Raw genomic sequence first — 66,288 nt, 5'->3', positions numbered from 1 at the left:
ATCAACAGCAACTTGGTCTATACTTCATTAAAGCCATGACCAAGCTATGTAAACTTTGCCCTGATTGAACCTATCATCCCTTTCGAGTGTTTGTGTAGGGATAGGAACCCGACAAAGCAGGTGTTGATGCGGGACACAGGGAACAATGCAAAAGACCACATTCCCATCCTGAGACAAAGGAACCCAAGACCTGTGGCTAGAGAAGAATTCAAGAAAGAAACAGTCATAATGGGGGAGGGGGGTTTACAGGACAATGACATGGCACAAACCTCTAATATAGTACGTGCGCGCGCGCGCGCGCGCATACACACACACACACACACACACACACACACAAATCCTCAACTGAGGATCCTTGCAATGTAGACACCCTGGGAACCCCCCATTCTAGCTGGTAAATTCCTCATCTTTCACCAGCCTGTCCCCACTCACATCGATGAAACAAATGCCCAGCAGCCTGGGAAGTTGGGCTATGTGTCTGGCTTTCTAAATACCTGCTGACAGTAGAGGCTGAAAGAGTGTGCTTTCTGGGTGGCAGGGGCAATGTGCATTTGTGACAAACAGACAAGATGAGGTCAGGGGCAGGGACAGACAGAAGAGGACAAATCAGAATCGAAGGCAGGAAGTAGGATCGGAGATGTGAGGACCTAAGATGGTGGAGCAGAGGGGAGCCATTTCCTAGAACTGTGAGGAGGTCCCAGCCACAAACTTGTCAGAACCACCATGCTGCCAGGTTTTCACTGTGTGGACCCTTAGCCAATTCCCTGTCCTTTTGGAGTTCATTTCCTCATGTGTAATATGGAGCTTCCCACCATACACACTTCCTATAGGGCTATTTAACAGAACTCGTTTCTTGGAGATAGTGAATAAGACAGCAGAACGTAAAGGTACACGAAGGGTAACTCCTAAAGAGTATGCCCATTACCTGTCTCTCAGGAACACAGGCAGTTAAGGTGGACAGATGGAGGAGGCTGAGGCTGGAAACAGAAAAGGCAGAGGTGTGGGATAGGTGAGGGGCTGAGGCAAACACCCTACTCTTGGCCTCATCCCAGTCTTCCAGGGATGAGAAAGTCGGGGAGCAGAGAACCCTGGGGCCAGCGAGCAGCTTAGGGACTGCTCTGAGTCACTCCACTCCATAGTGGTCAAGAACCAGGACAAAAGAGTGAGAAGCCGAGTGCGAGCGTCAGAGCTGCAGGGCGGGCATGCAGGGCGGGCATGCGGTGGGACAGCTCCAGCCCTGGGCTGGGTCACATCCTGGGTAGATGTCCTGGGAACTCTGGCTCAATGGTCTCTGGGGACACTATGAAAACACCTTGAGGACGAGCCCTCCCCAGGAAGTCTGGAGATACCAGAGGCAGATCTGGTCAGCTCTGCCACACAAGGCTGAGGTCATGGGACTTGTGAAGGAAGGCAAGAGGGAAGAGAGAGCGAAGTGGATGGGTGAGGTACTAAGTTGGGCTGGAAGCTGAGTTATGAAAGGCAGGGGCGAAGGACACACAGGAGAAGGAAGGTGTGAGAAGGTACTGAGGCCCTATGGGTGGTGGCTAAAGAGCCCAGCAGCTTCTTAGTTTGGAGCAGAAAGCCTGAGCTTCAGCATTGATTCAAGGTGGGGTGGAGGTGTCTAAGAATGCAGGAGAGAAGGGTGAGGAGTGTAGCCTGGCCTTGTCCAGGCGATGATTTCATAGGCATCCCTCATTTCTTCTTGAGTCAATACTGATGACCCCCTACCCCTATCTCAAGGGTCTAGGCCAAGCAGGCGTTGACAGGGGAGGAGAGAAGGGGCCCTTCTGGGCCCGGCCCCCAAGGTTGGCATGGTGCCTGCTTAGGGAGGAGGGGACTAAAGGCCCGGCCCTTGTCAGCATCCCGGCCGGCCGGCACTTCGGAGGCAATTAGCAGCCCAGCTGAGCTAATCCCCCGCCTGGCAGGGCCAACACAAACAGGCCCAGGCCGGGTGTACACTCGCCTCCCTGTTTGCCGAGGGGCCCGGTGGTCCGCCAAGAACAACATCAGTAACCCGGGGCCTTCTCCAGGTTAAAAGCAGGACCCTGCCTTGCTGAAGAGTTGACAGTGCCCGACAGAGCATGCTCTGGCCAGATGCCCTGGCTGCCCCAGAAAGACAGCCACTGTTCCCAAGCTTTGGGCCAGCAGGGAAGAGGAAGCTGGACACAGGGAGCCATGCATTCTGATGCAGCACACTCCTCCACCCATGCCACCTGTGAAGGAGAAGGCCTGTGCCATCTTGGCCAACTCAACAACTGAGGCCAACAGGAGCTAGACAGTCTGGTCGGCCCAAGGATGCGGGCTCCATGAAGGATTTGGGAGCCGGACACTCTGGTCGGCCCAAGGATGCGGGCTCCATGAAGGATTTGGGAGCCAGACACTCTGGTCGACCCAAGGATGCAGGCTCCATGAAGGATTTGGGAGCCAAAGGCAGGTCAGACCAGGCCCTTGCCTTCATATAGTCGTCACCAGTCTAGTGAAAGAACAGACTGGATCCTGAAGCACAGCCAAAATCTAACCCCATCAGCATCCTCATGACCTGGTGAGGTTACAGGTGGATCCCCAAGACAAAGGGGAGGGCAGTGCCGGTACATGAGAAGAAACAAGAGGAGACCCAAAAACTGGCAAATGGAGGAGACAATGCCAAGGAAGACAGTCATAAGCTGGCCTAGATCAGAGGTGGTGGTGGGGGGGGTAAGGTAGGGGTATTTTGTCAGTTTAGACAGCTCAGCAATCAATGGGACAGACAAGGCCCCTCTTAGATCCCACTTCTTGATTCCATACAGATCTCACCTTCATCAGTCCTACTAAGCCTGGGATATCTCTTCAGAACCAAGCCCCCTACTTTAAGTTTGGTTCCTTACCTACCCAGACCCCCCTCTCCTCATCCACTGAGTCCTCACAGGCCTCCTGCGAGACACAAGGGCTACAAACAAACTGTGGAGGACAAGAGCCTCCTTGGAGCTTCCACCTGGGAAAGTAGCAGCCATGCCTCTGAGTGGGCCAGGTCCCCTCGGGTCACTGAGTGCTCAACACTGCCATCTTCAGGGCCATCATCCACTGGGGATCAGGTCCACATGAAAACCACCTACCCGCATCTGTCACAGACACAAGCTGAACATATAAGGATTTCCTGTCAGACAAGCCAGCTCAGAGGCATGTATGATTTATGTGCATGTTAAAGCTGAGGACTGAGGCCCACAGAAGGGAAGACACTTGCTTAAGGACAGATCTTTGGCTTTCTGGTCAGGTGCCGTGTCAGCAGAGGCCCTGCCCAGTGCTCCCAAGCCTCTCCCAGGGGGCCACAGAACCTGGAGTCCACCCCTCACCTTAACACAGCAGTGTCTATGGCTGTGTGGAACTTAACTGTCTCCACAAGGGAACCTGCAAACAGCTTTCTCCTCAAGGCAGAGTGAGGAAGCTGGGGCAGCCCCCGCCCAGATGGTATGGCAGACTCTAGACCTTGCTCCAAGCCTGCCAGATGGGCTCCCAGGTTCTTGCTGGAATGGTACAGTGGCTGATAACCTACCATCCAAACCTTTTTGAGCTACATGATACCCAGATCCAGAACAGTGGTTCTCAACCTGTGGGGGTCCCAATCCCTCCTACAGGGGTTACCTGAGCCATTGGAAAACACAGATATTTACATTATGATTCCCCCCCCCCCCCAAGACACGGTTTCTCTGTGCAGCCATGGCTATCCTTGGAACTCCCTCTGTAGATCAGGCTGGCCTCGAACTCACAGAGATCCACCTGCCTCTGCCTCCCGAGTGCTGGGATTAAAGGTGTGCTTATGCACCACCACCGCCTGGCTTACATTATGATTCTTAACAGTAGCAAAATTACAGTTATGAAGCAGCAATGAAAATAATTTTATGGTTGAGGGTCACAACATGAGGAACTGTATTAAAGGGTTACGGCATTAGGAAGGTTGAGAACTACTTCCCTAGAACATTCAGCACAGAGCAAGGTATAAGGGATGAGGAGTCCTTTCCCCTAAAGTTCAGGCAAACAAGGAGGTCGCTTCCAAAACAGATCTTTCACTGGGAAACTGTAAAAGCAAGCATATAAGCACACATAAACAAGCAGATCCCTCAACAGGACTGACTTCAACTAGCACCTAACCAGAGTCGTGGAGACATGCTGTCTGTCTCCTGACAGCTCCTCGGCCAGCAGACCGCAGACCCTGAAGCAATTCAGTAACCTCTGGCTCCCTCCTGAAAACAAGGGAAAGCCACAGAGCCAGGGCCAGACTGGGTCTTCTAAAGTTTGTGTCTATTCACCCAGTCTCCACTTTTCTACTATGGAAGACCAAGTCAGGCTACGATGGAGTCTGCATGCAGACTGGGCAGGACCCTCAGGTCCAGATGACAGTCACCAGCCAATAAGTATCCTGACCCTTTCCTTAGGAGTCAGAAGTGTGGTGGGGCAGGAGGGGTAGCACAGGACAGGAGGGCAGGCCAGGGTCCCGCAGGCTCAGCAGGTACTCGGCCCTGCTGGGTCTTCCTTCTCTCTGAATCCCCCTCATCCCTCCTCCTATCTTCCAGCACGTCTTGCAGCACGCACTCCTTCCCCCATCCCTTTCTTGGACAGAGGTAGAGCCGCCTGTGATGCTTCAGGAATGGCTGGTGGTTAGTTATCACAGGGAGGACAGGGCGGGTAGCTACCCTGACCATTGTGGAGCTGCAATGACGTGGGGTGCTCTGAAGTCAGACTGATGGAGAAAGAGGCTGAGAGTAGGGGCAGTTCCAAAATTCAAATCAGAAGGGAAAAGAAGGGGAACCTGACTCACCCTTCAAAAATACAGGCGTGGAGTGCTAAGAGCAGCCTGGGAGTCTCAGCTGCAGAGATCTGGGTCTGCGGCCCTTCGAACCCCACCCTGGCCAGGTGACCTCAGCTGGGTTAGCTCCTGTGAGTCTCAGCCTTCCCATCTGGAGCAGCTGAAGGTTGCTCTGAGAACTGAACTGCAGTGCAAGTCAGAATCCAATAAGTCGTCCTCTTTTGCCCTGGGCCATGCACTGTCCTCTCCACCTCAGGCCAGTGGGCACAGTCAGCGACATTGATGGTGGCACTCCACAAACAGAACCTAATAGTCTCTGAGAATCGGAGGTATACTCAACAGAACACATGACTGCTCGTCCCCAAACTGCTCAGATATCCATTTGAACCACAGCAGGCCCCAGTTTAAGAAGAGCTCCAGCATAAGGAGGGGAATGAGAAGAGACTCCCATCCAATTCCCTCTCAAAAGCCAGAGTCCCATAGAGCTTCCCTGCTGGAGCAAGAGGATCTGGACCCAGGGAGACAAATCAACAGCAGTTTCCAAGTGGACATTTTAAACTCTATGTCCCTTCTGGCCATCAGCTACTCTGTCACTCCCCCTCAGGGCTGTCCAGTGGCAAAGAGCTTTGGAATCGGCAAACCCCAATTCTATGACTCCCTAGCTGTGGACCTGGAAGAGAAACTGGAGGAAGGATGCCCACACTGAAGATAAAAGCACACTAACACATCACCTGGGACACACAGGGACATGACAGTTCATTGCTTATACATCTGTATCTGCACGGTGAACCACGCAATCCTTCAGAGTAGGATATGGTGCCTCAGGTCCATGGAAGGGAGCATTGAATAAAGGTCAGATGAACTGAGGCAGGAAGCTAGGGAAAGGCTACCCAGTTAACTGAAGCAGGACACAGGTACAAGGCAGACTGAGCTGAGAGGGGAAAGCAGGAGAGTGGGCTCCAGTCTGTCACAGCTCTACAATGCAACCACTCAATGCCTGTTACTCTAGACCTTCTCAACCTTCCTAATGCTGCAATCCTTTAATACAGTTCATGTGGTGGTGACCCCAAACCATAAAATTATTTTGTTGCCACTTCATAACTGTAATTTTGCTTGTTATGAATTGTTACATAAAATATTTGATATGCAGGATATCTGATATGTGACCCTAAAAGGGTTACGACCCATAGGCTGAGAACCACTGCCCTAGACTCTCCTCCTCCAGAATAAGTGAATCCACTCATCACTCTCCCTAAAGCCCAGGACCGAGTAATTCCCCCTCCAGGGCCCCAGAAGAGAACCTTGGCCTGGCCGATGACCCCTGGTTCCTGCATAAGGCCTCCTTGGAGGCCAGCCCACATGGCTTTATTATAAATGATGCCCTGAATGGCCATCTGACCCATCTTGTCTCCTGGCCTCCTCATCTCCAAGTCCCTGAAGCCTCAGCCAAAGACAACAGTGTGGGCTTGTTTCTTTGGGGCCCAGAATAGAAAGCTCCCCAGCACCTGGGAGCAGCTGGACACTGGAACTCAAGGACTATAGCTGGTCTCCTCGTCCTGTGCCAAGTGCATCTGTAAACACGCCTTCTCAGTGGCTCCCTGCAGCTGCTCCCCGAGGGGTCAAAAAGGGGGAGAAAAAGGCTAGAGTCAGGGCAGCCTATAGCTTACAAGCAAGAGCTGAGCTGGCAGGGTCTGGCCTTAAAGGGGGCCCGAGGTTCAATGAGGCTTTTCACTGCTGGCCTTGTGCCCATCGCCTCGGATGGGCTCACTAGTGCCCAGGACTGCTGTCTTGTGCCAAGCTGCAGGGACCCCATGAGCCATGGGGCCTGTGTCACTGCTGTAGGTCCCACTGTTTTACAAGTTGGCGAGGAGAATGAGCTTGCTAGGGTGGAGATGCCTGGATGCTGGGCTGTTGTGCGTGATCCCGTTTGCTATAAAACAGCCAGACATTCCTAGGACCTGGAATCACGCCGAGGCCATGAAGCTAGCCTTCCCGGCCATATATCTCCAGGAGGGGGGACAGGCCTGAGACATCTGAGATAATAAAGACATGACTGTCTCAGCCCTGGGGCTTGTCTCCCCTTTGTCCCAGGACTCAGCAGCCAGCAAGTTTAAAGACATCCTCCCCCTTCTCCTGGGAAAGTACAGTTTCATCAGATTCTACAGCCCATGGGGTTAGCTTCCCAAGAGCCAGGCCTGGGCTGGACTCCTGTTCCCAGCTCAGCAGAGCACAAGGTGATCAAGGGCCCAGCCTTCAGCAATGCACAGGAAAGGGTGGCTAACTAGAGTGATCACTCACGCCACAACCATGGCATGACAACCATTCTCTGCACACAGGTCTCTAGCTCTCAACTGCCCTACAACACAGGATCGAACTTTCAGGGATGAAGAACAAAACCTCCAAGAGGTAAACAGGCTTTTCCAAAGTCCTACCTATTGGATGGCAGACACCTGACGCTATTTTGCCAAGTTTTGAAGCTATGGACTCATTCTTGCCATGTTTGTAACTCAGAGAGCCTTCCTCTGAAGCCCGTAACTCCTGAAGTAACTCGGATGCCGTTTCCTCTTCCTGATGCTCCCTCTTCCCTAGCTTCCCATGTCTCAACCTCAGTGGGAAGGGAGGCTCCTCTTTAACATCTGAAGGAGAAAATTCATACAAGGGAGGCAAATCCAGAAGCCAAAGCCACAGCCTGGTCGCCCATGAGTCACTTCCACCTCAATCTGACCAAGTAATGGCAACAGCCTGTCACTAGGGTGAGTGACGACTTTGTGAAGGGAACACGGAGACGTGAGAGGAGCCAAGGATGAACCTGGCACACTGTGAATTGAAAGGTAATGCCTGACCCTCTAACCTCAGGGGCTGGAAAGAGGCATCACATCACACACACATATAAGGAGAGGGAGCGCTAAGCACAAAATCTACAGGCCCAGGTTCAACCTGAAAAATCTTGTAAAGCTCAACTCTAAGCCAGTTTCTCATTTGCAAAATAAACACCTGTTCCATTGGCCATACCAGTCCTTGCAAAGATGAACATGAAAGCAGCCTGCGACAGCTTTATAAACAGATGACATCACGGCCCACATGTGCTTTTTCCTTGCTGTTTTCTTTTGCATTCCTGATGTCCCCCTCTCCCTGCTTTTCTTGTCAAACATCTGAACTCACTATGTTCAATATCACATTAGTTCAACATGCACAAAAACCTGGGAATGATCCTCCTAGTCCAGCCATTTTTAAAAAGTGCCAAGCAGAGGCTCAAACACCTGCTAAGACAACAGACATATCACACAGCATGAGCCCAGAGCCAGCTGGTTCCTGGTGCACTGCAGGAGCAGACCTGCTGAGGCACAAAAAAGGCCAAGATCTGTCTACTTCTGTCAGTCTAAGCTGCCCAGACACTCTCAGTTCACTTGACAGCAGAGCCTCGGCGGTAGAGATTTAGTGTCTCCCTAATCCAACCCTTCTTCATGGGACCACTGCTATCTTGAGGCTGCTTCCAGCTGCAGATCTAGCCACCTAGCCTCATCCCTGCTCTCCTCAACCTCCATCTACAGGACTTTGCAAACTAGGGAGTTTCCACTCTATTCCGTACACAATTGCCCTCCTTGAGAACAGAAGGCCACTAAGAGAAACCAAACTGTAGGAAATCCTGAGTGGCTCAAGAAAATAAGGCTAAGCATCTTCCTTATTTCCCCACTCTGGCTTTGAACCGCAACAGAACACAGAGGCTGTCTGCTCCGAGGGTCTGAATGCATGTTCTCAAGAGTCCTGCTTGCACATTCCAACCAGCCCTGAAATAAACCAATTCCTCCTAAATCCCCACCTACATTTCATTATTCCTAAGTCTGTCTACAACAGAGGCTGTCTCAGACAAAAAGCTCCCCAGGGGCAGTCGACATCAAAAACTCAGCATGACTCAATTAAAAAAAAGATGATCCTGGCTGCAAGTTACCTAAAAGGCAAACTAATTCACAAGAATCACGCAGACTGGGGACTAGGGGATTGGCAAGCAATCTGTTTGAGAACTGGAAACAGGATCCTTGGTTGGGGGGGGGGGATAGTGGGGCTCCTCAGAAGTCAAAGTACGGCTGCAGTGACAAGACTGGGGCTGGAGCTCTTCTCACAGCAGTTTTGGAGTCTGTGCTCTTACTAGCAATGAGAAAAACAAACTAGTAAGCTTCTCGAGACCTGGGCAACAGAGGCCAGCCTTTTCTTATTGCTTCTCTGCCACCTAGTGGATATTCTGCATCATTACAGAGCTACTTCAAGGCCATTCAGACAGGGATACTGAGGATGTCTGACCTTCATTACTTCACAGGCAGATCCCCTTTTTCAGTTAGGGCAGTGGTTCTCAACGGTCCTAATACTGTGACCCTTTAATAGTTCCTCATGTTGTGGTGACCTCCCCCTCGAACCATAACATTATTTCATCGCTACTTCATAACTAATTTTGCTACTGTTATGAATTGTAATATCTGATGTGATCCCCAAGGGGTCTCTACCCATAGGTTGAGAACGGCTGAGTTAGGGAAAGAGAAGTCATCCCAGGGTGCAGAAGACAGCAGAAAACACATGGCCAAAGTCTCCCTCAGGCAACACAATTGCTTCTGAAGAGAAAGGAGGCTCCAAACCCAAAGCAATTTTAGTTCTTCAAGTCCCTACATGTTGCTGCTCCCTCTGGCCAGTTACCAGCCAAGTCAAACAGATGACACCAGCTTCCTCCAGCCCCAAATACACATGTGCACATCGCCCCACTCCATTTCCCCATTTGAAAATTAAAAGTCATACAAAAATGTGTACTTGGGTTCACAACGGATGGAAACGGTGTTACCGACTCATGGATCAATAAGCAAAACATGACAGTCACAGACCAGACGTAAAGAATGAAGCAGGCAGGGCCTAGGGCTTAGTAGCAGAGCATGCCTTGAATTCATGCAGACAGGGGATGAAGTAGTCACACACACACATGCTACAATACACAAGGCCCTTGAAAACACGCTAAGTGAAAGGGCCAAACACAAAATACTATGTAATATATCACCCTGTATACACAAAACCTCCAAACTGAGAAAACTTATGGTAATAGAGACAGCCTGGTGGCTGTTTAAGACTACAAAGAAGGGACAGAGGCTTCGAAAGGAATAGCTGAAGGGCTCTGGAGCTTCTTTATGAGGTACAATGTTCTAGAATGCCTGTAAGAAAATCCAGAGCAGAAATAGGGGCTTCTTGCAGCTGATGCCTTAGACTTAGGATTACATAGGCTGCTGAGTCTCCAAAGGCAATGGGGTGGACTGGGGGATGTTTCTCATGATCCTGACTTTGTATGATTTTAGAATTACTATGAATTTTGAACACTATCAGATTACTGTTTCTTTCCCCCATCTTTCGCTTTCCTGAAGGTGTGTTCTGTCCACTCTAACAGAAGCACCGTGTACTAGTGGGGATAACATTTGAATGTGCTAAGTCAGGCCAGAGCGAGACATTAGGAAGACAGCCTCAGTGCCCAGCACAGTAACAGTCCCAGCTCTTGATTCTCCCCTCACCTCAGTCTTCCAAAGATTTGGGTGGAGTCTAGCTGGCCTGCGTAGTCAGGGGAAATTCCCCAGAGTTCCTGTTTCCTGTGATATGTTTAAGTTCTACTAAGTTCTTAATAGCAAGAACCTCCTTCAGGAGAACCCACAGTCCTGTCCCCTAATCAGGGCTGCATGACCCAGGTTAGTCCTACCCCTAAATGAGCATTATTCAAATTCAAGCTGTCCTTTCAGAAACTGAGGGACTAAAGGTAAGCCTGGGTCTCTTCTAAGTACGTAAAAACTTCTAAGCCAGGCGGTGGCGCACACCTTTAATCTTAACATTTGGGAGGCAGAGCCAGGGGATCTCTGTGAGTTTGAGGCCAGCCTGGTCTATAGAGCAAGACCCAGGACAGGCACCAAAGCTACACAGAGAAACCCTGTCTCAAAAAACATAAATAAATAAACAAACAAACTTCCCTAGCAGCTGTGGTTGTAAATATTCGTGAGTGCATGTGCTTGCCTGGCATGTACCAGGCCCCAGGCTTGGTTCCCAGCACAGCATAAAGCAAGCATGGTAGCATATGCCTGCTTGGGGGTAGAAGTAGCAGTATCAGAAGTTATCTATCCACAGCTAGTAAATATTCTTCGTTCTCTCCTTTAATCCCAGCATTTGGAAGGCAGAGGTAATTGGCCAGCCTTCTCTACATAGTGAGTTCCAGGATAACCCAAGCTATTAAAACAGAGGGTGGGGGTAACTAAGAAGCTAGAGTAAGGCCTACACCAATGGCATTTAAATCTCTCCGTAAAATCCCATGCACAGGGGCACACAGCTCAATTTGCTTGGGGCAGTAGTGCAGAGCAAAAGTGAGGAGCCTCCCTGAGCTGCAGGAGCTGCTCCACGCTAGCTTGTTTCTGTAATGGGTTCTACCACACAAATCAAATACCCCAAACAAAACCTGGGTCTCCAACTCCCAGAGCTTTTTCCAGTGGTATTGTCAGGACAGTGGGAGAAGTGGAAGGGAACATCAAAAACCATGCAGCAGGAAGCATAGCCAGTGCTCGAGGCCCCTGGGGGTCTTGGAAGAAGCCGGCAGTCACGACAGAGTCCTCACAGCAGCAAAAGCAGTGAGTGCGGACTCATCTCAGCTCCCCAGAGGCCAGGCAGGTACTGTCCACTATTCAGGTGGAGGGATGGATCTAACTAACTCCAGTATCCCTATTCCCTTAGCTAATAAAGAAAGGGCTTCCTTTTACAAGTGCGCTTCAGAAAGGAAGCTTCAAATCCCCTTCCATCAGACCAGACCAGGACAGGACAGTCCTCTGATGCTCTACAAAAACCAGACGGCTGGCATCAGGGCTCCAGGGTAAGTCTAAAACTTCAGGCACATTCCTCACACCTCCAAAACTGGTTAGAGATGAGAGGAAGAGATGGGGAGATGAGATGGGGCTCAGGGGAGAGAAAGAACAAACTGAGGATCCCTCATTCACCGAGTAGCCCAAGGGCAGGAGTCGGTCAACAGACCTTTCTGGCCCTGCTTGACAATGACAAGGAAAGTGACAATGCTACCCACTTTCCAGCCTCACAGAAAGCAATTCTCTACCCTCAGCAAAACACAACCACTTCCACTTCGCATGGGAAATGTTTACTGGCCTCATATTCGAGATCAGGGGAGTAGTCGAGCCAAACTCAAGCCCCAAGCCTATGTATCTATCTGCACAGCACTACAATGCCAAGATGTCTAACTTCACTCTCACCAACTAACCCTGCCTCTCTCCTCAGGGATGTGAGAGGATCAAGTAAACCCAAAAATGGCTGAGAGCCTCTGTTGAGAAACATGCAGCTAGAGTCCAACTGTCAACCTAATTTGGGGCTAACAAATGGAGGGAGGCAAGCAGGCTTTAGGGCCGGGTTTCCATTCCCGGCCTCGGGCACTCACCTAAGCCTGGCCTGCTCTCACCCCCCCCCCCTCCCCAGTGCTGAGAATCAGACCAACCCAAAGCCTTGGGTATGCCGGGCAATTGCTTTCCACTCAGCTACACCCTCAGCCCTTTCAAGATCCTCTATTCCAAGGGTTCTCAACCTTCCTAATGCTGTGACCCTTTAAAGCAGTCCCTTGTGTTGTGGTGATGCCCAACCACACAATTATTTTCCCTCCTACTTCATAACTGTAATTTTGCTACTGTTATGAATTTTAAGTACTTTGAAGACAGAAGTTTGTCAAGGGGGTCATGATCCACAGGATGAGAACTACTGCTCTAAGCCAGGCAAAGGAAAGGGTGCCTTACTCTAGCATTGGCTCTACGCATTGGCTGTACGGTTCCTTCTCTAAAATGCTGCTTCCAATTTACCTGACCTGCACAGGAAGCCTTTTCCAGCACTCTGTCGGCCCTGACCACTGTGAGATGCTCAGGCTACAATTTTCAGCTGTGTGATTAGTCTCACATGGGTTTTAATTCCACAGAACACTAGTCAAACCCACATGTTCCAAGTCAGAAAGATCTGTTCTAACTCTGACTGCAGACATGAGGGAATTTCGAATCAGAGTCCTTCTCTAGTCAATGAAGATATCTGCATTATCAACTTCACAGGCTGTTATAAACTTTAGTGTGATGCATACTCTGCACTCAGTCAACACAGCTATTACAGCAAACGCGTGCCGTTTCTCTTATGGTCCTGAATGTTAAGAGCCACTCCCCTCTTTAGTTGCAGGCCCTTGAGAGTCAGCTCTCCCCACTACATGTATCTGTCCTCATGTTGTGGTGGAGCAAGACTCTTGGCTTCCCCTCAACATGCCCAGGCTCTCCCATATTTGTCCAGGCTCCCACCCAGAAATTCTTAGCTATGCACCTTACTCATATACATACACACTCATACATCACATTATTTCTGCATGTCAACTATAAGGACAATTAAATGTCACTGGTGGGAGGAATGGTGCAAGCGACAACTATGTCATCTCCAGACCTGACAGTCATTTTTCCCAGAAGCCCTTCCTGGTTTATCTTACCCCCTTCCATACATCCAACTATGATTTCTCTACAGTGTTCAGTAACTCCCCACTTACTTTCATTCTGAAAGCTTTCATCCCAGTTTCTATCTCAAAGACCTCTCAGCAATTTTTTAAAAGTACATTGTCTCTACATAAAAGGCATTTAGGAGATGTATGGTTTTAAGCATTTTATTCCTTCCAGCAGAATCCTTGTGTTAGCCATCCTGAAGACTGTTCTTACCATTCTGAGACACAGAATACCACACAGCTTGTCTGATCTTCAGACATTGATTATCAAGGGACATCAAAAAGGACAGAAGCCATTTCAGACAGCACGATCTCTGGAGCTCTCGGGAACTAAATACTGTGCACATGAAGTACTTCTATTAAATTAAAGAGCTAGAGAGAAATACCACCTCTCATCAGGCTCTTCCTAAAGAAGTGGAACTTCCTTGCGCTGTTAACATTCTTCCCAAGAAAAAATATGAATCTCAGGCTAGGGGTGTAGCTCAGTTGGTAGACTGCTTGTCTACCATGCACAAGCCCCCATGTCTGACCTCCAGCACTGTATAAACAATGTGGCAGTCCATGCCTAAAATCACAGCATGCAGGTGAGCAAGGTCTTTCTCAGCTATATAAAAAGGTCAAGGTCAGCATGGGCTACAAGAGATCCTGCCTGGAATTCATGAGCTTCTGACTCAAGGAAGAACAAGTGAGTGAGTCTATAGCTAGCTAGAGAAAACACAAAATTTCAGACACACCACAGTGGCACCAGCCAGAACTTCACACACCATGTTCTTCCCCCTGCAATGCAAATCTACACACTGCTAACACTGCACAGCAAAAGCTATGATCTCATTTAGTCCTCACACTCAGGGACAGACTTAACCATTATCTCTCAACAACCTACTGAAGTACCGGGGGCACTCATACACTGTGCCAAGACTGGACAGCACAGTCAAGGCTCTGCACAATTTTCCTACGTTAGAAGTTCCATGGATTTTACATTTTGATTGCCTATGGAATTTCTAGGCTAACTCTTGACATCTTGAACAATTCATTAGTCTTCCCAGTCCAGCAAGTTACTAAAGGCAGCTCTATTACTTTCTGTCACTGATTTAAAAACAAAAACAAAAAAAAAAAAAAAAAAAAAAAAAAAAACACCCGTAAGGAAAAACTGACATCCAAATTATAATTTGGATTCAACCACCAGAGTTTTTAACCTAGATTTACCACTAGATGGCGCTAATCTCAACCATCCAAGCAGCTCTTATCAGAAACTCTTGTCTGGGTTCTGAGCTAAATCTCTCTAGGAATCATTCTAAAGAGTTAGACAGTGTGTTGTTAGCAGAGGCCTTCCCACCTTCCTAAAGCTGCTCCAAAGCTCATGATGAGAACTAGCTCAGTAACACTCTCCAGTTTCTGCCTCCGAGACTGGCCAGATACCTACGTTACAGCTCACAAATTAAGCTAATCCACAAAAGCAGGTACTACCTGTTTAATTCTTTACAGCTAAAAATCAATCCTAGCTGGGGACAGTGGTAGTGTACCCTTTTAATCCCAGCAGGAGGCAGAGGCAGGCAGATCTCTGTGAGTTCAAGGCCAGCCTGGTCTACAGAGTGAGTTCCAAGACAGCCAGAGCAACACAGAGAAACCCTGTCTTGAAAAATCAAAAATCAAAACAAAACAAAAATAGGAAGAACAAAGAAAGTAAAAACTATTAACCCTAAATAATCAGAAAAAAAAATTCAATCCACCTACAATTTCCCACCAACTGATGGAACATGAGCCTGACATTGTGCCGAGATGAGGTGATGAGATGTTCAGCAAAGGAACAAACCATTGCTTCTATGAATTTCCTAGAAGCCCAACTTAGCCTATGAGAACAGCTTTAATTCATAGTCACTTCTAACACTAATTCACACGCCTGGAATTTGCTACTGTGTTCTCTCTGGGAGTGAACTGAAATATTTCTGAGTAGAAAATACACCAACTTCCATGAAAACTCACACAGCACACTGTCAGGTACTAGAAGGTGCTTTTGCTTAAAAGCACTTACTTCACACTTAACTAAGACAGGACAGAAGTCTGCTTGCCTTCAGCTGTTTGGGTTTTTACAGGTCAAAGTGATGCTTAACTCTGCTACAGGCACATTAATCACTGACCTGCCAGGGATACCTGTCTCACTCTCCTTTGAGGCTAAAGACACAAAGGTAAGAGTAACTGAGGCACCTCACTGTCAGCTTTAGTGTCCTATTCCAGACCTCCATAAAGGCACCAGGAAGCCTTCAGTCACTGTCTTAAACCAGCAGTTTCCTTAGATTCCAGACCATCAGAGCCTCCCAAATAGATCACACCATAATGAGATCACCCTCAACAGGAGCTGTAATCTCCTGGGAACCAGAACAGAGCCTCAAGTAGTAACTTCACCAAATCACCCAGCAGAACCTGAACTGATTCACTGACCAAGCAGACCACACCAGTGGCTTAATTATGTGTACCTCTGGAGCCTGCCCAATTCTTCCTCTGTATTTTTTTAAGCCTAAGTCATTACCTGCAAGGAGGACTTGGGAGTCAGTGTATCCCCTTTCCAGTATTCAACTAGCTTAATTGCTAGCTTTGCTAATTTACTCTCCTCTCTTGGCTTTTGGCACTATTCGTACCTTTAGTTGGTATACTGGGGGTGAGTGGCTAAGATCAGCATACTGGGGCTCCTGGTATCTGATGGTATACTCCAGTAAAAGTAGAATAAGCCAGTAAGATGAACTCAGAAGCCAGAGGGCAACTCAATAGGATCAACAAAATAGCTTCATCACAGGGATGCTCTTCTGCCTGAGGGTCAGTGATTCCTACAGAGAACAGTGGCCACAGACCAGAGCTCATAGAGAATGCTGCTGGACAGGATGTGGCGAGAGCAGCCAGGGCTGCTTCTGATGTGTACTCTAATAGGTAACAGACTACTACATTCACCTTTCCCTTCAAAACCTGTCCCTTCTACTTCAGAAAGAGAGTGCAATGAGGACCACTTACTGCAGGGCTTTCTTTACATCCTGGCATCACTAATCTGCACAATTATTTTAAACCTCCCCTTCAGACATATATCTCAGTCTTCCTGCAGCCCAAGACTCTAATGTATATACTTTCAATAGGCAAGTATCCACCGTCACAAAATTTAACAATTCTGTCACTAGCTAGCTCTAATGCCCATACTACCCAAAGGCAGCAAGACAGTAGGAAGAATCTAGGAAAAAGCAGAGGTGGAAAGCAGTACTCAGTGCTGAGGACTAAGATGGGGCCCTATTACTCAAGCCTGGGGCTAATAAACTGTAAGCAAACACTATAAAGGGGAAGCCAGGAATGTAGGCCCAGCTGTCACACAGCTGTGCAGGGAAAAGATGTCTAAATTGTCTCATTTTCTTCACCACACACACAATTAAGGGATTATATGAACCACTCTCAATTCTGTGATTACAAAATACTATGAAAGAATCACAAAACTGTTCCCCCACCCAGCTGTCCTTAGCTTGTTTTAAATTCTCCTACCTAAATTTGACAGAAAGTAACAACCACTTCAGCAGGGTGGAGCATTGCTCAGCAGTTATGAGCACTGGCTACCCCTCCAGGGAACCCAGATTCAACTCCCATCACCCACATGGTGATGCACCCATTCCTCTAGTCCCAGGGGATCTGTCGCCCTCTTCTGGCCTCCCCAGGCACTACATGTATGTGGTGCACAAACACACATGCAGGCAAAACCCAAACACATAAAAATATAATGAAAAGCCTGATGTGGCGCACATCTTTAATCCCAGCACTTGGGAGGCAGAAGCAGGCGGATTTCTTGAGTTAAGGCCAGCCAGGACTATACAATGAAAACCTTGTCTGAAAGACAGAAAGAAAGACAGAAGACAGACAGGAAGGAAATAAGGAGGGAGGGAAGGAAGGAGGGAGGATGGAAAGAATATTACTAGTACAGTTACCCAGTGTCTTTCAAAGTCTTACGGGGGGTTGACAGTGGGCCACATGCCAATCATAGCCTCCAGAGAACTATGGGTACTGCAGTACACGTACAGCAAATACAGTGGATAAAGCAACCTATGGGGTACTGACATCCTTACCCTGCCAGCTTACCTAGGCATTGCTTGACACTCATTTTCCAGTGTTTTCAGTGCCCCACATGGGACACATCCTCACTAAATACTGGAAAATGAATGTATCATGGTATACACACAGGCAAGCCTTAGACTGTCTTGGGAGCAGTTCAAAGTATGATGAGAGCATATGCTTATTCAAGAAGAGGCAGCTGTCAAAACCATAAGGGAAAGAAACTTCCAACTAGAAGGCAGGCGTTAGCTACTTAATTCTGTCATATTCTCTAGTGCATTAAGTGTTTTTTCTTTTGTTGTTTTGTTTTTTAGACAGAGTATATGTAGCCTTGGCTGTCCTGAAACTCTGTGTAAACCAGACTGGCCTCATACAGAGATCTGCTTCCTGGGTGTAGGATTAAATGTGTGCACCACGACACCTAGCTTGCATGAAGTGCTTTTAAATATACTACTTATTAAATTTACCAATGACTGCTGAGAATGAATGAACAGCATTTTTTGAGCTAGCTTAGCACTTTGGCATCCTCCAATCAACAGAATGAGAACAATTCAATGTACCTAAATGTGGCCCCCTTTACCCCCACATGCTGCTCATGATAAGTCACTCATAGGCAGTCACTGCTCTCTAGAGCTGGTTCTGGAGTGAGAAATATAGGACCCAGCTGAGTACAACCTGAAACTGGAGGTGTGTGCAAATGATCCAACTTGATAAAGTAAACACTAAACTACTATCCTCCTTGTGGTTTACACTGGCCACAGCTACTAAAATGGGCTTTAAAAAGAAGTGGGGCACTTTGAAGAGACTCGGAGCAATTCCTTACATGGCAGTGGCAAGGAAAGAACACACTTGGTGAGGTCTTCAGCTTCTCTGTGTAATTATGTCACCACGCTCTGAAGCTGGTGAACACAGGGAATGATTTACAGAGAACAAGGAAAGCTAAAACAGGAGCGCGATTGGAAGCCCCTTTCCTCATACTCAGTCATAGATAGTCTGATTAACTGGTCATTCCTCAAAGATTACAGCTGTCATTACCAAGTAAGATGGTACCTTCCCTATTTACATAAGAGACTTCATCTAAAGAGGAAAGCCAGGATCAGCAAGGATCAAATTTTGAATTTGGTTTTTGCTTGTTTGTTTGGGTATGGGAGATTTAAGGTATGGTGGGGGCAGGAGTGAGATCTCAGGGCCTCATGTTGCCCAGACTGGCCTCAAACTTAATATATAGCCAAGGCTGACCTCGAACTTCTGACCCTCCTACCTCCACCTCCAAGGTGCTTAGGTCACAGGCATGTGCCACCATTCTTGATTTTCAATCCTTAAACAGGGCCACTGTATACAGAGTATTTGCTTTTGAGACTGTAGCCCAGGCTAACCCGGAACTCACTACAGGCAGGTGAAGATGACATTAAACACCTCATCTTCCGACCTCTACCTCCCATGCTAGAGATAGAAAACAGGGCTTCATGCATACAGAGCAGGCACTCTACCAACCGACCTACAACCCCAGCCCCAGTAAACTACTCTTTAGAACACGAGTGATGTATTAATATTGTAAATTCTGCTACAAGCTAAGTCTGCTATTATGTATCCCAGGATATCTATGAATTTGGCCAACATATTTGCAGATGATCAAGCCATATTGTCAAAAGATTGAACACCGGCTGGAGAGGTAGCTCAGCGGTTAAGACAGAGCACTGTTCTTACAAAAGAGCAGAGTTCAATTCCCAAGACCCATGTTAGGTAGCTCACAACTACCTGTAACTCTAGCTCCAGGGATTCTGAGGCCCTCTTCTGGCCTGAACAGGTATCTGCACTCCTGTATGTATAGCCCTACAAAGACACAGACACATGGACATACACACAAATTTAAATTGTCTTTAGGGTTGAAATGCCATGAGTCTAACCCACCACACACTACAGAGCAGTATCACTCATAAAGACTAAACAAATGTCTTGAGTCAAAGAAAACAGTATTTAAGTAAAAAAAACACATTATCTCCATCCATTTGCTACCCATGCATATCTTCTAAGATGAAGAAGCCAGAAAGAAAAGTACTTAAAGTTAACTTCAATTACCTGTCACCCTTGTTCTTCTCATGTGTATACATCTACCATCAATGCCAGGAGCGATGGTGCACACCTTTAATCTCAGCACCCAGGAGTCAGAGGCAGGTAGAGATCTCTATGAGTTCAATACAACCTGGACTATATAGCAAGTTCCAGGCCAGCTGGGACCACATAGCAAGACCCTGTCCCAAAAAAATAAAACCAGGAAAAAAAAAAAAAAAAAAATATATATATATATATATATATATATATATATATATTTATATATATTGCTTTTTTTTCCCCCTCAACCACATGGCCTGCTTTTGTGTACTCACTCTTAAAATCATGTACTTGCCGGGCTGTGGTGGCGCACGCCTTTAAACCCAGCACTGGGAGGCAGAGGCAGGCAGATCTCTGTGAGTTCGAGGCCAGCCTGGGCTACAGAGGAGTTCCAGGAAAGGTGCAAAGCTACACAGAGAAACCCTGTGTCTGTGTGTGTATGGGGGGCGCGGGGGGGGGGGGGGGGGGGGGGGGGGGGGGGCGCGGCCGGGGGGATTTACTTATCCAATAACTAATCTCAGCCAAATCTTGGGCTAAGCACCATTCTAAGACAGGCACAGAGCCACAATAGAGGACCCATAGCTACTGTACTAAGATGTTGGGACAGACGTCTCTGCTCTCCAAAGTATCATTGCAAAATCCAGTTACCCCTCCCTAGACTGGTCAAAAAGCAAGGTGCGCTGGTTAAAACGTGCAAAGCAGGAGTCAGCAAGATAGCAGCTAATGGCTCAACTGGTTACGATACTTGCTGCCAAGCCTGACAACCTGAGGTTGATCATGGGATTTACCTGCTGAAGGAGAGTTCATGTGCCATGGCACGCTCATACATATACTTACCAAAAAAAAAAAAAAAGTAATTAAAAACAAAACCAAAAAACCCCAAAAACTAGTAAAGCCTTCACTGTGCCTCTTTCAAACCCCTTCCCACCCCACCCTGCTTAGTTTTAACATAATGCAGTCATGCCAAACTTGAATCCCCATGGGGAACTGAGCCTGCACTGAACTGGACGAAGTTTAAGCTTCCCAAACAAATAGATATAATGCAACTAAGGTAAATATATTGTTCTTACCGACCAAAGAAAATGAATCATATTGACAAAACAAAATTTTCTAATATGAGAGGAAAAACTATCTAGGAACTCAAACTTGACTGCATTTTAGAAATGCCTGGAACACTATCTGTAGATTTCACTATGCAAGTTGTACTTTTTTCTTTTTTTTTTTTTTTTTTTTTTTTTTGGTTTTTCGAGACAGGGTTTCTCTGTGTAGCTTTGCGCCTTTCCTGGAACTCACTTGGTAGTCCAGGCTGGCCTTGAACTCACAGAGATCCACCTGGCTCTGCCTCCCGAGTGCTGGGATTAAAGGCGTGCGCCACCACCACCCGGCAAGTTGTACTTTGTTAAGTAATCAAATTTGAAAGCCACCAATGCAGGCAGGCTGGGAAAAGGGTCTACTTTCCCACTGCACTATAGGAGTATGTTAGTGCTTCCTTCCAACAACATGAGATGAGATCTTCACAAATGTTTCTGCACTAACAACTGCTCTGACCTACTCAGCATACAAGGTGAGGAGTTTCTGAGCTAGCTATCAATTTTGGAGGGAAGGAATAAACCTGAACATATGGAGGGAAACAACACAAGCTTAATGCCAGAAAACAAAACTAAAGCTTTAAAATTTTATCCCAAAATCTGTTCGATGTTGGTGTCATGTAACAATCACATCCTCAGTTCTAAATACCTGAAAAGTAAGAGGCGGAGGGAAAACAACGACCTTCAGGCTGGCTTGTGAAGGGTTTTGTTTGTTTAATACATCTGAAAAGAATTCATATACAAAGAACTGAGACACAAGAAAGCATTGGTTCAGCACTGACGAATCCACAAGATTAGGACTGGGGAAGGAGATTACCTAAACATTTTTTAAAATTGGAACCTGCAAACAAAATACTCTGATAAAATCTCTATTAACACTTAGGAGAGTCATGAGACTCTTACCAGTTTTCTTGAGTGAGAGAACTTCAGTCAGTTGTTCAAGGGTTCCTCACAGGCATGGAAGAAAAAAAGGGGAGAGCCCTGACTGGTCCCCATGTTGGTTAAGTACGCTATGCTCCCCACCCCACATGCTCATGGCTTCTTAATGAAGCAGGCCTGTAACCTCATCACCTGAAAGGAGATGGCGATCATCAGGGACCATTTGTCTTCTAGCACCATCCCTTCAGGAACCCTACATACCAGGTCTTCAAGCTGAACCTGGGGACACTACAGTGAGTTGTAAATCTATGCTAAGCATATAAGAACTTGACTGATAGGGGCAAAAGAACTTTTTTTAATTAGGAACTCAATCCATTTGGTGTTTTTCAAAAGGTGCAATACTTTTTTTCATTTATCAATGAAAGAAGTTAGAAATTATCCCCCCTCCCCCAAATCAGCAAATGGCAAACAAACCCCCTTGAAAGTCACAGTCACATACAGAGTGCATCCTAGAAAGAGGGGCAAGACAGCTTCCATCCACTTTCATGAGTTTCATCAAAGACTGGATCCACTCAAGGGTGGAGAGAAAAGGCAACTTTCAAGAAGGAGTATGTTATTAAACGAGGCATTTCTACACTCCTTCCTAAGAGCACCAGGTGGGGACACATTTGCTAAACTACACCTGGGGAGTGGAATGTGGAAATAATCTGTCCTTCTCCCTAAGGGCTGTCCACTGGTTAACAAATTTTAAAAAACAAGACTAAGAAACACACACCCCAAAAGGAGAGAAGAGCTGGGGTGCGGGGGACCTAAGATGCCCCAGATTACTCTCCAGAATGGAACCAGGGAACAGCTTTGACAATTTGAATTAGTCTGTTACAAAGTCATCACAAGCATGCCTTGCTTTTAAACAAAAAAACAAAACAAATCGGTGGGGATTTTGTTGTTGTTGTTTTTTTTTTTAAACAAGGAAACAAAAACTAGCACTCATCACTTTTCAGACAATACACAATTATTCAAAATTAACTATTACTGGGAGGGGGGCATACCAATGGGCCTTGTCTCACATGAGTGCATGTGGGTAGGTGCAGGGCGTTTGTCATTATTGCAGAAACGAATTTTAATTTTTAATCTTTAGTTTGATTTAAACATTGCTTTTAGTATGATGACAACACCAGCTGTGCAGAAAGGGCTCTGGAGAGACGTTCATAGCAGCACACACCTGCGGCTCTTCTTCGGTTCTGGAGGCTCCAGGGCAGCCAATATTGCTTCATCAAACACATTCTTTAGGCCTTTCTGAAAAGGGGTAGAAAGAAGAAATGGGCAATCTGATTTTCAGTATAACAACAGAGCTGGAGTTCATGTTTAAAACAGACAAACCCCAAAGACAGTGGGCAAACAAAGAAATATTAATAACCCTGAAACTTGACCTAACAATCTTGCTTCACCCAGTTGTCTTGTCAGGGCACAGGAGAGATTCAGCAATGCTGGCACAGATGAGCAGATACTCGTGAGTGGTCCTCTGAGTTTTTTGCAAACCAGTATGTATCACAAAGAAGCAAACAAGCATATGTCATTTGACCATTCAATGAGTTGTGTGATGTATTGCTAGAATATTGTACGTAGGAACAAGGGAAGCAGCTCTGCATTCAAATGGAGCAGCAATATGTAAACAGAGAATACACCTGGGCAGTGGCATCCATGTTACATGAAAGGCAGAGGGTGGGCAGCAAGGGTATGGCAGCTATAAATATATTCACTTTGAACTCCCTTTATCCCACTAATTAGACAGAGCCAAGGGGATTCAAGTAAGCAGAGGTGGGTACCAGATACAAAAGTGAAGTTAGAGCCAGTCAGTGCAATAAGAATAAAGCTTCACCAGGCATTTATACAAACAATTGTATATTTTTAATTTCAAAATGTAAAGATAACCACAATTGTATGTTTCCCTCACAACAGTAAAATCAAAAGCAGGAATATATAAAGGTAGTAGCTTTACATTTCAACATCAGCAAACCTTGAGTCAACTGTTGAATGGATGCTAGGATTAGGAGATAATGTGTAACAACAATGAACTCATAAAGCAGTAGCAGATACATGGATACTGTCCCCATCCCAGGATGACAAACACTCCACCTACAGCACAAACAGCCAAAGCAAGAGCAACACAAAGTTTCACTGCACACAGGAAAACCACAGGAGAATCCTCCCTTCCCCAATACACTCTACTAGCAAGTCAACCTTTTTCATAGTTTGTCATGCAATTACAATTAACAATCAGTAATTACTGAGTAAAGTGATGTTTAGCAATACTTTGTCCATCTAGAACTAACATCCAGAAGTGTTAAAACTCTTATTTTCTCCAAGACATCATTCTTAGTGCCAAACCACATTCCTTTTCGCAATAATAATTCAAACCAAAGGCTCTGAGCATCAGGCAACTCAAGCAGCAGAAAGTTAAACAAGTCTAATGTGACTACTGATCACAAAAAATATTCTAAGATATTGCATTCATGATCAAAAATGAATACAGTTTGCTCTAATGTGTTGAGTAAGAAGACGCAGAGGCTTTCAAACAGGATGGTTTTATTCCTTTGTTTTAAATGATCTTTCTACAGTAGTGGGACAGGAAGCAGCAGCAAAGAGGGGAAGGAGAAAACAGTTTAGAATATACAGCACTTCCTTTTGGGTTGAGTTTCCGGAGGCTCGAGGGCAGCTAGGATAGCCTCATCAAACACATTCTTCAGACCTCTCTACAAGACAGAGGGGAGGAGAGAGAATAGCAGCCAGGTTAGAGGATTAGAGACTAGCAGATACAATAGCAGTCTGGGTTAAGAGCTGAATTCACAGAAGCAATGTGCTTAAGGAAAGGAGATATTAGAATGTTCGTTCTTGAGTGAGAGAGTACTGAGAGAGTAGATAACTGGACAGAAATGTCACCTCAAAGAAAGTTAACTAAGCAAGGAAAAAAAACTAATGAAAAATGCAGTATGTAAACTTATAAAGAATCACATACTGAAATCTAATATTACATTTTGGTATAAAATCTCAAGAAGAAAAAAATAGCTATCTAAACACAAGATAGATGTGTTGGAAAAAGTGAGATTCCAACATTACTATTGATGTTGGATGTTGATATATGATGACATACATATTTTGGAAATCAGTCTATTAGAATTCCAGGCTTTTGTGAATTCAGCCCCTGAATAACTGAAGGGCACAAACAGCAACTAACAGGCATGCTACATGTTTCTAGGTTCAGTGACATATCTGGATGGGATTAATCGGCATTTAGTAAGTCAGTTTCCCAGCCACTCAGGAGGATTCCCTGTGCAACAGCAGCAGCAACTGTAAGGACTTTATAAAGAATGAACCCCAGAAACAGCATGCACTTCAGGTACTCAGCAATGTTATTAGAGCAAGGAACCACCACCCAAGTCATAAGGAAACAAAGAATGGGGTCTCAGAATGAGAGTCAGCAAGCAGTCCGATGCTTTCAGATGTCTGCATGGGTCCAGCGCATGTAGCATGGAATGAAAACAGACCATCCTGACATCTACAGGGACTAGACTACAAATACACTTACAGCTCTGCCAGAAACTCCAAGGATCCTGCGATTGGCAGCAGTGGAACTCTCGAACCCAGACAGCTCACCTACCCTGAGGCCACAGGTTTACTACCCAGAGCAGTTTCACGTGTTCTTTAGGTCAGTTTGATCTTAAGTAAAAAATGTCCCCAAAGTTCCAGAACATAGCCCCAGTGGTGTCCTTCACTGGACTACCCAGGCTGCCCTCCTTATAACCCCAGAGGAACCATACCCACACAATCCATTGAATATAAAATAAATGAGAGCAATCAAAAAATGAGATTTGAACGTTTTCTTCTTTTACCTCCTTTTTCTGGTAGAAATACTATGTAAACACTAAAGTACCTCTGCTATCTGTCCACACATCTGTATGAACGCTCACAGGCAAGTAAGAAGAACGAGACGGTGGGAGGGAAATACTTGCAAGGACTATACACAAAGGAAGAGGACTGCTAGAAAGTAGGGTATACCCCACTGAAGAACAACTCCTAGCCAGGTGAAGTGGCTTAATCCCAGCACTCAGGAGGCAGACAGGAGACTCTGAGCTTGGAGCCAGCCTGGGCTACAGAGTGAAACCTGTCTCAAAAAAAATTTTTTAACAATCAAAACAGCAATCCTGTCTTGTGTAATTACTTCAGGAAAAGATCAACAAACACCTTATGAAACAAGGCTAATCTTGGCTTTACTAGTACCTTGTTATATAAAACATTTAGTTATAGAGGAGTCAACAAACAGAACCTGAAGTTTAAACTTCTACACAAACCCACAACCCCCCCCACTTTCTATCTTTTACCTCTCTGACTTCTCCTAACTTCAGAATCTGGAAAGAAAAATGTTCCTCCTAAGTAACTTCCAGATACTTCCAGTTCTAAGTAACTTGATAATCTGCTTACACTGTGGAAATCTTACATTAAGTATCCAACTGTCTAAAATAAGCTTCACCAGTGACCTAAAACTGGTCCACATGGCCTACTTGCCTCTCCTTCCCCAAAGGAACCCATATCTGAGTAACAGAGAGCATGCCTCAGATACATGCTGACAGGTTCCACACACTTCTTACTAGACACACACCCCATGCCTGCCTTCACTTCTCAAGGGATGGTACTAGAACACTATTTGGTTATTGTCTCAGTCTGTACTCTGTGAAAAGGTTAAGTTTTTATGAATTTTTAAATATTTGCTTTTACAATAAGATCAACTACTAAACTGGGCTGGGGGATGTGGAACTAAGAAATTGTGCCTTCAAGTTACCCTACAGAAATCTGGTTAAATACAAAAGCTTTACACTTAAATACAAAATCAAGCAAAAAGCTGGGAGTTTAAATTATGCATCTGGTCTTACATACACTGAATTCCTCATAAAAATCTAAGTATGCATAATTATACATATATCACTGATAAAAACATTTGATCAAGAACCCAACAGTATTAAAAATGACCAATAGCTGAAAAAGCACAATGAATATAATTGGATTTAATAATGTATTAGTAACCTCTATTTTAATTAGGTATGTAAATCACTGAGTCCAATGCTAATTATTTCCAAATTCTTTCCTTTGTTCCTAGAACCACACTCAAAACCAGGAATGGACAATGTATGGTTAGTAACTATCAACTTAACAGAATCCAGATATATCTGGGAAATAGCCTCTGGGTATGCTTGTGGAGGATGAACTTAATTACATTAACTGATGTGGGCAGACCCTTCTTAAATGTGGGTGGAACCATTCCCTGGGCAGAGGAGTTGGGACTCAATAAGGACAAAGTGAGCTCTAAGCACTAACTAGCACACTCATTTGTTCTGTCTCTTGACTGGATGCATGTGAGCAGCTGCTTAAGTTCCTGCACCTTGGCTTCTGCCATGATGAACTGTACTTTACCCTGTGAGCCAGAAGAAACCTTTCTCCTGTATGTTGCTTTGGTCAAAGTATTTTGCTACAACAAGAAGAAAAGGAACTAAGACACAATGCTTCTAAAGCCTCAGAAGACTGAAATGCACAATCATGTTAAACTCTCACTCACTGTTCCCTGAACTCGGCTCCAAGAACACTTCTAGTCACATCACTCAGAAATGTCCAGGGAAAAATTCCAAAAGGGAAATAATACCCTTCAAAACACAGGACTGGAGGTTGTAGAGATGGCTCAGTGGTTAAGAGCACTGGCTGCTCTTTCAGAGATCCTAAGTTCAATTCCCAACACTCACATGGTAGCTCACAACTATCTGGAACTGTAGTCCCATGGGATCAGATACCCTCTTCTGGTATGCAGACATACATGCAGACAAAACAGCTATATACATAAAATAGATAAAAATAAATCATAGGGGGGGAAAAAACCAAACCACAGAATTGGAGATAATATATAATAAACAATTGAGGACTATGGCAAAAGTAGCCCACACCTCCTTTGACTCAAAAGCCTCAAATATTATTATTAATTTTCTGCCCCAGTGGAATTACCCTATATCATTTGTCAGAACTAGGAAGGAAGAAAGATTTTAGTATCTAAAGACAAACAGACAGACAGAGAAACAAAAAACACACTCATCCGGACCTCATCATCTTGACTATCCAAATCATTCAACAAGAGTACAACATGGAAGAGAAACAATGCCAGACCTTTAAGAGACTAACAAGGCTCTCCATAAACACAGCCCTCTCACCAAACAACATACTGAAGCCAGGCATGTTCTTCTTGGACAGCTTTGAGCACTATTACTGCTGAACACACTCTGTAAAGCCAGGCTTGGTGGTGCAATCCTGTAACCCCAGGATTGAGGAGACTGAGTCAAGAATGCCACAAATTCTACACTAGCATGGACTACATAGCAAATCACTACCTCAAGAAAAAGGGGGCTGGAGAGATGGCTCAGTGGCTAATAGAGCCTCCTATTCTTCCAGAGAACTGGGGTTACATTCCCAACACCCACTACAGGCGGTTCACAACTCCTGGAACTCCACTAAGTACAAGTTGTAAAGGTCTGAGGATGTGAAAGCTTAAGTAAGTTGTGAGGTTCTAAAAAAGTGATTTAAGGTGTGTACATGCAAGCTGTAAAAGTCTGAAGAAGTGACTTAAGGTATGTGAAAAATGAGAAATGTTTCAGATTTCTTTCCCTCTCAATATACTATTGTTATACCAAGACTTCAAAAATTTGGGGGCAGCCGGGCGGTGGTGGCGCACGCCTTTAATCCCAGCACTCGGGAGGCAGAGCCAGGCGGATCTCTGTGAGTTCGAGGCCAGCCTGGTCTCCAAAGCGAGTTCCAGGAAAGGCGCAAAGCTACACAGAGAAACCCTGTCTCGAAAAACCAAAAAAAAAAAAAAAAAAAAAAAAAAAATTTGGGGGCTGGAGAGATAGCTCAGCAGTTAAAGAGCAATGACTGCTCTCTCAGAGGACCCAGGTTCAATTCCCAGCACATGGCAGCTCACAATGGTCTTTAACTCCAGTTCCAGAGGATCTGATATCCTTACATACAAGAGAAGCTGAAAGCTAAAAAAAAAAGACGCCAGGCGGTGGAGGTGCACGCCTTTAAACCCAGCACTCAGGAGGCAGAGTCAGGAGGATCTCTGTGAGTTGGAGGCCAGCCTGGTCTGAGCGAGATCCAGGACAGGCACCAAAACTACACAAAGAAACCCTGTCTTGGGGGGGTGGGAGGGAAGACTTCAAAAATTAGAAATTTTAATATTAATCAGCGGAGTTATGATAAGCTATTGACCTAGACCTGGTAAAGCACTGGCTACTATTATAGTCACAGGCTCAAATTTTTTAACTTCTTTTGGTTGTTTCCTAATACAGACTTAAAAGTATTTCTCAGGGCTGGAGAGATGGCTCAGTGGTTAAGAGCACTGACTGCTCTTCCAGAGGACCTGAGTTCAGTTCCCAGCACCCACATGGCAGCTTAAAACTGTAACACCAGTTCCAGGGGACCTAAAACCCATGGCAAAACACTAATGCACATAAAATAAAATAAAAAAATTTAAAAAAAAAAAACAAGTATTTCTCACTGTGCTGAAAACATCTTTGGCTTATAGACATTTGTTAACTGCTTTTTTCTACAAGGAGGACTTCAGTGAAGATTACAAATAGTTGTAATGCTAAAACTTTCATCTTTTTATAAATTTTTAAAAAATTCATGTAAGCTTCAGGAGTCAAGACTTGGATTCACCCATCAGAGGTCAACCAGACTCCAAATAAGTATTCCTGTCAATCAACAGCTTAACCTTTCCTACCTAATGCCTATCCCTGAGTGCTGGAGATGCTGTGAATGTGTTGCTCTGATTGGTTGATAAATAAAACGCTGATTGGCCAGTAGCCAGGCAGGAAGTATAATGTAGGCGGGATAAGGAGAGAGGAGAATTCTGAGAGATAGAAGGCTGAGTCAGGAGACGCTGCCAGCCACTGCTGCCATGAGAAGCAAGATGTAAGGTACAGTAAGCCACAAACCATGTGGCAACTTATAGATTAATAGAAATGGGTTAATTTAAGATATGAGAACCAGATAGCAAGAAGCCTGAGCCATTAGGCCAAACAGTTTAAATAATATAAGTGTCTGTGTGTTTATTTGGGTCTGAGTGGCTTCGGGTCTGAGACTGAGTGGGACTGGAGAGAACTCCAGCTACACCTGAGGATGGGCTCTCTCCTTCCTCTGGTCTTGTGACTCCTTCCACCACCACCCCGTGCTCCCAACTACCAGGACCATACGCCTGGAAGTTTCAAGTCTAAACCCAAGATAAAGATTCTTCCCTAAGCTCCATATCTCTACTTTCTGTTCCTAGCCTCTATCTGTCCCCGTAGATTTCCAAACAACTACAGAATGCAAAGTGCTCCAAACATGCCAGCCTCAGGTGGTCCTTCAGAACCAGCAAAGCCTGGACTTGCTGAAAGCTGATGTAAACTAAACGCTGCTGACAGAATTTCTGACAGGCTCAAGCTTTGGACTAGCATTCCAGCTTCAAAGCAGCCTAGCCTCCCCTACCCCCCCCTCCAGCCTTAAACCAACATTCCAGCCTTCTTGGTCTCCGACAACAATGTCCTAATTTCAGCTAAGAAGCAGTTACAGAAGAGATTACATTGCCTCTTATCACAAACAAAAGGCTGGAACATAAGGTTCAAATTCTGGCAGTTCCCCTCCACCAAAGAAGTCAATTCCTTATCACAGGCAGAAGGGACAAGCGGCTATCTATGGTGCTCCTTAGCATATCAAAGCACATGCCCATCTACATGTTCCCTCACTATCACAAGTACCTGTTACACATTTCAGAGTCTATGCTGGCATCCTGGCTCTTCTCACCCCACTGCTTACCCTAAACTTCTCCAGCTCAGAAGCTTCCCTCCCCACAGCTTCAACTGCTCTTTCCACTATGTCCTCTCTTGACCCCTCTGTCTCGGTCATCTTTCTCTTTCTCTCTCACTCTACCCATCTCTCTCTTCTCATGACCAAGTCTAATCTGCTGGCCATGTCCAGCCTACAGTTTTCTCTCTCTGCTCTGGATGCATCCAGATGCCTCTGGCTACACTCTCCCTCATATCTACAATAAAAACCTTCCTCTCAGTCATGGTCATGTTGTCAGTTTACACACTCTGCAGAACTGCACTCACAGTATACATTCACAGACATAAGTAATTTTTTCTTAATTTTTAAGGGAAAAAGAAAGAATAAAAGGAAAAGAGCCACTGTTATCCTAATACTCAAAAAAAAAAAAAACAAAAAAAAAAACAAAAAAAAAAAAAACCAACTACAGGGAGATATGGGTTCCAGAGCCCTTACCTGTGTGAGGGCAGAGCACTCCACATACTTGACCGCCTTCAGATCCCGGGCCAGCTTTTCGGCAGTCTCTGGAGTGATAGGCTTCTGTTTGTTCTTGGCAAGTTTCTCAATAGTAGAGGGGTCATCTCTGAGATCAATTTGGGTCCCAACAAGCAAGAAAGGAGTCTTTGGACAGTGGTGAGTTATCTCAGGCACCCACTAAAAGGAAGGTTTCAAAATGCTTTTGTCAATCCGCAAGCCTCTTAAACTGTTAACAGGGCAACAGAAAGAACATCTGTACAGGGGAAAGAGTCTAACTCACCTTTTCTTTCACATTTTCAAATGAGGATGGAGAAACCACTGAAAAACATACTAGAAAAACATCTGTTTGTGGGTAACTCAGCGGTCGTAGTCTGTCATAATCCTCCTGCCCTAAAGAAAAAGTTAGGAGAAGTCAGCAACTGAAATCTGATGGCCACATGGCATTAAAATCACAGGTCTAATAAAAGGAAATTCGCAGGTCAAGAGCTAAGGCAACAGCTCTTTAGTAGGTATTGAGTACCTAGCATGCACAGAGCCCTGGGTTCAACCCTATACCACATTAAAACCAGGCATGGTTGACACAAAACTATAATCTCAGCACTAGGGAGACAGAAGCAGGAAGGTTGAGTGTGCGCCAGTCTGAGCAACATGAGACCATGAGACCAGTTAACACCCCCGCCCCCAAAAAAAGTCAAAGATGGATAGGGCAGAGCTAGCAAGATCACTCAGTGGGTAAAGGTAGTGCCATGAGTTAGGCTACCATGCCTAACAACCTGAGTTCCATCCCCAGGAAACAGATAGTAAAAGGAAAGAACTAACTACCCTAAGTTTACCCCCTCTTGACCTTCAAACACATATGCTATGGCATGTACTTCCACATAAGGAAAAAAAATTTTTTAATAAAATTTAAAAGGAAAAGAAATGGATAGTGGAACACACACCCATAAACTCAGCACTCAGGAGGCAGAGGCAGGAGAATCACAAGTTTGAGACCAGCCTGATCTACAAAGCAAGATCCAAACCAGTCAAAATGACATAGCAAAACTCTTATTTCAAAAAACAAAGTGGGGGGGGGGGGATCACAGCTCTGTCACTACTTCAAGTGTACAGTTCACAGCATACTGGCCATTAGCAACAAAGCAAGTTATCTATCAAAGGTGTGGCTTAGTATTATATGCTGTTTGGACAATATTCCTGAGGCAATTCTATTTACATATGCCAATAACTTAAACGGCAAGGAAATTGGAGTATTATTTGCTTTTATTTCCAATTTTTAGTTCTTTATTAGTAACTCAATAAAAAAATGTAGTAACAATAAACTACTGCTACAAGTGTAATTCAAACAAAAATTCAAATCTACTTCTGGTTATGTAACAATCACAGTGAAACCACCTAACAAAATACTAATCTCAGTAAAGCTCTTAGTGAAGACAACCTCTATCCATAATAACAATCAAACTAAGCCCAATACTTGCCACATGCATGTTAAAGCCAATATCTGAAACTGGAAAGGCCTAAGAAAAATGAACTTGGCCAGAATCAATAGATATGTAAAAAAAAAGAATAAAATACTTAGGAATTAACCAGGAAAATGAAAAGGGCAAAAAGTAAAGAAGCCCCAAGAATTGGAAAGGCATCCTATACTCACATGCTAGATGATCAAATATTAAGATACCGTCAATTCTACCCTACCTATCTAATGCTAGAAGACCCTATTTTTTTTATTTCAAAGCTTAAAAAAATGGGGCTGGAGAGGGGCTCAGCAGTAAAGAGCACTTGTTGCTCTTCCAGAGGACTTGGGTTTGATTCCTAGCAACCACACAGTGGTTCACAACCATCTGTAACTCCAGCTCCAGGGATCCAATGCCAGCTTCTGACCTCTGGGGGCACTAAGCATGCACATGATGTGCATACATTCATGTAGGCAAAATACCCACATACACAAAAAAAATAAATAGTTCTAATTTTTAAAAACCTTACTAAAAGGCTACAGTGAGTAAAAGAATATGATACTGAGTTAAAGACAAATAGACCAAGGAAAAAGAAAAGCCAGAAATAAATAATACAAAACAATTTTGACAAAGATCCAATAGTAAATAAAAAGTACTAGGAAAACTGGGTAGTCACAAAAATAATGAAGTTGGGCCCTTATCTAATATTACACAGAAAAATTAACTCAAAATGGATCAAAGACCTAAACCTGAAAACTCTCAGAAAACCTAGAGCAGACCTTCATAGTGTCATGCCTGACAATTACTGGGGGGAGAGGTCATTAATAACACCAAAAGTACAGGAACCAAAGACAAAGTAAATAGATTAGACTTCATGAAAATGTAACATTTTTATGCATCAAAAGCCAGTATCAATGAGTTGGAGAGAAGGCTCAGTGGTTAAGAGCATTGGCTGTATTTCTAGAGAACCCAGGTTCAATTCCCAGTACCCACATGGAGGTTTCACAACTGTCAGTAACTCCAATTCCAAGGGATCCAATGACTTCTTTTGACCTCCACAGGCCCTGCACGCACGTGGTGCACAGAAATGCATGCAAGCAAAACACCCATACATAGATAAAATTTTTTTAAATTTTTTTTTTTATATAAAGGAGTAAGTATCGAGAGAGTACATATTTATTTCTCTGTGTATCCTTGGCTGTCCTGGAACTTGCTCTGTAGACCAAACTGACCTCAAATTCACAGAGATCTGCCTGCCTCTGCCAAGTTCTGGGATTAAAGACATGTGCCACCACCCAGCAGAACAGTATAATTTACTGGCAGGTGCTTACCTCATCTATATCAGGCCCTAGGCTCAAATCCAAATTCATCCCTCAAAAGGACGGTATCAGCACAGTAAAAAGACAATCCAGGAGCTAGAAAGATGGCTCAGTAGTTAAGAGCACTGGCTGCTCTTCTGGAGGACTAGAATTTGGTGCCCAGCACCACATGGCAACTCACAACCATCTGTAACTCCAGTTCCAGAGAATACAACACACTCTTTTGGCTTCAACAGGCATTGCATGAATGTGGTGCAGAGACACACATGCAGGCAAAACACCCATATACATAAAATAAAAATAAAATCTGGAAAAAAAATTATAGTGATCCAGAGAATGGGAGAAATAGCCTGCAAATCCTGATCTGGATGAGAGATTATTATCTACAGAACTCCTAATATTCAACCAAATTACAAACAAATTCAATTCATAAAAAAGTAAAAAAATTTAAAAAAAAAATTTAAAAAGCCAGAGGACTCACATTTCTCCAAAGAAAATACAACCCTCACACATTATTGGCAGGAACATAAGTTGGCACAGTTCTTGAAAAGAGGCTCCTAAAATAACTAAAAACAGAATTTTCACACTATCCAGCAACTCCACTTACAGGTATACACAGCTACAAGAACTGAAAGCAGGGTCTCAAAGAAGGATTTGTAAACCTATGTTCATATCAACGTTACTGACATCAGATAAAACAGAAGCAGTTCATAGCACCAATATTTATAATAGCTTATAACTAGAACCCAAACACATTAGCACACATGTGGATAAACAATTATGCTGTATTCAGAGTAGGCCAGTGCTTAGCAACAAAAACAAAGAACCATGATGTACATGCATGGATGGCTCTCACAGGTCAAACATAAAGGATTCACAAGAAATCCTGGAAGAGCAGAATAGTGGGAACCTAGAAGTCCATCTGTGGCTGTCAAGGTCAAGAAAAAGCTGTAAAAGCACAAGCAAAATTTTAGGATATTAGATGGATGGATGGATAGATGGATGGATAATAGATGGACAGATGGATGGGTGAGTGGGTGGGTAGGTGGCTAGATAGATATAGATAGATATAGATGGATGGATAAAATAGACCCATAGATAAGGTAGATATATTATGGTGGAAATCAATACAATTCATCAAACTTACCAAAATGAATTTTATTGTATATTCAACAACTTTTTATCTGAAAACACCTGTAATCTCAAAGTCAGGAGGTTGAGGCAGGGAGACTTTATATTCAAGACTAACCTAGACTACACAAGAATACTGTCTCAAAAAATAAAATAAAACACATTCTGAAGGACTGATTCAAAATGCTTACAACTGCCCCAGTGTAATGGCACAGGCCTTTAATTCCAGCAATGGGAGACAGACGCAGGTGGATCTATGTGAGTTCGAGGTCAGCCTGGTCTACAAAGAAGAGTTCCAGGACAGCCAGGGCTACACAGAGAAACCCTGTCTCAAAAAAACCAATGAATGAATGAATGAATGAATGAAAGATAGATAGATAGATAAGATTAGATAGATAGATAGATAGATAGATAGATAGATAGATAGATAGATAGATAGATAGATAGATAGATAAAAATAATAAATATGACATTTACAACCTTGGTCACATTTAGGAAACAGAGTACTTCATTTCAGGGTCTTATGTAGCCCAGCCTGGCCTTGAATTTGCTATATATGACTTTGAGCTTCTGATCCTCCTGCTTCTGCCCAGAGAAGCTTCTGCTGTGACTACAGTCATACCAAATTTATGTGGTAATGCTGGGGATTGAACCCAGGGCCTCATGCATGCAAGGGGAATATGCTACCAACTAAGCTACATCTCTAGTCCTCAACTGTGAGATTTGAACAAGGGGATGAAAGGAAATAATCAGCAGACATGTTTTCTGAGCTCAGTCCCCTAGTCTCTCTCCAGCCTCCAAACTCATTAGAGTTTACCTAATGACTCTCAGACCATATTGTATCCTCTACCATACCATCCACCCAGGGTATTCCAAACTCCTATTAGTCATCCAGGGTCAACTATCTTTCTGAGTGTGGTCTTGAGACAGGGTCTCTCTACAGCCCTGGCTGTCCTGGGACTCACTCTGTAGGCTAGACTGGCCTCAAACTCACAGAGATCTGACTACCTCTGCCTCCTAAATCCTGGGATTAGATTAAATCCCCTTGCTAATAACAAAAAATAAGTGAATTACTAATATACTAATTTCATGGTGTCCAAAGAAGACATCCAGTAGCAACTGTTACAGTAACAGATCAAAATATTATGAGACATTAAGTTTTCACCTGCAGTATCAAAAAGTCCAAGAGTATATGGCTCTCCACCAATCATAACTGTGACTGCATAGTTGTCGAAAACCTAAAACAAAACAAATATAACATTGTTAGTGAGTGAGATAGTACAATTCCTAACCACTTATTTCCTTCCCAAGAAGAAAATTCATCTTTCTATGTAACCAATCTCACCAACTATGTTCTTGCATGAGCTGAATGGTTCTTGATAACAAAATGAGAGACTGTGTCCTGGGATGTCCTACTACCTGAGGAACACAAAATCATAAGTGGTATCACAGAAACCAGGCCTCCGACTCTAGAGGACCCTTCCATCCGTCTTCAATGAGATTGGGCAGTAAAGGAAAGGTGATTTTCATTCTTTTTGACAACTAGTAGTATTAGGAAGCTTTTGAATAAAATACTTTGCTAAATGAAAATAAACTAGCTTAAAAAAAGAAAAGGGCTAGAGCGATGGCTCAGTGGTGAAGAGCACTGTTGCTCTTCCAGAGGTCTGGAGTTCAATTCCCAGAAACCACGTGGTGGCTCACAACCATCTCTAGTAGGATCTGATGCCCTTCTAGCATAAAGGCGTACATGCAGATAGAGCACTCATATATAAAAAATAAATAAATAAATCTTAAAATAAAGGAAGGAAGGAAGGAAGGAAGGAAGGAAGGAAGGAAGGAAGGAAGGAAGGAAGGGAGGGAGGGAAAAGAAAGAAAAAGGAAAAAACAAATTGGGTATGGTGGAACACCCCATAATCCCCAGCACTTAGGCAGGAGAAGCAGGAAGAAAAACTGACCAAGGTCACTCTGACCTATTTGGTGAATTTAAGGACTGTCTCAAAAATAAATAACAAAAATTTTCAAATAATCCCCTTCAAGACTAAAACACTTAAGACAGTGCTTTGCTTCAACAATGTTCAATCTGAAGGGCGGTGGTGGCACACGCCTTTAATCCCAGCACTCAGGAGGCAGAGCCAGGTGGATCTTTGTGAGTTCGAGGCCAGCCTGGTCTAGAGAGCGAGATCCAGGAAAGGCGCAAAGCTACACAGAGAAACCCTGTCTTGGGGGGAAAGAAAAAAAAACAACAAAGAAATTATTTATTCACAGACAGCTACTTTTAATTCAGAACTGAAACTGAGCTGGAGAGATGACCCAGTGGTTAAGAGCTCATACTGTTCTTTCAGAGTTCAGTTCCCAGAACCTACATGAGGAGGCTCACAACCACGTGTAACTCCAGCTCCAGAGGAATCTAGCACCTCTGGCCTCTGTGGGCCTCTGCACTCAGGAGGCAAAGCCAGGCAGATCTCTGTGAGTTCGAGGCCAACCTGGTTCACAGAGCGAGAGCCAGGACAGGCACCATAACTACACAGAAAAACTCTTGTCTCGAAAAAAAAAAATAAATGAGATTTAAAAAATAAATAAGTAAGTAATTGATTAAAGGAAAGGAAAAAAGAAAACAGGAATATGCCGAATGTGTTGGGTAGCATCGATCCGGATGAGCCACTTGGGAAGCTAAGGCAGAAGGATCACTTGAGTCCTAGAAACCAACATGAACAATGTAGTGAAACCTTGCCTCGGGGGGATAAAAACAATTCAGAAATCAGGAAGCATTAGACAGAGATATCAAGCACACCTCTGTGAGTTTAAGGCCAGGCCAGCCTGGTCTACACAACAAGTTCCAGGAAAGCCAGTGCTACACAGTTGAGACCCAGTCTCCAAAAAAAACAGAATCAGAAAAGCTTGATTTCCAAGTCTTATCTGCAGTTGGAGCTGACTTTTCTCTCCCATGGAAGATAAGATGATGTATAAAATTCTTCAGCTCTAATCTGTCCTCTAACTCAGTCCACAGATGGGCATAAACATTCACTGCATACCAAATCCATTTCCATGCCAATGTAGACACCACAGATATAGAATTTACTTTGGCCTATTTACCTAAACAGGCCCATCTAAAAAATTTATTCTACTGCTGATCTTTCCCTAACGATACAAATACATAAAAAACACCCAGAAGCTCACATCAAATAAAGTCATGAAAGACTTGGAAATCACGTTTACAAGTAAAAGCTCAGACACAAGTTTCCCAATGGATGTCTCACCCTGAGACATGATCCACATCTTTTTTTTTTTTTAATAAATTTATTATGTATACAGTGTTCTGCCTGCATGTTTGCCTACGTGCCAGAAGAGGGCATCAGATCTCATCATAGATGGTTGTGAGCCATCACATGGTTGCTGGGAACTGAACTCAGGACCTCTGAAAGAGCAGCCAGTGCTCTTAACCTCTGAGCCATCTCTCCAGCCCCTAAGATTTACATCTTATCTCATAAAGACCCTTGTAACTTCAAAATATCTTCTGATTAATGGGCCAACTCAAAAATGTAATTTTAGTACCAAACTACTTTTTTTTCTTTTTGATTTTTTTGAGACAGTGTTTCTTCGTATGGCCCTGGCTGTCCTGGAACTACCTCTGTAGACCATGCTGGCTTCAAACTCATAGCAATTCACCTGCCTCTGCCCCCAAAGTGCTGGACTTAAAGGTTTGTGCCGCCACCACCCAGCTATCAAATTATATCTTTAAATTCTCACCCCTCAAAAAAACTTCTTTCTCCCGAAAAGCAAGCAGCCAGTACTCTTAACTGTGGAGCCATCCCTCCACCCTCAGCTGTTTAATTTCAATTTTAAAGTATAAGTAGTTACCCATGAGAAGTCAAAAACCTTTAAAAATAGCAAACAATATGCTGGTGTGATGACTGAGATGGTAAGGGCACTTGCTGCCAAACATGACAACCTGAGTTCAATCCCAGGACCCACATGATCAAAAGAGACTCCTCCTTCAAGTTGTCCTCAACCCTCCATACAAGTGCCAAGGCAGGTGGGGTATGTACATACATACACACACCCCACAAAGTAAATAAAGATAATGAAATTTAATTTTTTTTAAAAGGGCAGTTCAGGCAGGCAAAGTTTTTTTCAAAGGAGATCACATTAAAATTCCTTTCACTATCAGAAAACCTTGATACTTACAGTTGGTACATATTCCGATGGAAATTTGTTTGTTGTATAGGATATCAGGAGACATGTTTTACCAACAGCACCATCACCGACAACAACACACTTAATTGTCTGCATTGCGGAAATAGTTTTGTATCCACTTTTAATATTTCAAATTAGATGTTGACCTACAAAGAAATTAAAGACAATTATTCTATTGACTTCTACTTATATACCTATTTTTTTTCCTCTCAACTAGTAACAGGTTCAGCCACTCAAAGAAAAGAACTAGGTGTCTCCCCCCCCCCCTCCCCGACCCAGCAGCACAAGCTGTCATGGTGGCCCGGCTGTTAAGTTTGTATGCTCGCCGCCTTTCCGCAGCAGCGGTGATACGAGGGCTTCCTGCTGCCCGCGTTCGCTGGGAATCCTCCAGGGCTGTAATCTCGCCATCTGCTGTGGAGAGAAAGCGGCAACGAGAACCGACCATGCTCTGGCAGGAAGACCCAGAACCCGAGGACGAAAACCTCTACGCGAAGAACCCAGACTTTCAAGGTTATGACCAGGACCCTGTGGTGGATGTCTGGAATATGCGAGCTGTCTTCTTCTTTGGTTTTTCCATCGCCTTGGTCTTTGGTACCACATTTGTGGCATATCTGCCTGACTACAGGATGCAAGAGTGGGCCCGCCGGGAAGCTGAGAGACTTGTGAAATATCGAGAAGCCAACGGCCTCCCCATCATGGAATCCAACTGTTTTGATCCCAGCAAGATCCAGTTACCAGAAGATGACTGATGAATTGCTAAGCGGGGCTTAAGAAGCATTATTTTGTCCACCCCCTGCCTGTTATTATTCTGGTTTCTCAGAGCACCTTATTAAAGGGATTGAAAGAAAAAAAAAAGAAAGAAAGAAAGAAAAGAACTAGCATTACTGATATAGCTAAAAACCTCTAAAAAGAAATATGGCAATTGCTCAGAGCAGCAGTTGCAAGGGTCCATTTGCTAAGTTTCTGGACCTGGTTGTTTTGTCTTAAGTATCAAAATCCAAAGTAGAACAGTAATCAGTATACTTCTTTTTTTGAATTACTTTTTCTAATAACAAAAAGAAAGAGATAGGAGAAAGAGTCCCATGTGATATATGAACTTTGTGAAAGCTTACTTTAGTATGAACACATATGTACTATATGCAAGATCAATTGCAACACAAAGAACACTGTAAATGATGGTCCATTACCCAGTCTTAGAGCTGCAGCATCCCAGAACCTAAGTATCAAGCAGCACAGTCCATTAACCCCAGAATATGTGAGCATTAGGAACTGGACAATGATCAGGTGATCTCTGGTCAACAGCCATGGTAGCACCAGTTAGCCTAGTTATTATTCATGGCCTGAAGAGTTTCAACCTACATTTTAAAAATGAAAATATCGCCGGGCGGTGGTGGCGCACACCTTTAATCCCAGCACTCGGGAGGCAGAGCCAGGCGGATCTCTGTGAGTTCGAGGCCAGCCTGGGCTACCAAGTGAGTTCCAGGAAAGGCGCAAAGCTACACAGAGAAACCCTGTCTCGAAAAACCAAAAAAAAAAAAAATGAAAATATCAGCTCTTCTAACCATAGTGATTTATTTAAAAATATAATTACATGGGCTGAGGAGATAGCTCAGAGCGCACAGCACTTTCCCAGACAAGCCTGACGACCTGAGCTCAGATCTCCAGAACCACATCAAAGTCAGGTGCAGTAATGAAAGTGCCAGTAATCCTAGAGTGCCCCTCCAGGAAGGGGGAGGCAGAAGCTTGCAGTCTAGATGGTACACAAAGCAGTGAACAAGAGAAACCCTGACTCAAAACACAAAGTAAAAGACAAGGACTGCTACTCAAGGTTGTCCTCAGACCTTCACTAATACACCACAGCAGTGCAAACACATTATTACAAATATGCCAAGAATTTACTGTAAAAAGAAAAAAAAATTGCAAGTGGCTATGGCATTAAAATTTTGCCAGGCAGTGGTAGCGAACACCTTTAATCCCAGCACTTGGAAGACAGAGGCAAGCCAATATCTGAGTTCAAGGCCAGTCCAGTCTACAAAGCAAATTCCAGGACAGCCAGGATTACATAGGGTAACCCTATCTCAAACAACAAAACAACAACAACAACAACAACAACAAAGAATTTGTTACACTTAACTTTGAGATATACTTCCCCTCAAAAAATTTTTTTAGATTTGTTATGAGTGTTCTGCTCATGTGTATGCCCATGCACCTACCATGTGTGTCTGGTGGCCAGGAAAGTCAGAAGAGAAAGTTGTGAGCCGTCACATGGGGCTAGAATGGAAGCCAGATCCTTTACAAGAACAAGAGTTCTTAACTACTGAGCACATCTCTTCAGTGCCCCTCAAATTTTTTTGACATCTGCGAAATCAAGGTATGAAATCCTTGGAGGCCATAAGACAGGCTCAAGTGTAATTCTGCAGCTGTCATGCAGTTTGTTGTCTATTTATTTATTTATTTGTTTGTTTGTTTATTTTTTAATTTATTTTTGGTTTTGAGACAAGGTTTCTCTGTAGCTTTTGGAGCCTATCCTGGAACTCGTTCTGTAGACCAGGCTGGCCTCAAACTCACAGAGATCCGCCTGGCTCTGCCTCCTGAGTGCTGGGATTAAAGGCATGCACCACCACCACCACTGCATGGCCTAGTTTGCTTTTTTGAAACAGGGTTTCTTATTGGCCTTGTGTTCACCAAGTAGAAAAGATAAACTGAGCATCAAGTACCAACTTTTTTGTGGGTTCTGGAGATTGAACTCAGGTCCTCATGCTTGCACTTTCCCAACTGAGTAATCTCCCCAACCACAAAGGAACAAATACTTCCAACGGCTTTGAGAGAAATAAATAAATCAATCATCTGCATAATCCCGGGGGGGGGGGGGGGGGGGGGTTTACAATTTCTTGCCGGTTAGAGCTGCCATCTTATTAAACATGAAAATATAGTCCTCTGGGCCAGTAAAATGGATCAGCCAAAGAAAACACTTGCCACCAAGCCTGATGACCTGAGTTCAATCCATGGGACCCACATGGTAGGAGAAAACTGATTTCCACAAGTTGTCATCTGACAACTACATGTATATCACGCATGGCACATATAGGCCTTCCCCCATAAACAACCAGTCAATGTATAAATTTAAAAAAAGACATAGATAGATATCTCCTAATTCAAATATAAACCCGAGGGTTGGATGCCATGTCTATGTATTTCTAAAACTAGTTCCCTTCACAACATTGAATCACAATGCTCATTAATACCTCTGTACAGGTACCTAGAACACTTCACACAACACTGTACTTTAAACACTTAGAACAGACTAGAACACGTTTATAAGCTGATGAATGAATATAAAACTCACATAAAATATAAAACTACAACAGTAGTCACAGGCGATATAAACTGCCCCATTACTCACAGAAATACGGGCTGGACATGGTGATAACAATAATCTCAACACTTGGGAAGCAAAAGTAGGAAAATATTGAATTTGAGGACAATCTGGGCTACAGAATAAATCCCAAACCAGCTAGGATTACATAGGCAAGACTGTCTCAAAAGATAAGAGAGGCTTAGTCAATAAAATGCTTGCCTTGTAAGCACAAGGACCCGAGTTTGTTTCCCAGAACACACCTAGCACAAACAAAGGCTGGGGCCTGCAAGATGGCTCAAAAGGTCAAGACAATTGCCACTAATTCTGATGACCTGAGTTCAACACTGGGAGCCCACACGGAAGGAAAGAACCAACTCCCAACTTGTCCTCTGATCTCCACATGTGACATGACACTCTATGAAATCCCAAACACAAACACACACACACACACACACACACACACACACACACACACACACACACACACACACTGAATGAATGAATGAATGAATGAATGAATGAAAAAACTTCTTAAGCTGAGCACACATATGCATGGTGTACACATCTGCAATTCCAGAGCTAAAGAAGTAGAAAAAGGCTGATCACTGGAGCTTACTAGCTAGCCATACTAGCCTATTTGGTGAGTTTCAGACATGTGTACCAAAACACTGAACCATGGTGACCACCAAATCCATAGTCAAATGGGAAGACATAAACAGCTTTGGCACCCCATTTGCAGCTAGCGCTTGAGGTGAGGGCAGTTTTGTGAAATAGGTTAGTATGCTGTGAAAGTTACATTAACTGACATGGCGTGAGAAAAAGATATTACATTCACACTAACCCAAAATACTACTAAAGTTGTTTTCATTTTAAATACACTTGACCCTAAAGCACTCCATTTTGTCTAGGTACAAGAAAGAGGAGACACTACAGGAAATCAGAAAAGAATTATTCAATTCCACAAGTCTTTCTTGCCAATCCAACAGAATGACTAGCCTGGCTACCAGATTAGGTAGAATATATAAAACCAAAACTCTGTCTCTGTCTCCTGTCTAATCCACTTACCTTGGAGACTGCAGTTTACATAACCTTAGCATAAATTGTGGTAGATATCTATATACAGCTTTTAAAAAAAATTTACAGCCAGGCATGGTGGTGCACACCTTTAATCCCAGCACTCAGGAGGGAGGGCAGCCTGCTCTAGATGGTGAGTTCCAGGACAGCCAGGGCTTGTTAATATAGAGAAACCCCGGGGTGGGGGACCAAAAATACAAGATGGAAAGTGAGAAACCTCTGGCCTCACACATGTACACATAAATACACACATAAAGTGCTCATACTACAAAACAGTCCAAATTTACATGCATGCACATTGTCCTGTTTGGTTCTATATCACACAACATGTGAGGTGATGCAAATATCCTACTAAGAACACAACACTGCTTGGGAATTCCTCCCAAAAAGCTTGATGCTGGGAGGTGGTGACAACACCTTTAATCCCAGCATTTGGGTGGTAGGGGCAGAGATAGACTCTGAGTTCAAGGATAGCCTGGTCTACAGAATGAGTTCCAGGACAGCCAAGGCTGTTACACAGTGAAACTCTGTCTTGAAAAAAAAAAAGAAAAAGTTTGACAGAGTCTCATGTATCCCCAAATGGCCTCAAGAGACAGGGATAGAAGCCAGAATTTTGTACATGCTAGGTAACTGAACTACATTCTCAGTTCCCAAACATTTCTTCTATACCTCCACCATAGCTACCTTTTTTCCCCAAAACAAGAAATACACTGTTAACTGTTTTTGAACACTGGAATAAATATCTCAACTTATTGTATTAATTCTCCAAATATTACTCAAAAGAACCAAGACAAAGAATGAGAAAGTTAGAATGGAAGGTCTTTTAATGAACTAATTTTCTAGTAAGAAAATTAAGCACTAGGTGAGGCAGCTCATACCTACAGTCCCAACACCTGGGAGGCAGAGGCAGGAACATGACAGCAAATTTCAGGACAGTGTTCTGTATAGCCCTCAGGCTCCACAGAGAAAAAGAGGAAAGGAGAAAAGTATGACTTGAAAGACTTGCCTCAAAGCCAGAAAGCTAATATGTATGTATCACGCCATTCTTTTCCAACTCTAAACTTTTTACACAAATGGTGGTACATGCCTGTCATCTCAGCAAAAGGATCATGAGTTCAATGCCAATCTAGGCTATATAGTGAAAATGTACATGTGAGTGCACATTCACGCATATTTATGTCACACATAGAGTTGTTTTAACTTTATAGTTTTCAGAACCATCAGTAAACAGGAATTCTTCAAAAGTCAAAACAAAAAGCTGGGCATAACTGGAGAGATGGCTCAGTGGTTCAATTCTCAGCAATCCTATGGTGGCTCACAACCATCTATAATGGGATCTGATGGCCCTCCTCTGGTATGCAGGTGTATATGCAGACAGAGCACTCATATACTTAAAAAAATTAAATCTTTTGTCAAATGGTGGTGGTGCACACCCTTAATCCCAGCACTTGGGAGGCAGAGCCAGGCGGATCTCTGTGAGTTCGGGGCCAGCCTGTTCCACAGAGCGAGATCCAGGACAGGCATCAAAAACTACACAGAGAAACCTTGTCTAAAAAAAAAAAAAAAAAAAAAAACCCGCTGGGCATGATAGCAAATACCTATAATCCTAGCACTAAGAAAACAAAAGCATGTATGTCAGAATTTCAAGGCCATCCCAGCTGCATATCTGAGGCAGGCCTGGGCTACCATGAAATGGGAGGGTGGGGGCTTGCTTAAATAAGTAAGTACAGCTCAGTAGTAGACAATGTGCTTCACATAAAGCCTTGATTTCAATCCCCAACACTTTTTTTTCAAGTCAATTGTTAAATATTTAAATAAGCTATATAATTTTCAACTTGGTATTTCAAAATAGTTTGAAAACAATACACAGGGCTGGAGAGATGGCTCAGAGGTTAAGAACACTGAACTGCTCTTCCAGAGGTCCTGAGTTCAATTCCCAGCAACCACATGGTGGCTCACAACCATCTGTAATGAGATCTGTCGCCCTCTTCTGTATACTAAATAAATAAATCTTTAAAAAAAAAAAAAAAGAAAGAAAACAATACACAATAATGTATGAAGATACCATAAAACATTTTATTAGGAAAATGGAGATTAAAATTCTCCCTCTGTAATTTTTTTCACTCATTCAACAGATTTTATTGAGAATCTGATATGTGCCAAACCATACAAAGCCAACTCTAATGTATGGAACAAAGTTCATGCCCCCTAGAGACAACAAGCTTACTGGGTACAGATAGTATGGTTTTATCACTTCCAATATTCTTCCTGACATCACTGATAACTGATGTCTTTCTCAGCAGTTATTCAGAAAGATCAACAGGAACTCAGAAGTAGAACACAGGCCTAACTTGCATATTCTCAGGTTCAATCCCCACTAAGCAAAAGAGAGAAGGGAGGCAACAATTCTACTCTCTTAGGAAGACTTGGGCCTGGTTTACTGATGGTTCTGCACCTTACATAGGCTCCACCCAGAAGTGGACAGCTGCAACCCTTCTGGGATAACTCTGAAAAACACCAGCGAAGGGAAATTGGGCAGAACTTCCAGCAGTACATTTTGTTTGGAAGGAAAAATGACCAGATGTTAAGATTATTCATTTGCTATAGTCAATAGACTGGCTGGCTGGTTAGGGACTAGAAAGAGAATCATTGGAAAATTGATGAGAAAACATCTGGTGAAGATGTAATGGACTTCTCCAAATGAACAAAGGATGTGAAGATACTTGTGTCCCATGTAAATGTTCATCAAAAGATGACTTCAGCAGAGGATAATCAAGTAGATAGGATGACCCATTCTGTGGACAGTCAGCCTCTTTCTCCAGCCATCCCTGTTGTTGCCCAATGATCCCATGAACAAAGTGGTCATGGTGACAGAGATTGGGGTTATGCATAGGATAGACAACATGGAGTTCCATGCACCAAGGCTGACCTGGCTATAGCTGCTGCTGAGTGCCAGATCTGCCAACAGCAGAGACCAACACTGAGCCCCAAATATGGCACCATTCCCCAGCTGACCAGCATCAAATATCCAAGCAAAACAAATGTTTTTCTTTAGTGGTTCTACTATCTTGTTAATCACAGCTGATTCTTCAGCCCCAGCTAACCAGAATCACAAATTCTTAACTCAAAATAGCAAACAGCCCTGACAGAGTCATTAAGGGACTCTCAAACTTCCCTCTGAAATTTCACAAGCAAGCCTACATTGTCTGCATTGCTCTTAACATTCTTACCTTCAAAGCTTCTACAGAACAACTCACCAAGCCTTGAACACTTAATGGTTTTTCCAGCCCAAAGCTCTAAGCCTTTAATTTGCTTATAGGTCAAGAGGCACAATTGGTAGCCTTGAAGGACATCAGTATTGTCTTGCCTGGCATCATCTTCAGGGAAAGTCACTGCTGGTTTAGCAGACAATGACAGATTAATTTCCTCAGTCAAAGGTGGAAAAGGCAGTATTTTAGGGAGTGAGAAGTGAGTACATCTTCTGAAGGTGGAAAGACTATTTTTCCTCAGCTGAGATAAACCCGTGAGTGTGCTGATATACTGTTTGTAACCTAAAACATAAAAGTTGCCTGAAGATTAAAGGACAGAGCCAACCAGAGTTAGCCACAGAGGTCAGGCAGTGGTGGCACACACCTTTAATCCTAGCACTTGGGAGGCAGAGGCAGAGATTCGTCTGTATTTCTGTGAGTTCAAGGCCACACTGGGCTACACAAGACTAATCCAGTCTAAAAGAGAAACAGAGCCAGGCAGTGGTGGCATACACCTTAATTCCAGTACTTGGGATCATACACCTTTAATCCCAGCACTAGGAAGGTTGAGACAGGAGGTGATATGGCTAGGCAGAGAAAGGAATATAAGGCGGGAGGAGACAGAAACTCGGGCTCCTTCAGGCTGAGGAACTGGTAAGGTTAAGAGGTGGTAGCTGTGGCTTGCTCTGCTTCTCTGATCTTTCAGCTCTCACCCTGATAATCTGGCTCTGGGTTTTTATTAAGACTAATTAGGATTTGTGCAACACTTGAGAATCTGAGAATTCAAAGTTCTCAGCCTCAATAGGGTCTTCCCACATATGTCTATCCCAAGCTACAGAATCCCACTCTTTACTAATTCCCTTACTTTAACCACCACAGGACTTGAATTTTCACTATAATTCAGCTAGTCTTATAATAAGAGCTTGGGTTTCATTTTCCACAACTTGAGCTCTGTGGCTGCTAGAGAGAAGATTCTCTTCCAGGGCACACTTAGAAACCTTTAAACTGTGCACATGTGGAGCCTATCACTGAGTTCATTGTTGTCCTTCACCATATTCTGAGATGCTAGAAGTTGGGTTAATTTTTGTTTTTGTTTGTTTGGGGTGGTTTTTTTTTTTTTTTTTTCCAAGACAGGGTTTTTCTATGTAGCCTTGGCTGTCCTGGAACTCATTCTGTAGACCAAGATGGCCTTGAACTCAGAGATCCGACTGCCTCTACCCCGAGTGTTGGAATGAAAGGCGTGCGGCCACCACCATCTGGCTGAAGTTGGTTAATTTTATCATGGAGCTCATTCTTTTTCTTTGTCAATTTATCCAGGGATGCTAGGAACAACCAATCAGCATCATAATTTTCCTTATTTTTCTACAAATTGTCAAAAGCTTTATATACAGAGTCACCAAATACTTTATTATCACAAAATTACTGAATCAGGATAATAAATGCATTAGTCTCCTTACGTTTGTAAAATAGTTCATACCATGGGCTTTCAATACTCTTTGAGCTTCTAGGAGAAGTTTCAGTAACTGGAGAAGCTTCAGTAACTGGAGGTGTTGGCAAATTGGAAAGCCTATTCCAGATACTTAAAATATCCATCCTGCCGGGCGGTGGTGGCGCACGCCTTTAATCCCAGCACTCGGGAGGCAGAGCCAGGCGGATCTCTGTGAGTTCGAGGCTAGCCTGGTCTCCAAAGCGAGTTCCAGGAAAGGCGCAAAGCTACACAGAGAAACCCTGTCTCGAAAAACCAAAAAAAAAAAAAAAAAAAAAATATCCATCCTTATACTTCTGTTGCTCTAAAACCACTTCTGGTACCATAATTTGGATTAGTCAAGATTCTCCAGAGGAATATCTATCTAAAAATAGACAGACAGATATGCATAGAGATGGACAGATAAGCATAGAGATAGACAGACAGATAAGCACAGAGATAGACAGACAGAAAGTCAGTCAACCAACAGAAGGTCTAAGAATCTAGTAATGTTCAGTCCACAAGGCTGGATGTCTCAGTAGGTCTTTAGTATACACCAGAATTCTGAAGTAGGCTCTAATACCAGTGAAGGAATGGACTTGCCAGCAAGAACAAGCAGGCAAAGAGCGAAAGCTTCTTCCATATGCTATATAAAATGTACTAGAAGTTGTGGCCCAGATCAAAGGTAGATTTTTCCACCTCAAAAAATGTGGATTAAAAGGTGCATCTTCACACACTTCATCTAAAAAATCAGGTAACACATACCAGGTAACAGCTGCATTTACTTCAGCTCTGAGACAGACCGAGGGCAGCAAGGCTACAATCTTTTACTTTACTTCTAAGAATCTCACACTGCCAAGATAAATTGTTAATCGATGACCAGCCACTTCAATTGTCCAATATGATTTGTGCTTATTCAAAGTCTACCTTTTTTCAAATCATCATCCAACCTTCCTTCCACCCAAAACCTCACCTCTGCAAAACCTCCCCTACTTCTATATTTCAAAAACTGCCAGCTGTCTGACCTCCTGCTACGGTTTGAATGCTTGAATCCCTCTCCAAATCTCATGACAAAACCTTAAATCCTGTGGTAATGGCATCAGGAGGGGCCTCTGGGAAGAGGATTAAGTACTAACTAGTGGATAAAAGAGCAACAAGAAAGCATCATTTGTTTACTCAGCCCCACAAGAAACAATCTGCCTTGATCCTGAATATCCCGTCTTCCAGACTAAGAGAAATTAGCTTCTGTATTACCTAGTCCTTGGTATTTCACTATCACAGCCCAAACAAAGAGAGTTTCCACAGCAAGGCCCTTCTTGGCTCTAAATCTTTCATCTTTTCCCCTGACCCTTTGGTCTCCGTGCTTCAGGCCTCCTATGTCTTCAAACGTGCCAGGCTGCCTGTCTTTAACAACATTCCCTTTCTTATTATTTTGTGTTTGTTTGTTTGTTTGTTTGTTTGTTTGTTTGTTTGTTTTGGAGACAGGGTTTCTCTGCATAGTTTTGGTGCCTATCCTGGATCTCACTCTGTAGACCAGGCTGGCCTCGAATTCACAGAGCTCCGCCTGGCTCTGCCTCCCCAGTGCTGGGATTAAAGGTGTGCGCCACCACTGCCCGGCTTCTCACTATTCATTTAAAAAATAACTTTCTTAAGATTATTTTTTTGTATACATGTTTTGTCTGCATGTATGTGTACCACCACGTGTGCAAGTGCATATGGGCACTAAAAGAGAACACTGGATTCCCTGGGACTGCAATTAGGTAGTCTTGAGTCACCACATGAGTGCTGGGAATTGAACCCAGGTCCTCCGCTAGGGCAACAAGTGCTCTTAACCACTGAGTCAACTCTCTCACCTCCTTCCCACTGGTCTGGCAGATGATTCTCATCATCCCCCACATCTCAGTCTAAATCACGTATTCAGGAAATTTTCCTGACCACCTGACCCAAAGTCATAGTTTCCTCCAGTGGTGGTTTGAATGAGAATGTCCTTCATAGGCTCAGAAATTTAAAGACTTGGTCCCCAGTTGGTAGCATTGTTTGGGTAAATTTAGAAGTTGTAGCCTTGCTGGAGGAAGTATTTTTGGGGTGCAGGGAAGAAACGTTGAGTTTTCCTAGTTTTCCCCTTCTTGGCTTCCTGCTTGTGGTTTAAGATGTGAGCTCTGAGCTTTATTGCTCTGGATGCTATGACTGCTGCTGCCATACTTCCCAGTGGACTCTTAGTCTTCTGGAACCAGAAGCCCATATAATCCCTTTCTCCTGTAAGTGATCATGATGTTTTATTACAGCAATAGAAAAGTAACTAATATACCTCCTCCTTACACTCTATAGCACTCTGTTTATTTTCCCTATAATATGGTTGTAATTTTTAATTATCTTGTTTACTTATACTGCTGCAGCAAGAGAGACAGATCCAACAAGATGGATCAGTAAATTGTGTTTGCTACCATGTCTGACAACTCGAGTTCCATCCCTGGGATCCACATGAGGGTGGAAGGAGCAAAGGTACTAAAAATAAGATACTTTCCATTAAATCCTCAAGGGCAAGGATTCTGCTTTATGTCCAGAATACTGGCCACATAGTAGGTATTCACCCACTGAATAAATCACACAATCAAGCTACCTTATCCCCAGGCACTTTCATTCATTCTAATACAAGTTATGCTATCTGAAAGGACTAGGCTCCTCTCTGTCTCCCTCTCACAGCATCTAATGTAATACAGAGCAAGAAAAAATTTAAAATGTTTAATACTTTTAAAATGTTTGTTATCTAAAGTAATAAATATTGGGGAAGCATGAAATTTTCAAAGACAAGTAACATTAACTTTTTAGATTTTTTATTTATTATAATTGTATGTTATGTGTGTACAATCTGTTCGTGTGCCATGGTGCACGGGGAGGTCAGAGGACCACTTTTACCACTCAGTTTGTTCCTTCCACCATCGATTCCAGGATCTAAATTCAGGTGTCAGGCTTGCTGGGTCACCTCACCAGCCTGTTTATTTTTCCTGAGATAGGGTCCCATATATATATCCCATGAAGTTACTTCACAGAACTGCTACAAAGAGAAACAAGCTAATGCATATAAAGCAACTAGTATAGCACCAGTACAGGGCTGAGTAACGAGCACCTTACAGTTATCCCCAATTTAAACTTACAGAAACCAAAACAGTCCTATGGTATAGCTGTAACTACTAATAAGGAGAACTCAAAACTCTCCTTATTTGCACTTGCCAAGGTTGTCAAATCTTGGAAAATCTCATTCTGATCTCAGACACAACTTAAACTCTGCATCTGTAATCTGTAGCCCAATGACTAGGAGTGGTATAGAAAAGATTATAGCCTACCTCTATTTTGCGAGAAAAAAAAAAAACATTATTATTTAGTCACAAAATAAATCTAGTCCCCATATATGCCCAAGGAGAGACTAGTAGCAAACATCATGAGTTGGTTTTTTGTTTTGTTTTGTTTTGTTTTCAAGACAGGGTTTTTCTGTGTGGCCTTGGCTGTCCTAGAACTCACTCTGTAGACCAAGCTGGCCTTAAACTCAAGAGATCCGCCTGCCTCTGCCTCCCCAGTGCTGGGATTAAAGGCATGCACTACCACCAGCTGCATCATTAACTTTCAAATCAAATGGCATAAAATTCATTAGCCACATGTGTGTGACTATACAATGTGAATGTCATCACTTCATTTGTGAAGGAACACAGCGGTATCAGCATATAGCCAGTGAGAATTAACTGGATTACTCCCATATACAGTACTTAACCCTCAGGTATGCATGCCCATTATCCATGTGAAATAATTCAGGTAAGAGCAGCCATAGTGGCATTCTATAATCCACCAGCACTTGTAAAGTTGAGGAAGGAGGACTGCTGTGGGCTCAAGACCAGTATGAACAAGATAGTGAATTCTACAGAATAAGACCCTGTCTCAAAAAGCAAACAGGGCCTGGAAAGATGTCTTAGTGGTTAAAAGCACTGGCTGCTCTTCCAGAGGACCCAGATTTGACTCCCAACACCCATATGGTGGCTAAAAATCATCTATAACTACAACTCCAGGGGCCTCTGTGGGCAATGTACACATGGTACATAGACACATATGCAAGCAAAACACCCATACATATAAAATAAAAATAAATCTTTAATTAAAAAAAAACTTAAAGGACTCTTAATTAAGCAATCTGTCACAGCAAGATGGATTTTATACCATGAAGTAAAAGACAAATATACACTCCTGAATATGAAGTAAATATTAACAAACTATTTGATGAGGAGGTTATAGTAAGAATTGTCCTCAAACTATTAGGGCCTACTACACAAACACTTGCTTTAAAAAAATACCAGGACCAGACTTCAGTTTCTCAGCCATCTTGGCAGCTACCTTGATTAAAGGCCATCCACACCTAAGAAGGAAAATGGTAGCCACAAAGACAGCAAAAAACGTCTCTAGAGTGGGTCAGCTCTAGGCTCCAACTTGCTATGCAAAGTGCAAAATATAAGCTGGTACAGGCAGACTCTCAAGACGGACCAGAAAGGGCAGAGCAAACTTGGTCACTTTTGCCAACAAGTGCCCCAGCAGTGAGGAAATCTGAAACAGAATACTATTTTGTGTTGACCAAAACTAGTGTCCATCACTACAAGAGCAATAATACTAAGTTGGGCACAGTATGTGGAAAATATTACAGAAGGAGCACATGGCTACCGAATCAGTCCATTCCAATATGAGAAGTATGTCAGAACAGATGGGAGAAAAACAAATCTGGGAAACCTTTTAAAATATCTGCCAGAGCTTGTTTTTGTTACTGTTGTTGGTAGTGGTGGTGTTGGGTGTTTTTTGTTTCAAGACAGGCTCTCACTATGAAACCCTGGCCTGTAACTCAAGAGATTTGCCTGCTGGATTAAACATGTGTGCACCTAACCAAAGTTTATTTTCAAAGTATGTGAGAGGTTGAAGAGATAGTTCAACAGTTAAAAGCACTGGCTGGTCTTCCAGAGGATCCAGGTTCAGTTACCAACAACATCTGTTGGGCTCACAACCACCTATAACTCTAATCCCTGAGGATCCAATGCCTTCTGGGCTCTCTGGGACACCACACACGTGTGGTATACAGATATACATGCAAGAGAACACCCATACACCTAAAAGTAAAGTAAAAATAAGTTTTTTGTGCACGTGTTTACATGTATGTCAAAACCAACAAGAAATCTCCCACGCGAGGGCAAAATATCCAAACTGCATATATTCTCTGACCTGACAATTCCACTGGTAAGTCTATCTCAAAAAAAAAGTCTATAAAACAAGGAGTTCACACAGCAGCCTTGCTTACAGGAGCAAAAGGCAAGACTAACTATACACCCAATATAAAACTGTACGGACGTTATAAAGAAATGCCATAAAAAATGTTTTAGGGCATGAGCTGTACTGACTGCTATGGAGAAAACTAAGTCTTCACCAAAATGTGTATGTTGAAGTCAACCTCTACTACTTCAGAATTTGTTCTGTGTAAGGATGGTGCCACACGCCTTTAATACTAGCATTTGGAAGGCAAACCTGTTAATTCAAGGCCAGACTGATGAAGGGAATTCAGGCCAGCCAGAGAGATACAGAGTGAGACCCTGTCTCAAAAAAAAGAAAAAAGTCTTTAGTAACATTACCTTTAAAGAGGTAATTAAAGAAAATGAGGCCATATGGGTGGGCCCTATCCATGACTAGTATATTTATAAGGAAAGATTAGAAACAAGGTTATGACTGACACAGTAACAGAGCATTTGCAGAACCAAGTGTAGGTATGATCCCCAGCACAGACATCACACTCCCAACAAAAATGGCATGGAAGAATACATGTGTAACCCTAGCACTTGGTAAACTGAGGCAGGAAGTTCACTGCAACTTCAAGGCCAGCCTGAGCAACATAGCAATAACCAGGCTAGGCCATGACTAAGAGTAAGATTGTCTTTAAAATGATGGAAGAAAGTAGCACTGAGGTGATGACAACACCTTTAATCCCAGCACTCATGACTTCCAGGACAGCCAGGCTGTTACATAAAGAAACCCTGTATGTGTGGGTGTGTGTGGGTGTGTGTGTGGGTGTGTGTGTGTGTGTGTGTGTGTGTGTGTGTGTGTGTGTGTGTATGTGTGTGTTTGGGGGGGGGTGCTGATAAGGAAATGGCTTACTTTTGAAAGTGCTTTGCTGCTCACACATAAGGACCCAAGTTTGGATGCACAGAATCCACATTAAAAGCAGTGCATCTGGCCAGGCAGTGGTGGCGCACGCCTTTGCTCCCAGCACTCAGGAGGCAGAGACAGGTGGATCTGATTTGAAGCCAGCCTGGTCTACAGAGTGAGTTCCAGGACCGCCAGGGCTACACAGAGAAACTGTCTCAAAAAGCAAACAAACAAACAAACAAACAGACAAAAAAGGGGTGCATCTGTACTCCCAGTGCTGGGGAGAGGAGAAAATAAAATGGGAGTGGGGTGGAGGTGGGGCAACACAACTTGCCTAGCCAATCAGTGAGCTTCAGGTTGAGCAGCAAGCTTCAGGTTCAGTAAGAGGAATACACACACACACACACACACACACACACACACACACACACACACACACACACACAGAGGAAAGGGAGAGGGAGAGGAAGAAGGGGAGACAACCGTGTGATAACACTCAAAGTTGACCATTTATAAAGGAAAAGCCCTCAAAAGAGAACAACCACATTTACACAATCTTAGACCACTAAGACCAAAACTGTAATTAGTGATAAATCTGTGATATTTTCATGGTAGTTCTCGAAACCTCTACAGTGTCATTAGAATTTTTTTGTTTGTTTGTTTTGTTTTGTTTTTCGAGTTTCTCTGTGTTTTGGTGCCTGTCCTGGATCTCGCTCTGTAGACTAGGCTGGCCTTGAACTCACAAAGGTCTGCCTGGCTCTGCCTCCTGAGTGCTGGGATTAAAGGCGTGCACCACTGTCGCCCAGCTAGAAATTTCCTAATACATAAAATTTTAAGAAGCAGGCTGCCAGGCCAGCCCCTGAAGATATCTTAAGAGCCATAAGAAATATTCATAGCATTTCTCTCAGTAATTCTATTTCAGATCATTTTTCCAAAAGGAAGAATAGTAGCTTATCAAGAAACAATGGGGGGCTGGAGAGATAGCTCAGAGTTAAGAGCACTGGCTGCTCTTCAAGAGGACCCAGGTTGGATACCCAGCACCTATATGGAAGCTCACAACAGTCTGCAACTGAAGTTCCAGGAGATCCAACACCCTCCTCTGGCCTTTGCAGGCACCAGGAACATAAAGACAAAATACCCATACACATTCATTTTTTAAAAAATAATTCAATTTTCTAAAAAGAGACAAAGGGACTGGTGGTAAGGTTTGTTTGGTAGAGTATCCAGCATGCACAGAGCACTTAAACTCAATCCCTAGAAGGGTATTAACCCAGCACAGTGGAAGACACCTGTAATCTCAGTACTCCAAAGGTGAAGGAAAGAGAATTAGAAATTCAAAGCCATCTTGCATGACTCCTTGTTAAACACATACACTTACAATGGAATACTGTAAGAGCAAGACAGCTGATACAACAGAAAAATAAGTAACAACACACAACAAGATTAAATGTTACACATTCTTAAACTGTGAAGAATATCAACATGGTAACACAGGCTTGGTATTAATGGCCCACGATTTTAATTCCAGCAGAGGTAGGCAGCAGCCTGGACTACACAGCAAGTTCCAGGCCAACCAGGGCTACACACTGAAACTGTATCCAAAAAGGAAAAAAAAATTACAAAACAAAAGTCTCAAAAATAAATAAATAAAATCTAAGCAACTAAGAGCTGATCTACCAGGATTTAAGTAAGGAACAACAACCTCTCTTGTAATGGCTTCTGTTATATTAACTACGAAAGTCAGCAAGATATTTAAATGCCTATTATAGCAGTATACTAAGTAAGACAGAAACTTCAGTAACTTACTGAATAGACAGACTGTACTTTATATAATGTTAGAATGCTCAAAATATATCACCTTTACTGGCTTTAAACAAAATTGTTAAATTATTATTCTCAGATTGCTAAAATTTTACGTTATCAAGTGCTAAAAGGTGTTCAAAACAGTAGCAGATACAGAAGGACAGTCTACAAAGAATAAATCTCTAGTTAGATGAAATATCAGGTAAAGGCTACAAGACAAAAAGAAAACTAAGGGTTGAGGACAAGGCCCAGATAGTAGTGTGCTTGCCTAACACACACAAAGCTTGAGTTCAAGCTCCCTATCTTGAGCACCATAGAAAACCAGTCACGGCTGTGAAAACCTGAAACCCTGCACTCAGGAGGTGGAGGCAGCAAAGTTCAAACTTGGCTACACAGTGAACTTGAGGTCAACCTGGGCTACATGAGACCCTGTGCCTCTCCTTTAAAAAGGAAAGAGGGAGCCGGGCGGTGGTGGCGCACGCCTTTAATCCCAGCACTCGGGAGGCAGAGCCAGGCGGATCTCTGTGAGTTCGAGGCCAGCCTGGGCTACCAAGTGAGTCCCAGGAAAGGCGCAAAGCTACACAGAGAAACCCTGTCTCGAAAATCCAAAAAAAAAAAAAAAAAAGGAAAGAGGGAGTGAAGGAGGGAGGAAAATACTTGGGCCTAGATGGCTCAATGGATAAAGACACATGCTACCAAGTCTTAGCCACCTCTTCATTTTCTTCAAATCCTTATCTATAACTCCGATGTAAATTTTATGACAGATTTGTCTTGTTCTTTAGTCACTGGTCCACCACCAACACTAGGAACTATAACTGTTACAAAGCAAGCACACACAGGGTCCTGAAGTTTCTAAATTAGTAAGACAATGAGTGTGGTTTAGATATGCATCAAGTCAGCCGGGTGGTGGTGGCACATGCCTTTAATCCCAGCACTTGGCAGAGGCAGGCGGATCTTTGTGAGTTCGGGGCCAGCCTGGTCTACAGAGCGAGATCCAGGAAAGGCGCAAAGCTACACAGAGAAATCCTGTCTCGAAAAACCAAAAAACAAAGAAATTCCAATCAATAGATATGCATCAAGTCAAAACTTGTTCTTTGAACTCAAAATAAACTCTTTATAATATACTCCTCTAGCTTCCTGATCTACTATCTGCATAAAGAATCAAAAAGAAATTAGACACAGCAGTAAAAAAAAAAAAACACCCTCAGATAAATCAAAGTCATGCACATATCTTGTGCTCATCATCTACATCATGGTGTTGCCCAAACAAAGGCTGATGGGAATGCTGAAGGTGATAAAGCCAAAGTACAGAGGTGAAGAACAAGAGCTAGAAGACACATGGGGCTGTCTACAAGGCCTCTACAAAGAGGGGAGAAAGTACCTCTTTGTAATGGAATAGGAAAAACAATACAAAAAAATGGAGATGCCAAACAGACCAAGCACAGAAAGCTGAAGGCGCTGGTGATGGGAAAAAAGTGTGTGCTTTTTTTGGTTATTGTGTACTTCTAGTGACTTGTCATACCTTATCAAATTATATAAAAATGCAGAACTTAATTTTGCATTTTCGTTAAGATACAATGACAGCACACAGAACACTTCATTGTTTTGGATGGAAGGAGCATGCGTCACTAACAGACTGTTTCCCAAACTTTACTAATGTGGGAGGAAAGCACACTGTTCCCTGCTGGTTCTCAGGAGGGATTCCCTGATGTTGACACAATGCCAATCTCAGCGCAAATGCCTTCTGATGTGGGAAACCCAAATTCATTTCTATCTTCCTCCCTCTTCACCGTCAACATATACTTAGCTCCCTTTTCTGTTTCCTGTATGTGGTGTGTACATATGTGCCTATGTATGTTTCATGTATGTTCGAGCACTTGAGGTTATCTGGGAATCTATCTCTATCTCTCTTCTACCTTTATACACTAATGCAAGGTCTCTTAGTCAAATACAGAGTTCACCAACATGCTTAGTCTTGCTCATCAGCTTGCTCTGGGGAATCCCATCTCTGACTTCTCAAGCTGGTATTACAGGTAGGATATCATGACCACTGGCTTTCCTCACACTTGATTTACCCATTGATCTATTTGCCCAGTCCCTAAATCCCTTTTAAACCAGACATGTTAGAACTATTTGCCTTTGTGTATACGTGTGTTTTGCCTGCACCTTGTGTGTTATGTGTAGCACCCACGGGAAGATTTGCCTGCCCCCGCTTCCCAAATGCTGGGATCAAGGCTTGTACCACCACAAACAGTAGATATGTTTTATTTTGTTTTGTTTTGTTTTTAAATGGGCTATGTGCTAGGGATGTAGCTCAGTTAACAGAGTGCTTGCCCAACATGCATGAAGCCCTGATCTCCAAAATGCACATAAATCTAGCATAGTAGCGCATGCCCCTGGTTCTAGCACTTGGGAGGTGGAAACAAGAAAACCAGAAGTTCAAAGTCATCCCCAACTACAAAAAGAGTTCAAGGCCTGCTTGGGATTCATGAGTGAAAGAAAGAAAAGAGAGAGAAGTTGGGGACTTAACTCAGTGGTAGAGCGCTTACCTAGCAAGTGCAAGGCCCTGGGTTCCATCCTCAAAGTGAGAGAGTAAGAGAGTGAGAGAGAGAGAAGAGAGAGAGAGGGAGATAGAGAGGGAGACAGAGGGAGAGAGGAACAGAGGGACAGAGACAGGGAGAGAGAAAGAGGGAGAGAGAGAGAGGGAGAGACTGAGACTGGCTAGATAGCTCAAAGGAAAATAGTTTCTACTATGCAAATTTAATGATTTGAGTTCAATAGCCAGAACCCACATTAATGGTATAAGAGACTCGACAAAGGTGTCCTCTAAACTTCACATGAGCTGTGGCAGAAGTGTACACACACACAATTTTAATTTTAAATCACACACACATGCACAGATTTTTATAAGTTATGTTTATGATTTTGTGTTGGGCCACATTAATAACTATCCTGGGCCACACCACCAGCCCCAGCAGTATTTGGTTCTGTGACAGTAGGAAAAATAAAAATGTAAAGGAGATAACAATCTCCACCTGGAAATTTTAGGATTCACTAGATTAGTCTGTGGGAGGGATGGGTATAAAAACATTTAGATGTGAAGTAAACACAGCTTCTAAGGTCAGGGGGTGGGGCCTAAAAGGTAGTAATAGAGAGAGCAAACACCTACACAGCTCTGCCTGCAGGTGATGAGTCTTCAAACATTTCATATACTCTAATTGATACAATGTTCCACACGGTGAGGCAGGTGCTGTTACCAGCCTTATTTTTTGTTTTGATTTTATTTGAAACAGGTCTCATGTAGCTCAGACTGGCATCTAACTTCTACAGCCAAGGCTTATGATCTTAAACTCCAGATCTTCCAACCCTCCTTCTAAGTGCTGGGATTACAGGCCTGAGTTACCTGACAGGCTTGCTAGCTTCACTTTTCAAAGGATAAACTGAAGTCACAAAGCATGACATAAGATTGTACATGGCTAATAAATGACAGATCAAAGATTTCAACTCAGGCAGTCTGGCTCCAAAGTCTATGCTTCTAACCCCTCTAAGCAGCAGCATCTCCAGAAATCACGGCAGCAGAACTAAAACAGCAGATGTAAATAAAGAGCCTCAAGAAAATGATGTGTTAAAGCAGGAAGTGTTAAAGAAAATAATGAGCAACACAGCCAAGTCAGAGGTTCTCTTCCTGTGACAGTGCACCAACATGGCAGCCTAGGTACTCAATTTAAAAAGAAACTGGAGAAGGCCCAGCTGTTAAAAGCACTTGCTACTCTTGCAGAGGACCCAAGTTGGTTCCCAGCACCCACAGGCAGCCCTAACTCTAGTTCCAGAGGATCCAACCATCTCTTCTGGCCTTTGTGGATACCAGGCATGCACATGGTGCATATATAAGCATAAATGCAGACAAAACACTCATTCACACAAAATAAATCTAAACTCACTCTCTCTTTCAGCTGGGTCAGGTAGCTCAAGTTTGTAATCCTAACTACTGAGAGAAACTGAGGGAAGAGTATGGCAAGTTCAAGGCCAACTTGATAACTTAATGAGACTCTTAATTTTTTAAAATTAAAAACTTAATTTTTTTTTGAGACATGATCTCTTGTAATTCAGACTGGCCTAGAACTCCATATCACCAAGGCTGACCTTAAACTTCTTCCACACCCTCCTGTACTCCCCAAGTGTTAAGATTATAGGAATGTGCTACCTTGACCAGTTTAATTTTTCTCAACTGCAAGAAGGACACATTTAGGTGACAAAATATTTGTAGTCTCTTCATGGAATAAATACAGTCTGAGACCAATGTTCCAGCGTAACTAGTGAAGAGGAACTCTGACACCCTGAACTTACGACACCAGCAATGGCAGACAAAGATGAATAAACACTAAAAAATGCTTCAGTAAAATACTTTGGACAGAAGAGATGAGGACTAAAAGTAGAAACTCAGGAGGGGCAAAACATCACATGACCAGGAAACTTGACACTGCAAGGGGGAAGGAGGCTGAAATAAGCTACTATTTGCAAACAAAGAAATACAGGAAGATGAGGAAACAGGCGTTAAGTCTGGATACATTTTAGGAGAGTAAGAGAATAATTACCAGAGATTTCCTAATTGATGGCAAACTTTCCAGATAGTCAGCTGCAGAAGACACTGCACTAAACAGACAGATGAGGTCAAGCAAGGAGCTTAGCAATAGTTTCAGTGAGTCCAGAATAGGATATGGCTGGCCAGGCAAATAAAGTAATCTCAGGAGACAAAACATGAGGGCCTATAGGATGTGCAGAAAAGCAGAATGGTAACCCTCAGACATTACCAATTTAACTCATCCAATAAATATTTATTAAAGGGATACAGGATGATCATACCAAGTCAAAGCCCTTGATTCACAGACTTTTTTATGTTCTATTAGGGGAAACTTAGAGCAAACATTTTGCAAAGACTGAAAAGGCACTATCATAGAAAGACAGAATAGCCCTTTAACATTGAGGGACAAAGAGAGCTGTTTATGGGAGAAAAATGCACCCAATATGAACTGTTCCCCTTCATAAGAGATCGTGTAGCCTAAAATGATTAAATATTTCTTATCCTCTTAAAAAAAAAAAAAACTAAAATGAGAACTCCATTTAAATTGTAGCACTATAAATCAATGTGCAGTTTGACCTGATCTTCCAAGCCCCTATTAGTGCTCCTTCCCAAAAAAGACAAGAGTACATAATTTTCCAAATTTAATGGCTTTCAGTTAAATATTTTTATCAGAGTACACATAAAAATAACTAGAAGTGCTTCTCTCATAGATCATGAGATGACAAGTGGAGCAGCTTTAACTAGATTCAGCAGCTCACAAAAGAGGACACAGAGTTGGGAGGGGAACATGTTGGGGAGAGGGTTGGGTGGCAGAGGAGGGAAATAGGGATGAATATGATCAAAATATAAAATACTTTGTATACAGGAATGAAAATATAAAAGAATAAAAACATTTTTAAAAATATTTCAAATGCAAAAAAAACTAAGAAAATAAATCTTGACATTTTGTAAACTTTGTAAACTTCAGGATTTAGTCTTGATGAGCTTGCTCAGATTACTGGAGAGGGGAAATGTTTATTAAGCACAGGGGGTTGGTCACAATATGAAAATATTTTAAGAGAATTTAACAGAAGACAAGACACCTTTGGGTCCTGAACAAATTACTGTGCATATATATATATATATATTTTTTTTAAAGCTCCTTTTTATTACTCAATTAACCACCATCTCTTATTTCCTTGCCTCAGTCTAAAACTAAAAAATTCAAACTAATTATTAATTTTTATTTATTATTACTGTATTTGTTTTTTTGTTTTGGTTTGGTTTTTTTGTTTGGTTTTTTGGGGTTTTTTTGTTTGTTTTTCGAGACAGAGTGTCTCTGTGTAGCTTTGCGCCTTTCCTGGAACTCCCTCTGTAGTCCAGGCTGGCCTCGAACTCACAGAGATCCGCCTGGCTCTGCCTCCCGAGTGCTGGGATTAAAGGCGTGCGCCACCACCGCCCGGCTACGGTGTGTATTTGTAAGTGTGTACACATGCATGATGGCAAGAGCGTGACTATCAGGGACAACTCTTGTCTTTTTCAGGACAGGGACTCTCTAGCCCTGGCTGTCTAAGAAATTTATGTAGGCCAGGCGAGCCTTGAACTCAGAGATCCACCTGCCTCTGCCTCCCAAGAGCTAGGATTGAAGTCATGAACCACTAAATCTAGCTAGATAACAACTTTTGAGAATCAGGCTTCTCTCCTTCCACCATGGGTTCTGAGGATCCAACTAAGGTAGTCAGGCCTGCCTGACAAGTGCTTTTATCCACTGAACCATCTCACCAACCCAGTTACTTAATTAAAAAGAAAACAGAAAAAAACGCAAATTGGTGCACATACAAACTTTCTAAATAAATACAAATTGGCCCACACATAAACTTTTTAAATATAGAAGACTAAAAAATACAGTAGTAGATAAGTGCTCCAATTTTATACTCCTATGTCACATTACGGCTACCTGTATTTTGGAAGATTTAGCACCATACCTACAAACTACAGAAAGCCAATTTGGATACACCACTCTGGTGTTTCTTAACAAACAATGCTATTTTCTATACAAATGAGCAGTAATGGGAAAATTCTTTCTCAAACACGAGCCACCGTTACAAGGATGCATTACACAACTGGAGCTCATTTAGTTTGCAACGTTAATATTCAACACTGCTGCGTTTTATAACCCAAGGACACAATTCCAGTGATACAAGAAGCCTAAAAATATTACTCAAGTTTTGGGGGTTAAAAATTAAAACCAAGGGTGGTAATTTAAGTAGCTTGTGCCTGTAATCCTAGCACTTGGGAGGCAGAGACTACTTCTGTCAGTTTCCCCTGATGGAACATAAATAAGTCCTGTAAAGAGAGACTTGGAAGGAATGTCCCTTTAAGTTCAAGGCTAGCCAGAACTAAATATGGAGACCCTGTTTCAAAATAAAAAATAAACCCAAAAGCCGTTTTTAATGTTAAAACTAAAGCATGCAACTCTAAGTTGCAATTCTAACAAAGACTAATCAGGTGTATAATTAAATTCTCTTTTCGGCTCACTTTTAGCACCACACACCGAATTTCAGTTCCTTATGTCAAGTCAAGTCACATTAGTCAGTGTGGCAAAGAACTGCTCCCACAAGAGAGTACAGCCAAGGGGCCCTTCAAAGTTCATGCCTACCCAAGTGGCTGCAGACAGTGTGTATCCCCTGGCCAAAAATAACCTAAGATTTTAAACCTTCTCGTACTTCAGGTGCATCTCAGGCAGCCATCAACGCAGGCAACATGACTTCCAACAAAAAAAAAACCACCACCTTATTCTGAACCGAGGTGCTGAGTGGAGTCACCCACTAAGGCCGCAAGGTGTTGTCTGAATTTGGTGAGCCCTGACTTGTAGGAGTTAAAACTCTCACCCCTTATGCTGCGATGACGTAATCTTCCACACTGCATTTCTCCCGGACTTAAAGGGGTGGAAAGAGGAATTTAAAAAAAAAAAAAAAAAAAAAAAAAAAACCAACAAAGAAAAAATTTCCTGCTAGTAATGAGGAACCGAGCAAGCGGCCAGGCGGGGGTTCGGGAGGCACTCAGGCAGGTTCCGGAAGGGAAGGAGGCCGGCCCAGTCGTGGAAGCCCCGGGAGCCCCGGGCAGGAGAGGGCAGACACAGCGCGGGGCTGCGGACCGCCGAGGGGCGCAGGCGCAGAGCCGCCCGGTCCGTCACCGCGGCCCCGGCCCGGCCCTGCGGCCGCAGTTCCGCTCCCCTCCCCCGCCCGCCGCAACGCGTCCTCGGCGGGGCCCGGGAAGCAGGAAGTCGAGGCCGACTACGTAGCGGCAGCCCCCGGCCTCCGACCCGGGACCCGGCCCTACGTCCGCTGTCCCGCATCCCGGCGCTCCCGGAGCCCGCGGGCGGCCGGAGGGGGAGGGGAGCGGGTGGGATGGGTGTGCCTGGTGAACTCGCGGCCACTGACAGATCGGCAGCGTTGCGCCCTCCCGCCGCCGCCATCCCCGGCCGCGCCGAGCTGCCATTCGGGGCCCCAAGCCTCTCCGCGACCCCGCCTCGTTCCCCTCAGAACCCGGGCCCGCGGGCGCACGCGAACCCGGCAATCCCTCCCTCGAGGCCCGCAGGCACCGGGATGACCCCGACCGCGAGCATCCTCGAGGACCGAGGGCGGGCGGGGGGCGCGCGACTGGGACCGGGCGGTGCACAACACGCTCCCGCGGGGAGGCTACTCGGGCCCCGCACTCACCTCAGCTTCTCCGCCGGGGCGTTGGCAGCACTGCGCGGGGCCTCCTCGGCTGCCGGACAGGGGCACGCGCCTGACGTCAGCACGCAGGGGACGCACAGTTGGGTGCCCGCGGAAGTGGGAGGGGCAAAGAGAAAGAAGGGGCCAGAATGGCCCTGGTGGGCGGGGCTTAGCGATAGCTCCGCCCGTGTGGCGCTCGCGCGGGTTGTGGGTTCCTCCCATGGTCAGGTTTATTCTCTGCACCACTTAACAGTGATTTTATTCGTAATTAAACTATGAACAGAAATGTTCACAATGTTGTCACTAAAGTTTATTTTGATCCTTGAAACTTTGTGAAGAAAAGCGTTGTAAATGTCTTATTTTTTATTTTGTTTTTTGTTTTTGTTTTTTGTTTTTCGAGACAGGGTTTCTCTGTGTAGCTTTGCGCCTTTCCTGGGACTCACTTGGTAGCCCAGGCTGGCCTCGAACTCACAGAGATCCGCCTGGCTCTGCCTCCCGAGTGCTGGGATTAAAGGCATTTTTTATTTTGAGACAGGGTGTCATTATGTAGCCCTTGCTGTTCTAGAACGGCTATATAGACCAGACTGTCCCAGAACTCAGAGAGCTCCTGGTTCTGCCTCCTAAGTGTTGATATTCGACACTGTGCCTGGGCTGTCTGTCTTTTGTTTGTGCTTTGTTTTGCTTTGTTTTGTTGTTTTTGGAGACAGAGTTTCTCTGTGTAGCCCTGGCTGTACTGGAACTTGCTATGTAGCCCAGGCTGGCTGGGAACTAAGAGATCCGCTTGCCTCTGCTTCCTGAGTGCTGGGATTAAAAGTGTGCATCCCCATGCCCAGGATACCTTTTTTTTAATGACTTTTGAGACAGGGTCTCATGTAGCTCAAACTGGCTTTGAACACAACTGTGTAGCAGAGGCTGACCTTGAACTCCTGATCCTCCTGCCTCCACTTCCCAAGTGCTGGGATTATAGGCATGCACCTCCACACCCTACCTCTTTTTTGCTTCTCAAAAAGAGGTAGTGACTTGCTGTGCATAGCCCTCTGAAGCCCATGGGCCTCTAAACAACCTGCCAGTCCTGGAGTGAGAGTAGAATAGTGCTCTGGGTTTTGTTTAGAGCTAGAGACTTGCCCCCTCAAAAATGCCCCGCATTTACTGACACCTCTTCCCTGGCCCCTTTGGTTGGCTCCTGAAAGGGCTCTAGCCAGCCCAAGCATGGCAAACATGGCTCTGGCAGGCCTTGCCCTTCTCCCCCATTCCCTCTGTCTTGCTAAAAACTGTTAGATTATGGTCCTAAAGCTAGCCACCAAGGTCTCTTCCCTTATTTGGCCACTTCCTCCTGAGGCTGACTACCAATGTCCAGCTATTAAAGTACTGTAGCCCAGCAATCAAAAGTCCCGTGTGGCTGCCCTAATTAACCTGTCCAATCAAAATGAAACACCTCGTCCTGACACAAGATCCCCCTTTACCTTTCTAAACCGCCATTTTCCTATGGACCACTTCTGTCTCCTCTCTATCCAGAGGCGGTCCTTTGTCCCTTGGGACAAATACCCCTGCCCCTTCTCCCTTGTTCCCTCCTCCTTCTCCCTGGTCCTCTGTCTCCTGTCTTTGTCCCTTATCCCTGCCCTCTGTCCCTCTGAGGTAAATAAATCTCCTTTGTGCTGAGAACTGGGTCTTGGAGTGTCTTGTGCCGAATACTAGTCCCTTCACAGCTCCGGTCTCTCAAATCCTTCTGCCTTTCTTGTCTTCTTAACACCTCTTTATTGACTGTCTTCCCTGTTAGCGTGCAAGCCGCTAGAGAACAGAGATCCTATCCTAGTCTCAGGTGCTTCCCAATATAGGAGGAAACCTTATCTTAATAATGTTCATTTGCAGGCTGGAAGTGTAGCCCAGTCAGTAGAGTGCTTGCCTAGCATGCACGAAGCCCCGGGGTTGATCCTCAGTACCACTTTAATAAACCAAGCATGGGGG

At 43.8% G+C, this 66,288-nt stretch overlaps 2 protein-coding genes across 3 annotated transcripts; one reads left to right on the top strand and one right to left on the bottom strand.

The window, feature by feature from the left end:
• Nucleotides 1–21,274: 21,274 nt before the first annotated feature.
• On the bottom strand, nucleotides 21,275–64,449 carry Cdc42 (cell division cycle 42). Of its 2 annotated transcripts, none has more exons than XM_052716053.1 (6): nucleotides 64,327–64,449; nucleotides 38,922–39,076; nucleotides 35,902–35,974; nucleotides 31,116–31,225; nucleotides 30,815–31,012; nucleotides 21,275–22,759 (listed from the first exon to the last, which is right to left on the bottom strand). In XM_052716053.1, the coding sequence occupies exons 2-6, from the start codon at nucleotides 39,024–39,026 to the stop codon at nucleotides 22,670–22,672; spliced, it is 576 nt and encodes a 191-aa protein (XP_052572013.1). In that variant the 5' UTR covers nucleotides 39,027–39,076; nucleotides 64,327–64,449; the 3' UTR covers nucleotides 21,275–22,669. The 2 variants fall into 2 exon arrangements, with proteins under 2 accessions (XP_052572013.1, XP_052572012.1); XM_052716052.1 differs by lacking the exon at nucleotides 21,275–22,759 and adding an exon at nucleotides 23,349–24,216.
• Nucleotides 39,202–39,695, top strand: LOC128096467 (NADH dehydrogenase [ubiquinone] 1 beta subcomplex subunit 11, mitochondrial-like). The gene has a single exon (XM_052716056.1). The coding sequence runs from the start codon at nucleotides 39,224–39,226 to the stop codon at nucleotides 39,677–39,679; it is 456 nt and encodes a 151-aa protein (XP_052572016.1). The 5' UTR covers nucleotides 39,202–39,223; the 3' UTR covers nucleotides 39,680–39,695.
• Nucleotides 64,450–66,288: the final 1,839 nt, after the last annotated feature.

This window comes from Peromyscus californicus, unplaced genomic scaffold (assembly GCF_007827085.1).
Source record: "Peromyscus californicus insignis strain IS unplaced genomic scaffold, ASM782708v3 Scaffold_5__1_contigs__length_169319896, whole genome shotgun sequence".
Taxonomy (NCBI): Eukaryota; Metazoa; Chordata; class Mammalia; order Rodentia; family Cricetidae; genus Peromyscus; species Peromyscus californicus.
This window is presented reverse-complemented; position numbering and strand designations above follow the sequence as displayed.

Excerpts from the sequence above, each read along its gene's own strand:
- Cdc42 (XM_052716053.1), bottom strand. The coding sequence starts at position 39,026 with ATGCAGACAATTAAGTGTGTTGTTGTCGGTGATGGTGCTGTTGGTAAA. Across the intron at positions 35,975-38,921 it reads CATCGGAATATGTACCAACT|GTTTTCGACAACTATGCAGT; the intron begins GTAAGTATCAAG and ends GTTTTGTTTTAG. Across the intron at positions 22,760-30,814 it reads AGTGCTCTGCCCTCACACAG|AAAGGCCTAAAGAATGTGTT; the intron begins GTAAGGGCTCTG and ends ACCCCTTTTCAG.
- LOC128096467 (XM_052716056.1), top strand. The coding sequence starts at position 39,224 with ATGGTGGCCCGGCTGTTAAGTTTGTATGCTCGCCGCCTTTCCGCAGCA.